Below are 72,089 nucleotides of genomic sequence, written 5' to 3'. Positions count from 1 at the left end.
CCCATGCTGAGCCCACCCAACAATCGGAAAATCCTGGCCTCTAACTCAGAGGTAAGAGTTGCTACTACCGACATTTAGGTAGTGCAGAGATCAACCTGAATATCAAGAATGTACACAAGCAAACTGTCTGACCCCATAGCCCTTAACTCTCTTGCCGATCAAAAATCTAACTCAGCCTTGAATATAGAACAAAGAACAAAGAAAAGTACAGCACAGGAACAGGCCCTTCAATCCTCCAAACCTGCGCCGATCATATTTTCTGTCAAACTAAAACATTTAGCACTTCCGGGGTCCGTATCCCTCTATTCCCATCCTATTCATGTACTTGTCAAGCTGCCTCTTAAACACCACTATCGTACCTGCTTCTACCACCTCCTCTGGCAGTGAATTCCAGACACTCACCACCCTCTGCGTAAAAAACTTGCCCCGCACATCTCCTCTAAAGTTTTCTCCTCTCACCTTAGATCTATGTCCCCTAGTAATTGACTCTTCCACCCTGGGAAAAAGCTTCTGACTATCTACTCTGTCCATGCCACTCATAATTTTGTAAACTTCTATCAAGTCGCTCCTCAATCTCCGCCGCTCTAGTGAGAACAATCCGAGTTTCTCCAACCTCTCCTCATAGCTAATAACCTCCAGACCAGGCAGCATCCTGGTAAACCTCCTCTGCACCCCCTCCAATGCCTCCATATCCTTCTGGTAATGTGGCAACCAGAATTGCATGCAATATTCCAAGTGTGGCCTAATCAAGGTTCTGTACAGCTGCAGCATGACTTCCCAGCTTTTATACTCAATACCCCTGCCGATGAAGGCAAGCATGCCATATGCGTTCCTGTCTACCTTATCCACCTGCGTTGCCACTTTCAGTGACCTGTGGACCTGTACACCCAGATTCCTCTGCCCGTCGATGCACTTAAGGGTTCTGCCATTTACTGTATAACTCCTACCTGTATCAGACCTTCTAAAATGCATTACCTCACATTTGTCCGGATTAAACGCCATCTGCCATTTCTCCGCCCAAGTCTCCAACCGATCTATATCCCATTGTATCCTTTGACAATCCTCTTCACTATTTACAACTCCTCCAACCTTAGTGTCGTCTGCAAACTTACTAATTAGCCCAGTTACATTTTCCTCCAAATCATTCACGTATACTACAAACAGCAAAGGTCCCAGCACTGATCCCTGCGGAACACCACTAGTCACAGCTCTCCATTCAGAAAAGCACCCTTCCACTGCTACCCTCTGTCTTCTATGACCAAGCCAATTCTGTATCCATCTTACCAGCTCACCTCTGATCCCGTGCGACTTTACCTTCTGTACCAGTCTGCCATGAGGGACCTTGTCAAAGGCCTTACTGAAATCCATGTAGATAACATCCACTGCCCTTCCATCATCGATCATCTTTGTCACTTCCTCGAAAAACTCGATCAAGTTAGTGGGACACGACCTCCCTTTCACAAAACCATGCTGCCTCTCACTAATACGCCCATTTGCTTCCAAGTGGTAGTAAATCCTGTCACGAAGAATCTTCTCCAATAATTTCCCTACCACTGACATAAGGCTCACCGGCCTGTAATTTCCTGGATTATTCGTGCTACCCTTCTTAAACAATGGAACAACATTCAATGATCCAGCCTTCACTGCCCTGTGGGGAAGAAAATTCCTCAGACTGGATGATATTATTGAGAAGCAACTTCTAAATAAGGGTGGAGGTTGAGTCTAGCTCCTTGAAGAATTCCTTAGGTGACAGTGAAACACTCAAATAAGTCCAACAGAGCAGAACAATGAAGGTGGGATGATGAAAGAGGGCAGCATTCTCTGTCAGACCAAAGAAGAGGAGAAATATTTCACCATAATCAGAGAGGATGTATTTCATGGTTTTCGTTAGAGTCATCTCAATATTGTGAGCTGGGCAGAAGCCAGTTTGGAGAGATATGAACAGAAAATATTGAGAGACCTGGATACGGAATTGGGAGGTGGCATTGCATTTAAGAATCTTGGAAACGAAAGAGAAATTAGAGAGAATGAAAGGTCTGCGGGAAACTTGTTTTGCGCATATGTTTGGAATTCCCTCCCTAAACCTCTCCACCTCTCTCTCCTTTTTTATACATTCCTTAAAATCTATGCCTTTGTCCAAGCTTCTTGTCATCTGCCCTAATATCTCCTTATGGGGCTGGGCATTAAATTTGTTTGATAATACTCCTGTGAAGTGGCTTGGGATGTTTTCCTATGATAAAGGTGCCAAAAAATAAAAGTTGTTGTTGCACTAACTGTATTTAAAAACACCAGAAAATGTACCAAATCCCTTTGTGCTAGGTATGACTCCAACCAGCTGAGAATTTTCCCCCGATTCCCATTGACTCCAGTTATGCTAGGGGTCCTTGATGCCACACTTGGTCAAATGTGGCCTTGGTGTCAAGAGCAGTCACTCTCTCCTCACCTCAGGAGTTCAGCTCTTTTGTCCGTGTTTGAACCAAGGCTATAATGTGGTCAGGAGCTGAGTGGCCCTGGCGGAACCCTAACTGGGTGTCAGTGAGCAGGTTATTGCTAAGCACTTAGCACTGTTGATGACCCCTTCCATTACTTTACTGATGATCGAGAGTGCACTGATGGGGTGGTAATTGGCCGGGTTGGATTTGTCCTGCTTTTTGTGTACAGGACATACCTGGGCAATTTTCCACATAGCTGGGTAGATGCCAGTCTTGTAGCTGTACTGGAACAGCTTGGTTAGGGCACGGTAAGGTCTGGAGCACAAGTCTTCAGTACTATTGCCAGAATATTGTCAGGGCCCACAGCCTTTGCAGTATCCAGTACCTTCAGCCATTTCTTGATATCACGTGGAGCAAAATCAAATTGGCTGAAGACTGGCATCTGTGACACTGGGGGCCTCCCGAGGAGGCTGAGATGGATCATCCACTTGGCACTTCTGGCTGCAGATTGTAGGAAATGCTTCAGGCTTTTATCTTTTGTACTGATGTGCTGGGCTCCCGCATCATTGAGGGTGGGGATATTTGTGGATCCTCCTCCTCCAGTGAGTTAATTGTCCACTACCATCCACTATTGGATGTGAAAGGACTGCAGAGCTTAGATCTGATCCATTGGTTGTGGGATCGCTTAGCCCTGTCTATCACTTGCTGCTTATGTTTGGCATGCAAGTAGTCCTGTGTTATAGCTTCACCAGGTTGACACCTCATTTTTAGGTATGCCTGGTGCTGCTCCTGGCATGCCCTCCTGCACTCTTCATTGAACCAGGGTTGATCCCCTAGCTTGATGGTAATGGTAGAGTGGGGAATATACCAGGCCATGAGGTTACTGGTTGTGTTTGAGTTACAATTCTGCTGTTGCTAATGGCCCACAGCACCTCATGGATGGCCAGTCTTGAGTTGCTAGATATGTTTGAAATCTATCCCATTTAGCATGGTGGTAGTGCCACAGAACACGATGGAGTGATCCTCAATGTGAGGGTGGGACTTCATCTCCACAACGATTGTGCAGTGCTCACTCCTACTGATACTGTCATGGACAGATACATCTGTGGTAGGCAGGTTGGTGAGGATGAGGTCAAGTGTGTTTTTGCCTCTTTTTGGATCCCTCACCACCTGCCGCAGATCTAATCTAGTAGCTATGTCATTTAGTACTCAGCCAGAATTGGTGCTACCGAGCCACTCTTGATGATGGACATTGAAGTCCCCCACCCAGAGAACATTCTGCATCCTTGCCACCCTCAGTGCTTCCTCCAACTGGTGTTCAACATGGAGGAGCACTAATTCATCAGCTGAAGGGGGGCGGTATGTAGTAATCAGCAGGAGGTTTCCATGCCCATGTTTGACCTGATGCCATAAGACCTCATGGGGTCCGGAATCGATGTTGAGGACCAGGGCAACTCCCTCCCAAATATATACCACTGTGCCGCCACCTCTGCTGTGCTGGGCCTGTCCTGCCGGTGGGACAGGACATATCCAGGGATGGTGATGGTGGTATCTGGGACATTATCTGTAAGGTATGATTCCATGAGGATGACTATGTCAGGCTGTTGCTTGACTAGTCTGCGAGACAGCTCTCCCAATTTTGGCACTAGCCCCCAGTAAGGAGGACTTTTGCATGGTCGATAGGGCTGAGATTGCCATTGTCATTTCTGGTGCCTAGGTTGTTGCCAGGTGGTCTGTTCGGTTTCATTCCTTTCTTGTGACTTTGTAGTGGTTTGATACAACTGAGTGGCTTGCTAGGCCATAAGAGTCAACCTCATTGCTGTGGATCTGGAGTCACATTGTAGCCAGACCTGGTAAGGATGACAGATTCCTCCCCTAAAGGAAGGCCATTAGTGAACCAGATGCGTTTTTACGAGAATCGACAATGGTTTCATGGTCATCATTAGACTTTCAATTCCAGATTTTTAGTGAATTCAAATTCCGCCATCTGCCCTGGCAGGATTTGAACACGGATCCCGGGAGCATTACCCTGAGTCTCTGGATTACAATACCACTAAGCCAGCACCTCCCCAGGTGATCTCTGGAATTCCCACACAATGCAGAGGCAAAAAGAAACACATTTCAAGGCACCATCTACAATATCGCACGCTCAACATATGAGAAGCAAGAGCAGAAAATACTGACTGGTTTCAGGTTAACATCACTGCGATGGAAGTCAAGTGATCCGTTCTCATTAGTTACAAAAGAGATCCAAATGAGAAGATTCCGAATGCACTAGGGGCTGCTCGAAGTAAATTCCAACAGGCAACTGGTAACAACTCTGCCAGAATATCTAGATCTCCTTCGACACAGGGAATGCTAGGGTTATGTATGAAGGGATCAAAAAGGCAACAGGTCCATCAGCAAAGAAAATGGCTCCATTGAAAACAAAGGCAGGGGAGGTCATCATCAACTGCAATAAACAATTACAGGGATAGGTGGAATACTACCTTGAGCTGCACTCTATGGAGAACACTGTCACCGAGGAAGCTCTAGACATAATAGAAAGCCTGCCCTTGTGGTATCAAACACACCATGGGGGAGCTTAGCAAAGTTATTGACTCGCCTGTCATTGGCAAAGCTCCAGGTGTTATACAGCCTGAACTCATCAAGCACCAGCACTCCTGCAGCATCTGCATGAATTTTTCAGTCTCTGCTTTGCCCCAGGATGCAAAGATTGTGATCCTCTACAAGATCAAGGATAACCACAGCAATTGCAACAACTATTGAGGCATCTCACTGCTGATCTTGGGAAATGTATTTACTTGTGTTGCCCTTGTGAAACTACAGAGCCTGGCTGGATGCTTCACCATCCCCCCCAAACCCCAGTGTACTTTCAGAACTGGAAGATTCACAATTGACTTGATCATCTCAGTCCAGCAGCTGCAAGAGAAATACTGTGATCAAAGGAGTCCACTATATACTGCCTTCATCGATCTCACCAAGGCATTCGACCATGTGGGGAGAGACAGTCTATTCAGAACTGCCAAAGAAAATTGGCTACCTGCCAAAGCTGGTCACTGTGATCTCCACTTCCCATGGCAGCAATGATGAGTAAGGTCAGATATGATGGGGACAACATTGGAACCCTTTGAGATCCACAGTGGGGTCAAACAGGGATGTGTCTGGCACCGACACTCTTTGGCATATTCTTCTCTTTGCTGCCATATGCCTTCAGGTCATCTACAGAAGGTGTCTACTTACATACCAGAACTGACAGAGAGCTGTTCAGCCTTGCTCACCTGAGATTCAAGGCAAAAGTGCACCAAGTCCTCATTAGAGTTGCTCTATGCTGACGATGTCGCACTAACATTCCATACCAAGGAACACCTTCAGCAGCAAATGGACAGACTTTCTCACAACTGGGAAGTGTTTGGTTTGACGATCAGTATCAGGAAGATGAATGTCATGATCCAGGATGTTGCCATACCCTCCAGTTACCTGCACTGACAATGTGACACTGTTGATAGCTTGATGCTGTCACTTGATGCTGAAATCAACACACACATCACAAACGTTAAACGCTGTTGTGCCCAAATTGAGTGGGAGAGTGGAACAACAACCTGACTGAGAACACCAGACTGTCAGTCTACCAAGCCTATGTCCTTAGTGCACTCCTCTACAGTGATTGAGGCTGGGCAACATATGCTAGGGATGAGAAAAGGCTGAAGAGTTTCCACCTTCGCTGTCTCAGGTGTATCCTCGGCATCTCTTGGCAGCACAAGGTCACCAACTCAGGGGTCTTGGGGAGGGCTAATTCCATCACCATACACTCATTGCTAAGCCATGTTCATTGGATGGATGATGGACGTATACCCAAAGACCTTCTGTACGGTGAACTGGGTCACGACCTCCAGGGTCTGCTACAAGGATACCTGCAAACAAGATATGAGGATGGCAGACATTGACACTGACAACTGGTCATTGACAACAGTTGCTGATGGCCTTGACCTCTGGAGGCTGACTGTTTGGAAGGGCATTGGAAGAAGTAAGCAGAAATGAAAAACTAAGCTGGCCAAGAAGAGGGCCCAGAAAAAACAGGCCAAGTGAATCGTGCACCTTCTCAGCCCACAGTCTTCCTCTGCAGCAAATACATCAGAGACTGCCATGCAAGAGTGAGGCTCCTGAGTTACACCAGGCGATGCTTAACACAGTGTTGACCACCACGGCACATATCATCGTCTTATGAGACTAAAGGCTGCAACCACAGTGAATCATATAAAAAAATCAGTGGCACCACCAACATCCCATTTGAAATATACTTTTTCTGTATGCTTCACTAAACTGCACTATTTATGGTTCTGCTTTAATACATACATGATGCCATGTCCTAGATTCCCCATTTAGTGGGACAGATTTGGAGTAAGGTTGGTGAGTGTGTAGCTAGAAAAGTAAAATTTTATGAGCTTTATGTGTCAGCCGTGGCTCAGTTGGTAACAGTCTTGCCTCTGGGTCAGAGATTTATGGGTGCAAGTTCCACTTCAGGACTTGAGCATAAAAATCAAGGCAGACAGTTACGAACTGGCGACTGGTGGTAAAGAAGCAGTCCATGTCTTCATGCAGCAAGGCTTGGACAACATTCAGATTTGGGCCGATAAGTGACAAGTAAGATTTGCAGCACACAAATGTCAAGCAATGACCATCCTCAACAAGGGGATGTAACCACCTCCCCTTGGCATGCAATGGCACCGCCAACTTTTGAATCCCCCACCAACAACCTCCTGGGGGCCACAATTGACCAGAAACCTAACTGAGCCAGCACATAAATGCAGGATGGTGGTGTTTCCCAGAAGGAAAAACCAGTTCAAAATTGTCAAATCCTAGTTAAAATCAGTCATGCTGGCACACTCACCAGGAACACTGGAGTTCCGTTTCAAGAACTGTTGGAGGTACTGTCTTTGGGCCAAGATGTTAAACTGAAGTCCTCTCTGTCTTCTCAGATGTATGTATAAGATACCAATAACACTATTTTGAAGAAGAGCAGGGAATTATCGTGTTCAATATTTATTCCTCAATCAGCATCACTAAATAAAACGATTACCTGGTCATTGTCACATTGATGTTTATAGGAAGTGTGTGCAAATTGCATGTTGTGACTCCTTTATTACAACAGTGATATCTAAGTATCTCATTGGCTGTAAAACACCTTTGGATGTCTTGTAGTTGTGAAAGGCGCTAAATATAAGAAAATATTTCTTTCTATCTCTTTTAGATATTCTGTAAACTGCTTCAGTTGAATTAGAAATGTGCTTCTTAGTGATGTCTGTTTATTAAGGATACTGTGTCGCTACCTCATTCCATCTGCTGCTGAAACCCTCATCCATTTTTTTGTTACTTCCAGACTCAGCCAAGCTAATACTTTCATTGTCAGCCCCTTATCTTCCATAACTTCAGTTATCCAATATTCTGCCACCCTTATCCTATGTCCTGGCCAGAAGCCAGGAAGGAAAATATATATGTCAACCAGGCTACTTTATAAAATTATTATTTTTATTTTAAGAAATGGACAAGGCTGACTAACCCTGACTAGCTATGACTCACATCAAAGGCATTTCTAACCTTCAGAAACCAGCAGGGACTTCGTAATCTTTAAAAAGGTGTTAATGTCTTCTGTGACTGCCGACAATCAAATTCCAAAGAAATGCACCATTCCTTTTGCATTTCTATGACAGGGCTCGAGCCAATGGAGACACCATGTCTGCAGAGGACAAGAGGGACCCTGGCTCCTCTATTAAACACCTCAAGATTCCAGACCTGGGAAAATTCATCCTTTGTCCAGCACCCAGGGGAAGGAGTGGGAGATATGTCACATGACCTGCTCCAAGCTGTTAGAACTTGTAATATTGCCATGTGGAACTGAACCTAGACAGTCTACCATTTTATCATCTAACAGGTGGCAGCAGAAAGAGCTCTGTTCAGGTGAAGTGCCTGGCCCTCATCTACACTGTGAACTACTGGAGCATTGGAACTCCTGTATCTGTGCCTTCAAGACTAATTCATCTCTAAGTGTCTTCTCCCATCGTGGAAGTCTTTACTTCTGGAAAGTCGGTCACCCTGAAACAGTTTCAGCCTGCTAACTTCTGAAGGAATACACCACCGGACTTTTGATTCTGGATTTCCGTGAAACTGTAACTCTTATTTTTATTGTGGTCTTGCCCTGTACCCCTTCCTTTCCCTTATCCCTCTTTTATTGTATGAATGCAAAAAGGGGTGGATGTTGCGAAACCCTTTTCCCATGTTTTGTGTGTGTGTAAAATAAACCAACCCTCTTATTTTACCTTATCTCGGGTTTGCTTTGGGATTATTAATAGAGGTTTGGATAACTCCAAACCTGATGGGTTGGAGAAAAGATGCTACCACTTATAAAGGGGGAAATCAAAAATCAAAAATACCTTTCTGTTTATGGACGGGTAGTGAGAGGAGAAACCAGAGCTGTTCAAATTAATCCCCTTCTGGTCTTACACCAAGTTCCACTCACTTCCCTTTTTTGAAGACTGGTAGTGCCAAATTGCCACCTCTAATCCTGACCCTGGCCCATTTAAAAATCCCTGTCCTTGTTTGGAAATGCTTACACTAGTTCAAGACCAAGATTTTCTTCACTAAAACTGCTTTCAGTACTGCAATTCCGTATGAATTAAAAGGTGGTTGAACATTTGGGACTGTTTACATGATTCGTAGTATAAAATCTCAGCTGTTTTTGTCTCTTGTAATTTATTAGTTCATGTTTCCTGAACATTGAAAATAAGATACATAATTGCTAAAGTATGCTGATGGATGGATCAATAATTTTACAACACACCTTTTAAAGGTTGTACATTGCTACTGTTTTATAGACTTGCATTTGTATAGCATGTCTGATGCAATAAATCTGGAGAGGCTATGGAAACTGGAATAAGAAAAGTGCTGAAAAAACTCAGCCGGCCTGACAGCATCTATGGAGAGAGAAACAGAGTTTATGTTTCAAGTCCAATATGACTCTTCTTCGAAACTAGTCACTAGGATTGTTCTCCTTATAGAGAGGGTTAAGGAAACATTGAAAAGGGTTTTGATACGAGTAAATAAGGAGAATCTGTTTCCACTGGCATGTGGGTAGATGGCCAGAGAACATGAATTTAAGATAATTGACAAAAGTAGAGGAGAACCGAGAAATTCTTTAACTCAGCAGGTTGTTATAATCTGGAATGAGGGTTGCCAATCCTCCAGGATTGGCCTGAAGTCTCGTGGAATTGAAGATCAATCTCCAATACACTGTTGTGTGCATCCCAGGAGAAAAATCATCGGGACATTAAAAATATTTTTTTTGTCATTCTCTTTGAACATTTCTCTTTCCCAGATATGAGAATATTGAAAATGAGGAAAGAAGGCTGTTTGGCTCACAGCCTAGCATCATCCAATTGGGTAATGTCTTTTCGCTTTCCTATTGATGTAGGAAGGCAGTACATCACAAGGATGGATGTGCAGGTCAGTTAATGGTTGGAATGTGGGGGTGAATCATGTGATGAAACTGCCAAGAATACATTTAATCACAGTTGGCAACCCTAGACAAACTTCAAAGCCACAGTGGTAGCTTTTGAGGATTTTGAAGGTTGAAAGGGAAGTACAAAGTGAAGGATTGTGAACAAGTGAATGACGTACATGCTAAAGCAAGGAGTTGGACAAATTACAGACAGGATACGGTAAACTGAAGATCTGAGCCCCGCGCTGCTCACAGCCCCACGCTACTCACGTTCCCGGGCGCGAGGTCGCAGCAACATGACGTATAAAGACAAGTCCAAGGGATTTTGGGGGGGGGATTTGTGAGCAGAGGGAAGAGCTTTTACAGAGCCGCAACTCTGTACTGACGTTTTCATGCTCATATTGTATTTTAATTATAACTGAAGTACGGAAACACATCTACGGTTGTACCGTGGTGTTCATATTTATTAACAGAAAAGGTGACTCCCCCCACCTGACTCCAGATAGAAGAACCCCTGAGCCTGCGCACTGAGATCAGATGGACAGAAGGGAGGAGGAGAGAGCGGCCGGAGGGAGGAAGGAGGAGAGAGGGGCCGGAGGGAGGAAGGAGGAGAGAGGGGCCGGAGGGGGGGAGAGAGGGGCCGGAGGGGGGGAGAGAGGGGCCGGAGGGGGGGAGAGAGGGGCCGGAGGGGGGGAGAGAGGGGCCGGAGGGGGGGAGAGAGGGGCCGGAGGGGGGGAGAGAGCGGCCGGAGGGGGGGAGAGAGCGGCCGGAGGGGGGGAGAGAGCGGCCGGAGGGGGGGAGAGAGCGGCCGGAGGGGGGGAGAGAGCGGCCGGAGTGGGGGAGAGAGCGGCCGGAGGTGGGCAGGAGGAGGAGGACAGAGCGGCCGGAGTGGGGGAGAGAGTGGCCGGAGTGGGGGACAGAGCGGCCGGAGTGGGGGATAGAGCGGCCGGAGGGGGGCAGGAGGAGGAGGACAGAGCGGCCGGAGTGGGAGAGAGAGTGGCCGGAGTGGGGGACAGAGTGGCCGGATTGGGGGATAGAGCGGCCGGAGGGGGGCAGGAGGAGGAGGACAGAGCGGCCGGAGTGGGAGAGAGAGTGGCCGGAGTGGGGGAGAGAGCGGTGACAGAGGATCGGTCCTCGGATCCGGGCACGGCGCCGCTCAGACTCTCGGGGAATCTCTTCATTTGCTCCTTCGGCTGCGGAGCCACTTTCTCCAAAAACTGGCGGCTGCTGGCTCATCTGTGCAGGCACACGGGGGAGGTGAGAGGGGCCGGGCTGGCTGGCTGGCTGGCACCGTCCTTTGTAATGAATGATTTCCACAAAGATAACTGAAATATAACTTAAAAGAATAATCTTGATGATGTGCTTTTATTCCCCTAGAAACCATTTTCTTGTGAATATGAGGGATGTGGCAAAGGTTTCTCCAGAAAAGGTCATCTTGCAAGACACATCCTAACTCATAGAGGTGAAAAGCCATTCAGGTCAGTGCACATCATAAATTCTTAAACAAAAACAAAAAATGCTGGAAAAACTCAGCAGGTCTGACAGCATCTGTGGCGAGAAGGACAGAGTTAACGTTTCGACTCCGTATGACTTCAGAACTCTGAAGAGTCATACAGACTCGAAACGTTAACTCTGTTTCTCTCTCCACAGATGCTGTCAGACCTGCTGAGTTTTTCCAGCATTTTTTGTTTCAGGTTTCCACCATCCACAGTATTTTACTTTTATCATAAAGTCTTAAGTGTTTATATTTTTATATTCGCTTGGCTCCGTAGGTAAGGGTCAAGTAAAGTTTATTACTTTTCTAACCATTGGTTTTATTCATGTTAAAATACAAGTTTTATGGAGAAGATTAATATAACTTTTAAAATTAGTAGTACAACACGAATCTCAGATTAGCCAGTCTGCTCCAGGAGACTAAGTGATTAGTAATCCATCGACATCCTGCATGGTGTGCTTTTGGACTGTCTCTTGTTGGTCTTGTGGACTGTCACTCTGAACTTGCTTCAAAGGCTGGTTTATACTCCTCTTGCTGGTACAAAACAAGTATCTGATACTTTTCTATACTTTGATAATAGTTAGTACGACAACATCTGATGTTTACAACAGCTTCTCACAGATATTCAAGGTCACACAACTGTCTTTAGCCTCCAAGACAGTCTGCTGAATGGGTTTTCAAATGTGGCCAATCTTCCAACATACAGCCTTGAACAGTCCATTTCAGATAATTAATCCATGTTTTTAGCCAATCTTTAGTTCCTTCTTCAATGTCATTAATTATTCCCATTGGCAATATACCAGAAACTAATGTAAATACTGTATTCTGAAATTTCATTTGAATGAAGAATGGAAGATAAAATTTAAATATAAAATGTAATTTATTTGCTGAAATTAAATTGTTGCAGTAAAAGCAATACATTTTTGAATTAATAGAAGGCTTGAGTTTATACATAAAACTTTCCTCCAAGAAGAATTGATTAAAGCATTAGGTGGATGAAGTGGTCTTCGACTCCAACTTTATTAGCTAAAGAGAAGTGGCGATCACTTTAAGCAGCTTTGCCTTATTCAGTTCCTAATTCCCCACAGAAGAAGATTTCATTATTGTTGTTATTGAATGTACAGACAAAGCATAGATTACTCTCTTTTCAAGCACCCTGAGCTAAATGGCATATGCGAAGAATGTCCTAATTTGAACTGGATCTTTGAAAAACAAAATTATACCTCATCATTTCTGAAGGACACTTGAGGGGATGAAGAGAGGTGGGTGCAATTACGCCAGATGGTCATTCAGCCCCTCTAGCCTGTCTTTGTTTTGTATCCCTTGATACCCTCACCAGACAAAGGTCTATTGATCTAAGTCTTGAAAATTTCAAATGGCCCAGTATCTACAGCCCCTTGGTGGAGGGGATTTCATACCACTCTTGTGCGTGTGGGGGAGTGGGGTGGTAACTTCCTTATTTTACATGACCTAGCTTTAATTTTAAGTGTGTGCCTCCCACGTTCTAGATTACCCCATGAAGGAAATAATTTCCCTGTATCAAAACTATTGGATCCTTTTATCGTTTTAAACATGTGTACAGATCAGCTTTCTAAACTCAACAGGATGCAAGCTAAGCTAGAACCTGTTTTTCACAATTTAACCCTTTTTAAGTCTGGTTATCATTCTGGTGAATCTGCATTGTACGTCCTCGAGGGTCAGTGTATCTTACCTGAGGCGTGGTGCTCAAAACCGATGTCAGTACTCCAAGTGGGATCTGATGGAGGCTTTATACAATTGAAGCATCACTTTCTAACTTTTATATTCCAATCCTCTTGAGATGAAGCTAGCATCCTTTTAGCTTTTTTGGTGTACCAGTTTTTAGTGATTTTAAATACAGACATTTAAATCCCTTTACTTCTCTACAGTTCCTGGTCAGTCACCATAAAGAAAATGTTCAGATTTGTCTTGGATTAAAAGTGCTTCTCAACATTTGAGTGCAAAACTGTGGCAGATGGAGTGCATTTAGTCTATGTAGCTTTGTAACTTGTCATCTACACAATTTACCATACCAACTTTGTCATCTGCAAACTTAGATATACAATTCTCTATTTTGTCCTCCAAGGCATTGATTATACATGATGACAAACTTTCTCCTACATCCCAACCAATTCCTAAGCCATGTCACAAGGTTGTCTGAAATTCTTTGTGCTTCTGTTTTTTGATAATTGCTTCTGCGATACCTAATTAGATGCCTTTGAACGTCCATATTCGCAACATATATAGACACTCCTCCTCCACCTTGTCCATAATCACCTCAAAAAAATTAACTCCTCGTCATTCAAGCAGTGATAAGTCTTACTGAAGAACTGGTTCTTTTTTCAAATAATGAAGCGTGTCACTCCACTATCATGATCTTTGTTCATTTCCCAGTTTTTCCAAATGATATGAGTAACTATAAACTGAGATTTCCTCCTTACTGCAAAATTAAGATTGGACCTAGTTTGTGATGTTTTACTCTTGGATGTATTTATAAAGTGTTTCAATGAATCACATTGTTACGGAAAGAGAAAGAGGAAATCAAATGTCTAAGGTTATAGTGCTAGAAAATCATGCCCAAGAACATGAACCTTGGCACAACAATCACTCATGGTTGTGGAGAGGATTGTTTCATCACTTGAAGTTGCGATTTAAGCATATTATTGGGGCACTGCAAGAGTCTTAGGAGAAAATGTACATATGCAGGAATTAAGAGGTGACTGAATAGAGAGTTTTGAGTCTTTTGAATGTGGGGAACTGGGATAAGGGTTTAGGAAGAGAATCCCAGAGTGCAGGACAATGATGGCTGATGGTTTTGGAATGGAAAGAATGGTGTGCACAATGAACCAGAGTTGGAAAGTCAGAATGTGCAAAATAGAAGATGAGGCTGGGAGAGATCGCAAAAATAGGGTGGACAAGTCCACGGAGGAGTTTCATTCCAAGATCTCAAAATCAATGCATTAGGAGATTTGGAGACAGAAAGGATGGTGCACTGAGCAAACGAGGTTTAGTATGAGATGAATGAATGAGGTGTGGTTAATGAAGGCTGAGGCTGTTTTAAGAGTCAGGCCAGGAGCTGATAAGGCACAACTGGTGCTGAACAAAGGTTGCTTCAGATACTACTGGAAAATGTTCCTTTCTCAACCATGAAAGCACCACAAAATGAAGTAACTCCTAGGTTTCTTTTAGTTTTATTTGCACTTTGAAGCATTGCAATAGATTGTTCTTTTACTTTTTATGCTTTTCAGATGTACAGATGAAAGATGCAATAAAACTTTCACTACAAAGGACAATTTGAAGAAGCATATCTCAAGAAAGCACGACAATGCAGAAAAGTTTTATTTGGTAATTAATCTTATAGCTTTTTAAATTTATTCATGGGATATTGTCATTGGCAAGGCCAGCATTTATTGTCCATCCTTAATTGATCATGAATAGTTTGCGGTGAGCCCAGTTCTTCAACTGCTGCAATCCTTGTGGTGAAGGTACTCCCACAGTGCTGTTGGGGAGGAGTAATTTTTGACCCAGCGACTATGAAGGAACAGTGATGTATTTCCAAGTCAGGATGGTGTGTGACTGGAAGAGAACTTGCGTGTGGTCTTCCTATCTCCTTCCGCTCTTGACCTTCTAGTGCTGTCAAAGAAGCCCTGGCTAGTTACTTCCGTGCAGCTCTTGGATGGTACACATTGCAGCCATGGTGCACTGGTGGTGCGGGAGCAAATGTTTAAAGTGATTGATGGGGTGCTTTGTCCTGGATGGTGTCAAACTTCTTGAGCATTGTTGGAGCTGCACCCATCTGGGCAAATGAAGAGTATGTCCCATCATACTCCTAACTTGTGTCTTATGAATGGTGCAAAGGGTTTGGAGAGTCAAGAGATGACTCAACTGCTGCAGAATTACCAGTCTGTGACCTGCTATTGTAGCCACAGTATTTATCTGAATCGTCCAGTTAATTTTCAGGTAAATGGTGACCACAGGATGTTGATGGTGGGTGATCCAGTAATGTTGTTGAATCCCTGTCCCACACGCTGTTCCCTAGCCACCGACTCCAACCCTCTTCCTGGTCACTGTCTGAAGCTGAACTAGACTGTTTACAAGATTGCATCTTTTTGATTGAAATGAGATTCCAACCACATTCTCTCTATCCCCAAGACTGCCTACTTACACCTAACATTACTCATCTCTGCCCCTGCCTCAGCTCATCTGCTGCTGAAACCCTCATCCATCCCTATATCTCTCCACATTCTCGTGGCTAGTCCCCATCTTCCACCCAACCTTCCATAAACTTGAGTCATCCAAAACTCTGCTACCTGTATCCTAACTTGCACCAAATCTCGTTCATCCATTATCCCTGTGCTTGCCAATCTACATTGGATCCCATTCAGGCAACATTTTGATTTTGGAACTCTCCAATGCTTCCTTTATCTTTGTAGTCTGCCCTCCACCCCCAAACATCAGATCTCTGCATTCCTCCAATTCTGGCCTCTTGTACATTCCGGATTTTATTTGTTCCACATTGGCAGCCATGCCTTTCACTGCCTGGGCCCTGGACTTTGGAATTACCTCTCTGCCTCTCTCCTCTGAAAAAGAGTCATATAGACTCGAAACATTAACTCTGTTTTTCTCTCCACAGATACTGTTAGACCTGCTGAGTTTTTCCAACATTTTCTGTTTTTGTTTCTCTTTTACATTGACCTAAGAAACCAGTTAGCAGGTAAGACCTCCAACAACGCAGCATTCCCTCAGCGTGCTGCAGTGTCAGCCTAGATTGTGTTTGCACCTCTGGAGTGGAGCTTTAACCCATGATCTTTTGGTTCATGAAAATGCTACTAATATGTTAAAGCTGACAAAAGTCACTGAAACATTAACCATATTCAGCAACTGCTTGTGTTAATTATTAAAGTTACAGCTTGAATATAAGCCCTGCTTGGGCTGTAACCTGTACAAGATCAAATGTATTAAATATGACTAAGGACATATTGGTTTGTTGTGTTAAATTTGATACCTGATTATTGACAAATTCTGTATTTAACCATGTAGTGTGATTTTGAAGGATGTGGTAAATCATTTAAGAAGCATCAGCAACTCAAAGTGCATCAGTATGAACACACAAAAGTGCCGCCATTCAAGTAGGTATCAAACTCTGCTTTAATTCCACTTTTTATCATAGGGAAATATTAAAATCATTTCATTGCATTGCAATTTTTTGCTAGGTGCAATTATGAGGGCTGTGAGAAAGGTTTCTGTCTACCAAGCAAGTTGAAACGTCATGAAAAGATACATGCAGGTATGTCCTACATACCAACCTTTCTTCAAATTGATATTGAATGAGGAGAATGGAATGGTTAACTATTCATAAGAACATAGACCACTTGGCCCCTTGAGCCTGCTCCGCCATTCAATAAGATCATGGCTGATCTGATTGTAACCTCAACTCTGCGTTCCCACCTACCCCAATAACCTTTCACCCCTTACTTATCAAGAATCTATCTAGCTCTGCCTTAAAAGTATTCAAAGACTCTGCTTCCACTGCCTTTTGAGGAAGAGTTCCAAAGATTCACTATCCTCAGAGGAAAAAATTCTCATCTCTGTCTTAATGGGCGACCCCTTATTTTAAAACAGTAACCCCTAGTTCTAGATCCTCCAACAAGAGGAAACATCTTTTCCACATCCACTCTGTCAAGACCCCTCAATATCTTATATGTTTCAATCAAGTCATCTCTTACTCTTCCAAATATCTTGTCACATTTGCTGATGTAAAACCTGCTTCTAAGTAATGCAAATTGGGCTGACCAGTCTGCTGAAGCGTTTCTAACCTGTTAAATTACTATGTATGACAAAAACTGTTCTGTAGAGCTTTATTTGATTGGTTGTAACGAGTCAGGGATTGCTTTTGCCAGAGCCTTATGGTACAGGTGTACATAATCTGACTGAAGAAATTGTTACTTTCAGTACCTCTCACCAATAATTCTTTCTCTATTTCGCTCTACCTACCTCTTCAAAAGAATGTGTAGGACTGTTGCTCTTTAAAATGCAAGGTTCCCATATCTGCAAGTGGATTTAAATATAGGTGGATGTGACACAGTTATTTGTACAATTTTGATTTAATATCCTGGATTTTCTGCGAAGCAGCAATCATTGCAGATGGGTAGTTAGGTTGGGGCTAGTCAGGTCAGGTGGGGGGGGGGCGGTAATATAGTAGTGGGTTTGGAGGGAGTAGTCGGGAGGGAGAGGTGTAGCATGGTCAGGAGGGGTAATTGGGACGGGTTGAGGGGAGAGGTATCAGTGTGAGTAATTGTGGGGGAGGGGTCAGTTCTGTAGTTACCCAGGAGTTAGACTAGGATTTTTCTGTCTAACGTTCCCTGGGTAACTATTCGGGTAAGTAAATCGGAACTGTCCAAAGTTTCCAACTCTAACTCAGAGTTGGATGCTTTTGCGGAGAGTCTCGGGGAATAGAAGAATTACCCTCCGGAAGTTCTAACTTCCTGGGCAATTCCAACCGAGGTCAGACGCACATCAGAACTTCTGTGTGGTCCCAACGCGCACCTTGAGTTGTACGTCTGTCTGATCTCTGATGATCCAGAGATTGGAAGATCTGTGTCATTAATTCCTTTAAATTCAGTCACATTACATAAGTAGTTTACTGTAGTTCAAATCCTGATGCAAACTCATTCTAATAAAATGTTTCAAATTTGTTGGTTACAAGCTGGAGGAATGCTGTGTGTCTTGTTTGTATATGACAGTAAATCTGAATAATCCAAAATATAGGAAATTTCAGTAACAATTGTCTAGGATATAAAAAAGTACTATTTGTTTAACATGAGTATCTCACACATCAGAATAGACGGTTATAAAGTTTAAAATATCTAAAAGTGAAAAGGGTAATAATCCCTGGGCCAATCTTAGCAAGCTGCGTAAATAAATTTGATCCATGGCATTTTAAATCTGTTCAAAACTTCTGGAAGGAAGGAAAGTCACCTGGAATGATTTACTACTTAACCACATTACACTGTTATTTAGACTTTCTTTTCCTCAATTTAAAAAAAATGATTTACGAGCATTAGTTCTTAAGAGTTGGGAATTTTTTTATTATTTTCATTTTATGAATTGGGTAGAAGAATGGCTCTTGACTTGCCAACATGCCTTTTATAAAGTAAATTTGCTTGATCATTTAAATTTTAAAACGAGGTCTCATGTAATGCTTTCAAAAACTGGATTGAAATCCTGGAAAGGCAGAGAGTAAATCCAGTATGTAAAAGCAAATGGGGTTTGCTGCTCATTTCCCAGTTATGTTACCAAAAACTTACTTAAATTTTAGTGCAATGATAGATGCATTCAAAAGTATTGAGAGTTGGGACTTATCCATTAGTGCTTCAAAATGCAAGAACTGAAATAATCTGGGCTAAGATTATAAAATAATCCAAAAATCTAGTGGGTGCTTTGAAAATTTGAAAGTGCATCAAAAAAAGTCTCCCATTTTCAGAACTTTGCATACCATGATGCTATACTGGCTAGTTAAATACCATCAGTAATTGATCACCTAAATGTGATTGGCTTGTTAAAATATCACATTACCCAACTGGTAGTAGACCTATTGGCTTCTTGACAGATCTGGTGTTAAATTAGTATGTTGAAATGCTGGTAAATGAAAGTATTTAAATTACTAGTGCTTCATCAAGAATCGTTTCCTTTGTGCATATAATTGCACAACCATATTTTATTGATTTCTGGCTTGTGGCTATATTGTATCTTTATACAGGGAAATGTTCTTTCTCCATGATTAGTTAACATATTAATTGTAAATCAAGATTTGTTATACCACATAGACAGCACATATTAATGGAAATGTTGGCTTGGATTTTGAAAAATAAATCAACTTTTTACATCAGGCATTTAACCTACTTGCCCTTCAGACTTGTATCTTTCTTTTCTTCTGTTGTATTCCCCAGTGGCAGTTCTGTACAGAAAATAAACAGTGATGAAGTTTTAACACGCCATAATTGACATGCCATGTTGTTCTGCAGGTTATGTATGCAAAGCAGAATGCTGCTCATTTATTGGAAAAACCTGGACAGAATTTCTTTGCCACACACACGAGCAACACAGAGGTAACCACAGAAATGAGAATCAGCTGTAAAGTAATTGACTAGTGTCAACACGTGAACAGTGGAAAATTTTAATATTTCCTTTGGGGTATTTTAAGGAAACTGCACCAGATAGGAGTGTCTATTCTATAACATTAAGTTACTTGTATTTACCCCTCTGCTTAAGCAGATTAGTATCCTTAATTTATTTTGATCATTTATTGAATAAAATGCACCCATAACCCAAATATTTCTTTGCTTTACTTTAAAAGGCTGGATCATGTTTGACCCTACAAACCCCTTAACTTTCCAACAAGAATGTATGTTGCAACTTTTGCTTTTCTTTATAGTTCTGGGTTTAAGCAACTGAGCCAAGTTTCCCTTTTATTAATACTTTATGCATGTTCGTTTAATAATTATTCCATGCATTTTACATATGCCAGCATCTAACCAAAAATAATGTGTGAGATTTTAAACCAATTTTAAAAGTTGATGAGATGATTATCAAATTACTTTAAGATTCAAGAAAAAGAATATCTGCAGTTTCAGAAGTCAAATGTAGAACTGTCCTGATTCAAATCCCCTCCTGCAGAAGACTGGTTGTGGCATAGTTAAAAATTTTGTTAAGCTGTTAACTTAGTTGTACTTGGTAGATTTCATTTAGCTCACTGGAGTGGCAATTCAGTGGTTATTTACAGAAAATGAGAGAAGTGCTTAAAAAGTTTAAAAAGAGTTTTGATAGTTTAAAAATTGTATTATGATTGGAATGTAATTTTAATATATTTTTGAATTTTTATTTAGAAGCCTTTGTTTGTAACCAATGCAATAAGAAATTCAAACGCAAAGCCTTTTTACAAGCGCACCTTAAAACTCATGCTCAAGAAAGGGAAGTCTACCGATGTCCCAGAAAGGACTGTGAGAGAACTTACACAACCTCATTTAATCTGCATAGCCACATTCTATCATTTCACGAAGGACAACGAAATTTTGTTTGTGGACACCCTGGCTGTGGGAAAGAGTTTTCCATGAAAGTAAGTTTTATTTTGCTCCAAATTAGAAAGTTATAGTAAGATGCCTTTTATTGAAAACCTAACAATTATACATTGCCTAGCTACTTTTAGTATGAACATTTTAAAATTGAATTAAAACAAGATAAACAGCGTTATAACTTTGAGGTCTAGCTCCCTATATCTGCAGAATGTAATAAATAGTGACATAGAATGATTGTTTGGGATAAATTCCTTGTGAATGTACTGATTAATGGACAAAATCATTATTCTGAAGATGTAGACAAGTGTGCTCTAAATAGACTAATGTTATAAGATTCTTAAAATATTACCATTTGTTTGTGTTGTAGCAAAGCTTGGAACGCCACTCCGTTGTTCATGATCCTAAAAAACAGAAATTAAAGGTACCTCATAAAATAAGTTTTTTTTTGTGTTTAATGTGAATATATTGTATGCCAAAAAGTAACTAAGTAACAGTGCAGGAACTTTCCTGCTGAGGGCACACATTCTTGAGTTAAGAACGAATGATTTTATTGAGTGTACTTGATCTCTTTTATTTTACTTCTACAATTAGTGTGTTTAGAAAGTAGTTTTCCAAAATTCTCTAATCTTGGCACAGGCAGATACTTGGAAATGCTATTTTTCATGGATAGCTATTCAAAACTAAAGCTGCGAAGTCTGGAAATATATAGCAGATAAGACAGTAATGGAACAGAAAGACAGGTTAATATTTCAAGTGTAAAAACAGAAAATGCTGGAAACATTATACAGATCATGCCATGTCTGAAGAGAGAAACAGAATTAACATTTCACATGAAGAGTCATTAACCAGTGGTGCAAACTTTGTTTCTCTCTTCACAGACATGGCATGATCTGTATAATGCTTCCGACATTTTCTGTTACTCTTTCAGATTTCCAGTATCTCCACTATTTGCTTTTAACGTTTCAAATGATGTTCTTCATCAAAATAGCTAAGAGAACATGAGAAATAGGAGAAGGAGTAGGTCATTCTTCCCTTTGCACCTGCTCTGTCATTCAGCTAGATCATGGCTGATCTACCTCAATGCCATTTTCCCTTGATGTCTTTACTATGTAGAAATCTATCGATCTGTCTTGACATACTCAAAGACTGAGCATTAACAGCCCTCTGAAGGGAGAACTCTGAAGATTTACCAACCTCAGTGAAGAAATTCCTCCTCATCTCAGTCCTAAATGGCTTACCTCTTATTCTGAGACTGTGTCTCTTGGATCTAGCTGCCCCCCCAATATCCTACCTATATCTACTGTGTTGAGCTCTTTAAGAATTTTGTCTGTTTCAATGAGATCACCTCTCATTCTTCTAAACTCTAGAGAATATAGGCCCACTTTCCCAAATGTCATCTCATAGCACAATCCTGCCATCCCAGGAATCAGTCTGGTGAATCTTCATTGCACTCCCTCCGTGGCAAGTATATCCTTCATTAGGTAAGGAGATCAAAAACGTACACAATACTCCAGGTGCAGCCTCACCAAGGCTCTATACAATCACATCAAGACATCTTTATTCCTGTACTCGAATCCTCATGCAATAAAGAGCAACATACAATTCGCCTTCCTAATTTCTTGCTGAACCTACATGTTAGCTTTCAGTGACTCATGAACAAGGATACCCAGTTCCCTTCGGACATCAACACTTCCCAATCTCTTGCTCTTTTAAAAAAATACTCTGCGTTCCTGTTTTACCTACCAAAGTAGATAACTTCACATTTTTCACATTATATCCCGTGTGTCATGTTCTTGGCCACTCACTCAGCCTGTCTAAAAATCCTTGAAGCCACTTTGCTGCATCCTCTCAACTCTCATTCCCACCTAATTTTGTGTCATGAGCAAACTTGGAAATATTACATTTGGTTTCCGTATCCAAATCATTGATATAGATTGTGAATAGTTAGGGCCCAACTACTGATCCTTGTGTTACCCCACTAGTCACAGCCTGCCTACCTCTGAGAATGACCCAATTATTCCTACTCTTCGTTTTCTGTCTGTTAGACAATTTTCAATCCATGCCAGTATATTACCCCCAGTCCCATGTGTCTAATTTTGTTTACTAAACTCGTGTGGGACCTTATCTAAAGCCTCCCAAATATACTCCATCCACTCGTTCTCCCTTATCTGTTCTGCTAGTTACATCCTCAGAAAACTCAAGCTGGTTTGTCGAACATGATTTCCCTTTCATAAATCCATGTTAAATCTGCCCAATCCTACTGTTATTTTGTAAGTGTGCAGTTATCACATTGTTTATAACAGATTCTAGCATTTTCCCTACTACTGATGTCAGACTAACAGTTCTGCAGTTCCCCATTTTCTCTCTCCTTCCTTTCTTAAACAGAGGGGATAAATTTGCTACCTTCCAATCTTCAGGAATAATTCCAGAATCTATAGAATTTTGGAAGATGACCACTAATGCATCCACTATCTCTCCAGTCACTTCTTTCAACATTCTGGGATGTAGATCATCAGGTCCAAGGGATTTATCAACTTTCAGTCCCATTAATTTCTCCAGTACTACTTTTTTTTACTAATAATAGTGTTCTCTCCAGTACCACTACTAGTTACTAATCTTTAAGTTCCTTATTTCCGCTAGTCCCTTGGTTCTCTAGTATTTCTATGAGGTTTTTTTGTATCTTCCTCGATGAAGACAGACACAAAGTATTTGTTTAATTGCCCTGCCGTTTACTTATTCCCCATTATGAATTCTCCTGTCTCCACCTGTAGTGGGCCCACGTTTGTCTTTGGTAGTCTTTTTTTTTAAACGTACCTTTAGAGGTTTTTACGTTTCTCACTAATTTACTCTCCTATTTCCTCTCCCATTATCAGTTTCTTGGTCCTCCTTTGCTAAATTCCAAAAAGCTCCCAATCCTCAGGCTTAATACTTTGTTGGGCAATTTTGTAAACCTTGTTCTTTGATCTAATACAATCTTGAACTCTTTTTCGCCATGGTTGGATCACTTTTCCTGTTGGGTTTTTGTGCCTCAAAGGAGTGTAAATGTGTTGTAAACCATTTATTAATTCTTTAAATGTGCCTTTTAATGTACTTTCTCCATCTACCATAGTCAATTTGCCCCTCCTACTTTTATCATTTCCTTTGTTTAAATGTAAGACCCTAGTTCTGGATTGAGCTACATCACTTTCAAATTTAATATACAATTCTATCATATTATGGTCACTATTTCCTAAAGGCTCCTTTACAACAAAATTATTAATTAGCCCTTTCTCATTGCACAATACTAGATCTAAAATAGCCGGTTCCTTAGTTGGTTCCTCAACAAACTGTTCTAGAAAACCGTCTCTTATACATGGAATTCATCCATTACAGCATTAGTGCTAATTTGGTTTACCCAGTCTATATGTAAATTGAAGACTGCCGTGATTACTGTATTGCCTCTAATTTCCTGATTTATACCGTGCCTGACATTATCACTACTTTTTGGTGGCCTATAAATAAACTCTTACCAGTGTTTGCTGCCCTTTGCTGTTTCTTAGCTCTACCCAAACTGATTCTATGTCTTGATCTTCAGATCTAAGATTGTCTTTCGCTAATGTACTTATCTCACCCTTTATTAACAGTGCTACCCCTTTTCCTTTTTGCCTATCCTTCCTAAATGGTGAATACCCTTCAACATTCAGTTCCAAGCCTTGGTCACCCTGCAGCCATGTCTCTGTAATGGCAGATAGATCATACCAGTTTACCTTTTATTTGTGCCATCAATTCATCTACCTTGTCGCAAATGCTGCATGCATTCAGATCGTGCCTTTAATTTTGCCTTTTTAACATTTTCCTGTATTTTGACCCAATTTGATGCTGGCTTTTGTTTCTTCTGCCTTCCAATTTCTTTTCTTACCACTTCCACCTTTATTTCTCTCCATCTGAATTCCCTCTCTGGTTCCCATCCTCTTGCCAAGTGAGTTTAAACCCTTCCCAACTGCACTAGCAAATCTCCTGGTGAGGATATTAGTCCTAGTACAGCTAAGATGTAACCAGTCTGCCCCAGAACTGATCCCAGCGTCTCAGAAATCTAAAGCCTTCCCTCCTGCACCATCTCTCCAGCCACGCATTCATTTGTCTAACTTCCTATTTTCCTGTTTTTAAATCTCTTTCCTAGCTCTCTCAAATCTGCTTTCAGGACCTCATTCCTCTTTCTACCTATGTCATTTGTATTGATGTGGACCACAAGGGTTCTATTTGCAAAGTTAACCCATCTTTCTTGCCTAGCTGTCGACTAATCCATGGTTAGTAAGGTTGGCATTATAAATGTGCAAGCTCATTTTCTGGTCCATGAAAGGCTTATCCCAGATGCAATCCATTGGCACTAAAACAATTTCTCCACTTTTTTTGTTTTTTGAAACCACTACTTGCTGGTAGAAAAGGAATGCTAAACCCAAAAGTTCAAAAAGATAAATGAAACAGCAAAGGTACAAAAAGTGTATAACTGGTAAAATGATCTTGGAGCTGCAAAATTGCATTTAGTGCTTGCTGTTCTGGGGATTTCATTTGTCACTGATGAAATCAGATTTATTTTTAACGTGAATTATTCTGTCTTTGTATGTGGCCCACCGGGCTCTGTAGTAAGTAAGTAATAGCGTGTCTGATTTTAAAAAAATGCTTTTAGTTCTGATGTATGAACATACAAACTTGAAGTAGGAGTAGACCATTCAGCCCCTATTTTTGAACTGTTTCTGCCCCCCGCCCCCCAAGGTCCTAGTCTGTCCAATAAAGGGGAAGCATTTGCTCTGTCGAGTCATGTTATTAATTAACATTAGCATGTTATATGTTACATCTTGTTTCCTACAGGGAAAACAACCTCGTCCTAAGCGTGGTCTTGCGTCTCATCTTGCTGGATACATCCCTTCCAAGAAACAGCCAGCTGCTGTCTCGAGTACTTTAACTGAAATGCTTGAAAAGACCACAATGTCTGTATTGGAGGAAAAAGCTGAGCTGACTGAACCAGTAGTAGCCAATTAATGTCAATTATAGTATTAACAAGACTCAAATCTTGAATTCTGAAGGAGTGTTACATTGCTATGGGGTATTTGTAAATTATTTAACTTGCCTCAAAAGTGTAATGAGATTTTATACAGGCTTCAATCAAGACTTTCCATGGATACAGCAGAGCTTTTTCAATGCTATAGCCTACTATTGTTTGAGCTTGTGAGGAGCTCAAATCTATCTCGCCATATTTTTACTTCCTGCTACTGTCTTAGGAAGTAAAATAGAGCTGCTCTTTGTGTAATGGTTTTTTTTATACTTCAAGTTCTTTCTTGTCTGTTTATACAAAATAGTCTATTCCTATCACTGTTCTATGGTGAAACTTGCTATCAGTATAGTTTTGTTATCTGGCAAAAGATTCATCAATTTATTTTAAACTTTTTTCTTGACCATATTGCTGCCATTTATCCAAGTGACCTTAATTTATGAGAGGCAGTCTGATCCTTATTCTGTCAACTATACTTTTCCAAGAGGACCTAGGCAATTGATTACTACTCCAAGTCAACTTTCTTTGTTGATCATGGGTCAGACATGTAACTTCCGTTAAATAAAATATTCAAAAAATGTTTTGTGAACAAAATAGAGTGCATTTAACAAAGTTCAATTAACATTGCTTTGGAATCGGTGCATGCACCTTTCGACAGTTTGCTTTAGCTTTTCACCTTTTGTTTGTGTTCTTTGAGTTCTTTTTCAGACAGATGCCGTAGAATGCACATAGCTGCTTTCCCTTCTTTAATGACCTTTGGCCTAAACACGTAGGTAGCTTTGTCAGGCATGGACTGAACGATTTGTTCCAGCAGTATTTCCTTAGATAAAAGATTAATTGATTAGAAGAAAGCTTAAAACTGTTCTACCTAATAGTACAAGTTGATTCAAATAATAAAGTGTAAATTACTATTCTAGCTGAATCTAAAGGTAACATTTTTTTTAATTCATTTATGGGATGTGGGCATCACTGGCGAGGCCAGTATTTATTCATCAATCCTAACTGCCCTTGAGAAGGTGGTGAGCTGCTGCCTTGAACTGCTGAAGTGCCTGTGGTATTAGGGAAGGAGTTCCAGGATTTTAACCCTGAAGGAACGGTGATATATTTCCAAGTCACGATGGTGAGTGGCTTGGATGCGAACTTCCAGATGGTGGTGTTCCCATCTATCTGCTGCCCTGTCCTTCTCGATGATAGTGGGTTTGGAAGGTGCTGCTTCTGAAGTGCATCTTGTAGATGGTACACACTGCTGCCACTGTTCGCCGGTGCTGGAGGGAGTGAATGTTTGTGGTTGGGGGTGCCAATCAAGTGGGCTGCTTTATCCTGAATAGTGTCAAGCTTCTTGTGTTTTTGGAGCTGCACCCATCCAGCAAGTGGAGCGTATTCAATCACATTCCTGACTTGTGCCTTGTAGATGGTGGACAGGCTTTGGGGAATCAGGAGGTGAGTTACTCGCCACAGGATTCTTAGCCTCTGACCTGCTCTTGTAGCCACAGTATTGATGTGGCTGGTCCAGTTCAGTTTCTAGTCAATGGTAAAACCCCCCTGCACCCCCCCCCCCCCCCCCCCCCGCCACTCTCCAGGATGTTGATAGTGGGGGTTCATCAATAGTAATGCCATTGAACATCAAGGGGCGATGGTTAGGTTCTTTCTCGTTGGAGATGGACATTGCCTGGCACTTGTGTGGTGTGAATGTTACTTGCCACTTGTCAGTCTGGATATTGTCCAGGTCTTGCTGTATTTGGACTTGGACTGCTTCAACATCTGAGGAGTTGAAAATGGTGCTGAACGTTGTGCAAATATCAGCGAACACCCCCAGTTCTGGCCTTATGATGGAAGGAAGGTCATCAATGAAGCAGTTGAAGATGGCTGGGCTGAGGACACTACCCTGAGAAACTCCTGCAGTGAAGTCCTGGAGCAAAGATGACTGACCTCCAACAACCACAACCATCTTCCTTTGTGCTAGGTATGACACCGACCAGTGGACAGTTTTCCCTAATCCCATTGACTCCAGTTTTGCTAGGGCTCCTTGATGTCAAGGGCAGTCACTCTCACAAATAGGAAACAATGATAAGTACTGCATACAATATCTGATAAAGATCCATGTAAATGTAATTAAATAAACCCCTCTACTATTTGTTTGGAAGAATGTGGCCCATCAGCTATATTTGTAATTATGCTGCAAAACAGCCATAACCAATGATCGATTTGCCAACTCTTCAATTAGCATACTGCCTTTCAGAAAGTAATTATCCAAATCATGATAGAATAACATAGCCCAAGGAGGAAAGCTGCAAAGAGATCACATATTACACATAATCACCATTCAATGTTTTTTGCCAGGATGGAGTGGTTTAGGGACTGCAATGCAGCTGGGTGTAGTGAAGATTGCAGCTTCACCACATCTTAAAGTTGGGCTTTTTGATTTGGGCCATGTCAAAGCAATTAACAACAACAACTAAGTCAATCCTGAAAAATTCTGCTCGTGCAACTGATTATTGACCCCTCTGATAGCTCTATGGAAACTCATTGAGGTCAATCAAGCCTATTTTAACAAGTTACCATATCCTCAGCAGGAATAACTTTGGAGTTTTACATTTTGCCACATTTAGGAGAGGTATAATTTACTAAAAAATGCAATAATTCCTGCAGAAAAACAGGAAGGGTTACTTATTTGCATTCTCCACGTAATAAGAAAAATCTCACTTCCATGCCTTTACACTGCATAATGTTACGTGGAGAATTGACTTAAAAGCTCAAGTTGCATTTGTGATCAAATCAAACACTTGATTTCTTCAAGAAAAAGTGGTGGGTACTTCCTCCTGGTCAGCCAAATTAGCTGTGCAGACCTCAGAAATAAGCAGTTTTCTGTGGCTGATTGGGAGAACCCCTGAAGAGCCAGTTAAAAATCACTGCTGCAATTTCAAGTTCCAGCTTCAAAATTGAATTCAACTACACTTAGTTTTACAAGGGAAAGCAGAAATAACTCCTTCACTAGATAGGCACTAACATGATAAATTCTGTAGTCTGCTATATTGGCAATCAACCAAAGCCCTTGTAATTTCACCTATAGCTCAGCAATGAGGGTTGGTATAATATGCTCTATTATTATTATTTGAATTTAAAGAAAAACAAGGGTGATAACGTACATTTGTAGAATACCTTTATGGTAAGACATCCCAGGTGCTTCACAGGAGCATTATAAAACAAAATATGACACAGCCTCATAAGGAGACATTGGGCATAATTTAGTCAAGCAGGTTACAGCAGAGCTCACTTAATCGCAGGAGAGCCTCTCAGAGCAGCTAAACCTACCCTGATTAAGTGGGAGGGCGGAAGTGACTAACACAGGATCCCCATTACCCTTGAGCAATTAAGTAGTGGCTGAGGGATTAAATGGGAGCTGCACGGCCTCCCAGAGGTGGTTTCTCATTATCAGGCGCTGTGTCTCCGATAGAGGGACCTGGCATCAGGATGGAGGTCTGCTGAAAGCCACACCACTGCCCTCGGCTCTGACTCCACCCGCCAGCACCCAACCCACGATCCCCATCATGCCCTCATTCATCTTTGGCCTGCAGACCAACAGCAGAAGAGCTCAGGCAGAAGTGGAGTCAGGCGATGCTTCAAGTGTAAAATTTTGAAAATATATGTAAAATTACCCTACAGCATACTGCAGAAGTCACCAAATATGGGCCTCTCCATAAAGGATTATTTGCACTCTGGACTAGTGTGTTAGCTACTTGGTTCATTAAGAGTGCCACTTTGCTGTCTTCCCAGTTGTGTATGGAAGATGGGAATAAAGTTGCCCACCTTGATAAACCATTTCTGAAAGCAAATATCCTCAAATCACACACCCCTTTGATCCCTTCATATCATGAGAGACTTCTTTAATATCAATGAAATAAGATGCACTAAGACTCAAGACAGATATTCATGTCATGCACACCATTGCTGCAGAACATAAGACCATAAGACATAGGAGCAGAAATTAGGCCATTCAGCCCATCGAGTCTGCTCCGCCATTCAATCATGGCTGATAAGTTTTTCAACCCCATTCTCCCACCTTCTCCCCGTAACCTTTGATCCCCTTACCAATCAAGAACCTATCTATCTCGGTCTTAAATACACTCAATGACCTGGCCTCCACAGCCTTCTGTGTCAATGAATTCCATAGATTCACCACTCTCTGGGTAAAGAAGTTTCTCCTCATCTCTGTTCTAAAAGGTCTTCCCTTTACTTTGAGGCTGTGCCCTCGGGTCCTAGTCTCTCCTACTAATGGAAACATCTTCCCCACGTCCACTCTATCCAGGCCTTTCAGTATTCTGTAAGTTTCAATCAGATCCCCCCTCATCCTTCTAAACTCCATCGAGTATAGACCCAGAGTCCTCAAACGTTCCTCATATGTTAAGCCTTTCATTCCTGGGACCGTTCTCGTGAACCTCCTCTGGACCCTCTCCAGGGCCAGAACATCCTTCCTGAGATATGGGGCCCAAAATTGCTCACAATATTCTAAATGTGGTCTGACCAGAGCCTTATAAAGCCTCAGCAGCACATCCCTGCTTTTATATTCTAGTCTTCGGTAGTGTCTTATCTACATTTGAATTACAAAAATGTCAAGAAAATAGGCAAGTAATATAACTGATCAAAACGGACATTCCAAAATTTTTTTCCCAATAACTAAAGAATCATACGAAAGGGAACACAAGGAAAGAAGGGTCAAATGCATGGTACTGCTGTTATCAAAATATTTTAAATTATTGCATTTATGCAAGTCTTTGCCACTGGGTTTATTGTAATAAAAGGATGCTTCCATCTAAATGACTTTAGGACTATATTTCATCATCTAATGATGTTTTGTCAAGAGCATAGAAGTAGACATCGATTTACCCAATGCATGTTTAGTCTTTGTTAAGCCTTACCATTTTATCTGCTTTGTTCACAACAGCTCCTTTTCTAACAGTAATCCGAACATGGTGCTTCTTCTCAATCCACTGCTGGATCTGCTTAATTTTTGTTTGCAGGTCATGCTTTGCAATGTCTGCGGAGAAAGTCTGCTCCTTGATTTGACAAGGTCCTGCATTCAGGAGAGATAAAACAGTATAATTTTATTATAAATTTTATTGGTTACTTCCCATTAAAATTTGTGCCTTCAGCCATAGACTAGACCTCATCCTCATGCTCAAAATGTCTCTAAACCCTTTGCCTCTCTACCTCCTAGTCTTTCCTTAAAACCTACCTCTTTAAACCAAGCTTTTGTATATACCTAGTATCTCCTACCTTGCCTTAGTGTTCATTTTTTGGTTAAACCTCTTACACTTTAGGACTTCTACTATGTTAAAGGCACTATATAAATGCAAACTTATTTGTACAGATTTGTCTTAACTTCTCAACTATCCGAATATTTGCTTAGTTAGAACATACAAATCAGACAAGAACGTTTTTAACCCAACAAAACTCACCTCCAGTGTATTAATTCTTCTACTGTGGCACATAGCTGTTTTTTGGACATCAATTTTTCTGCTTATGTTGTTCCAGTTAGAAAATGGCTTTAAATATTTCTCACTGGATAAAGGTGTTCTTTCGTGAACATATTTAAGTTTGTTTTTCACTAATATCTATTGCTGTCCTCGAGTTCTTTCCTTGTTTACTTTGAGGTGATACTTTAGATTTGTTTACTCATCTAAATAATATTATGATCGTATATTGTTATCTTTCTGTTCAAATGATCTGCCAACCGCGGGGCATGAGCTAATTAATCTTATCCATATTTGACAGTACCTGCCTTGTCATGTTTTTGATAGGATTTTCTCATTAGTGTGACAGCCTTGATGTTACAGTTCTCCACCCTGGCCACTGGGTGGCTTTACAAAGGCTCCAGGGACTCAATTGCCATGTGGAAATGGATTGCTCAGCTTTGGCTTCCGTTTTTGAATTCATTTAGATTTTCTTTAACTAAAGTCAAGTTAAATATTAATAACTTTTAAAGCTTCTTAAAAAAAAATTAAAGGACTTTTTGTTGCTATCCGGTTATCAAGCCCTTCTTGGCCTAGTGCCAGGACTTAATTAATTTTCAGGTGAGATTCCCAATATTTATTTCTTAAACTGAAGCCTTGTTCTTAGCCAAGCTTCCTTCCTGCTCCCTACTCTCTTTCACACACTCTCCTCCCCATTCCCCTGGCATCCTATCATCCCTCCTTCCCCGGCCTCTAATCTTACTCTGCCAAGCCTATCTTTGTACCCCATGGTCCCACCCCTCCCATTGAGCTTTAGTCCTCCTCTGCCTTGTACAATTTGGCCTCTAGCTCTGCTTCATATTCCCCTTTATCTCCAATCCTGCGGCTGTGCTCTATCTTCCAACCTGCCTCTGCCATCTTACTTTGGTCTCCAACCTTCCACTAGTACCCCTGCAACCCCTCCCAACCACAACTCACTCTTCCTTAAGCCTTTCTCCTCCTAACTCAAAGTTCAATTATCCCGACTCTCTAATTCAAATTCATCTCAATGGTGCAAAAAGGGCAGGTCATTTACTCATTTCTCCACACCTCGCAGTCTTCTGCTTTCCTCTTCATTTGCTTACAGGAGCCTCCCATTTTCAGTTTCAAGTTGTCTAACATTAGGCTCTTTACAGCCTTCCGGACTTAACATTGAGTTCAACAAAACTTCATATCATGAACTCTCTCCTCCATCCTCATCCCCTTTTTTCTAATAATTATATATATATATATTTTTTTTTCCTTTCCCACCTATTTCTATTATTATTTTAAAAAATTATTTCCATCCATTGTTTTATCTCTACCTTTTAGCCCATTTCAATCCCTTCCCCCACCCCACCCCCACTAGGGCTATCTGTACCTTGCTCATCCTGCTTTCTACCCTTAATGTCACCATTAGCACATCCTTTAGCTAATATCACCACTGTCAACACCCCTTTGACCTTATGTTTATGACATCTTTGGCAATCTCTCCTTTGCCTCCACCTATTACTGGCCCTCTAACCAGCTCCACCTGTCCCACCCCCCTTAAATAGCTTATATTTCATCACATTTCTATTTCTCTTTAGTTTTGATGAAGAATCATATGGACTCGAAACGTTAACTCTGTCTTCCTCTCCACAGATGCTGTCAGACCTGCTGAGTTTTTCCAGCAATTTTTGTTTTTGTCTAACATTATTATTCTCTTTTTCCCTCAAACCTTTCTTCAATCACCTCCTTCAACAAGTTCTCATGCCTCTGAATATAGCCAATCCAACCTTGTTGGCTTTTCTTGATGCTATTCACTAACAATCTTTCCTCCTAAACCATCCTCAGAATTTCTTCATTACTCTTGTGTTCTCTCTAACTAATCTACTTTATCCTTTTCCAGAACCACATTTCACAATCTTCTAGCCTTAGATGTCTGCTTTTACTCAAGGTCCATGTTTCAGCCCCATACAAGAAAACACAGCTTTGATAATTCTTAAGATCTCCACTCATTTCTATGCTGAGCAATTCTTTATGTTTAGAGAATATATCTTTGCCATTGCTATTCTAGCTCTGATTTCTTTAACCTTCTCACAAAATGCTTCCCAGGTACCGGTACAGTGTTTCAAAACTGGCAACCTTGGGACTGAGGCTGTGCTGGATTTCAGATATTGCCAGGTTTTGGGTTCAGGCCATGGGCGGTTTGGATCAAGCCGGGTCGGGTGGGGTCAAGGGTCACTCAGAGTGGGAACAGAGCAGCGTGCAAGCGGCAAACTAGTCAGGCACCTCACCACACCAATGCAGCAGCTAACTGAATTATCCAGCTAAGTTTTTTTTATTTTATTCAATTAAATTTGATGCATGGCACATTCTAAAAATGTCCAGATTTCAGACAATTCCAGTTTCTGGACTGCCACGTTTGAGATGCTACTGTACTTGACTTGTGATACCTATTCTAGCTGTTGAACATTTATCTTGACTTCTGCTTTCTCACCGTAATTTCTTCCAATTTTCATCACTTGCCTTTTTTACATTAATTTTCACTTGATAAACTATCATCACTACATTCATTTCTATCCGTTAGGCCAATGTTTAACATTAAGGGCGGTATTTTCCCAGAATTGCACTAAGTGTGGTAACGGTGGTTAAAATGGAGTCTTACTCGCCGACCAAAATGGCAGATTTTCACGCCGTATCGTCCCGAGCCTGTCTTATTATTTATTAATTCCCGCAAAACACGCCGTTTCCATGGTGAGCAGGCTCTCATTTGCCCACCCGCCATCACCCAGCTGTTGCATCACGCCAGCCGCCATCTTTAAAAGGCAGCCACCGGCAAAGCGCTCATCACCACCAGCTCATCACCACCAGCTCACCACCACTGCCCAGGAGACATGGCCAGCAAAGGAAAAAAGACTGCAGCCCCCCACTTCAACAACAGGATCCTCGAGCGACTGCTGGATGCCGTGGAGGTCCACCAGGATGTGCTCTACCCCCACTCGGACCGCAGGATGGGCAGCAAAGTTACCAACCCTGCTTGGGAAGTGGTGGCAGCGGCGGTCAGCGCAAACGCCCTGCAGAGGAGGACAGCCACCCTGTGCCGCAAAAGGATGAATGATCTCCTCTGTTCTGCCAGGGTAAGTCACTCTTTTCTTCACTCCCAACTCACACTCACAAACTCATCACACATCCACAGGGCCCTCACTCACTGCCAGTGCAAGGGACATCACCATTCACTCTTTCACACACACTGTCATTGTCCTCATCCTGTCCATGGGACCACTCACCATCCACACAGGCCAGGCATCCTTATCATCTGGTTTGGCAGGCATCCTGATACACTCTTCCCATCTCTATCCATGCAGGACAAACTGGCTCACAACAGGAGGGAAAGGTTGCAGACAGGTGGAGGGATGCCGGAGATCAAAGTTCTGACAGAATTCGAAAACAGGGCCGTCCAACTGGGCGGCGATGATCTGGACCAGTCCTGTGCTGATGGTGAGGTCGGTGGTGCTCTATCAAGTGAGGATCCAGCAGTACAACATCCACCAGATAACCATGCCGTGAGTGATGTGTCCTCTTTCACAGGCCACTGCCGTGCACTATTTATCTCCCCTTGCTTTCGCAGGCACATCTGCCAAACAGCTGACAGAATTCATGACCCAGGATCTCCAATCAAGCCCCAAAGAAACCTCTTGAGGAGGAATCTGAAGGCACCCTCCCTGAAGTCCTGTCACAGCGCTCACCCACACCCTCTACCAGCGCAGAGACACACACCTCGGTGGGACCTAGCTTTAGAGTAGCCTCGGGATCACAATCTGGTGAGCACATTGCACTTTCTGATCCAGAGCAGGCTGAGGCAGGGACTTCCCAGGTCCCCCGCACTCGGAGGGCTGCTGGAGGCCAGAACGTTGCTGAGTCCGAGTCAGATGACGAGCCTCTGGACTCGACCATGGCACAGTTGCTGGAGCTGCACAGGCAAGCTCAGGAACATCAGGAAGGGACGCACTCCTCAGATTGCAAGGCACGATGGAGGAGTCAGTTTGTCTTCAGGCTGTGGTGATAGCGCCGCCATTGCAATGCACCGAGGTCAACACTCGACAGGATGGCGGCTCACATGGAGACCTTGGTCCAGGACTTCACTCCTGCAATGCTGTGTGGGCTTAACTCCATCTCTGATTCCATATTTAGCCTTCAACAGTGTGTATACGAGAGGGGTGCTGGGCAGCTCGATCTCACTCCAACTACCCCTTCCACTTACGGAGTCGGCCAGGGGCCCTCGAGCACTCATAGGGAGGAGGATCAGCAGGTGCACACTCTGGGCCCATCCACCCAGGTGACTCTGGGAGTGAACGGCCCATCCAAATCCCCTCTTCCTGTGACCTCCGCAGATCCAGCTTCATAGGCTGAGGAGGGTGCCACTGCCACACAGCAGGACCCCGAAAGCAGGCCGGTGCCCTCCAAGTCTCGGCCCTCCAGAGGGCACCCACCAAAGTCATCATAGACAGGGTGTGGCAGTCAGCAGGCTGCCTCCACCTACGCTGTGGATGTCTGGGGAGGACCAAGGCGTAGCAGCAGGGTTAGGAAAATTAAGTAAAAGTAGTTGCACAGCCTTGGCACGGATGTTGATCACTTTTACATACTGTTCATTATTGTCAATAAACTCCTAAGAATGTCTCCCTGCCTGTGGCTCCTTGTTCTGATGAGCAACGTTCTTGTCAGTGTTCAGATGTGAAACCTTTCGGCACAAGATAAAAGGCAGGTGTTCCAGTCCAGGGCCTCTTCCCTGTGCAGCATTCAGACCAAAGTAATGGTCCGGCCTCACACTCCCTGGAAACATTACTGATGCCTGCACCTCGCCGGTGCTGGTCATTGCTGCCAGAATGTAGAGGGCAGGCACCACAAGTTCCCTCATTCTCTCTGTGCGCTCTCAGCACCTTTAAGGTGAGGCTGGCCCCCATCACACAAGCATCTGTGACCAGTGATGCTGTGATGCATCCTGAAGGGCTGAGGTGCTGAAGGCGGACACAGCATCAGATGCGTCTAAAAGTTTCATGGCTGCATCTCTGAGGTGGCCCTGATCATGGAGCACAAGCGAGCTGCCCTCGGCCAGACAGGAGTCAGACATTCACAGAGGCTATGTGAAGATCTATGGAGTGTCCTCACTGCATGTTGTCATCATCCTTCTGCGACTGAGCAACTATTAGGGCCTCCGCTGCATCTCCATGACAGGAGCATTCTCACAGAGGGTATTGGCGCTGCCATAAGTCAGGCTGGAGTCAAACATTCACAACTGCGATGTGAGGATCTATGGGGACACCTCACTGCATGTCGTCATCATCATCCACAAATCCAGAAGCTATGAGGGCGTCCCGAGTGCACCTGCCTTGTCTAGCCAGTGCGAGAGCCTCATCCCCATCATCATCACCACCGAGGACCCCCTCACTCTCACCCTCGTCAGCGCCCTCCTCATCAAAGGAGACCTCCAGCTCCCCCATCTCCACTTCAGCCAGCTTGTCTCCCCATTGCAGCGCCAGGTTGTAAAAGGCCCAGCAGACGAAGACAATGCGTGATACCCTCCGTGGACTGTATTGCAGGGCTCCACCTGACTGGTCCAGGAACCAGAAACGCACTTTCAGCATCCCGATGGTCTGCTCCACCAAGTTGCAAGCTGCTACATGAGCCTCATTATAGTGTCGCTCTGCTGCAGTCTGAGGACACCACATGGGTGTCATCAGCCACGGCCTCTGCGGGTAGCCCTTGTCCCCAAGGAGCCAACCCTGAAGCCTCTGTGGACCCTGGAAGACTGCAGGGATCTGCGAGCGACTCAGGATCATTTTGAGCTGGTAGGGAGAGCTATGTTTTAGCACAATTAGTAACGAAAAAGACAACTTCAAACCATTAAAAGAAAGAATATCCACCAAATATTTATTCTCCTTCAGCTTTCAAGGCTCTTAATACAAATGTTTTAAAAAAGATTCACAAACTAATGCAACAGTTTCCCCCCGCTGCCCATGTGCTTACATTGCAAAACCTATTGTTCTAATTGATGCATGAAACCCACAGAATAGTAGCTTTACGAAATTTCCAATGAACTGCTACATAACTTCAGTTAAAGAGGCAGTGGTGGAAATCTTGGTTGACAACTAGCATCAACCAAACAGTTATCAAAATGGACAACTGCAACAGGCATGAAGAACTCTCATGAAGATCAAGTTGCTAGTAAAAGTAATCCAGCATTTTGTTGTTAAAAAAAAATGCCCACTATCCCTCACCAGGCTCATTTTGCAAAATCAATTTTGTTATAAGTACCATTGTAAGAATCCAGAGGTAAGTCAGATTAGCCATTTGAGGTGTTTTATCCAAGCAATATAAATTAGCTTTATGGATATTCTGACCTCGAGTTTCTGCTCGATCGCACTGTGTTTTTGGTGCAATTCCCCCAGGATCAGTGAAATTTTCTTACAAATTGCATTTTGAAATGCTGCCCAATTGTACTGGTTCACAGCAGATTGTTCAGCAAAATGCAAATGAAAAGTCGGCAAAAAAAGGGTGCAACTTTGGACCGAATCTGTACCAGGATTGCTGAATATGCCAATAGCAGAAATTGTCTCCCCTTTAAAGTGTTCATGCTCGTACTAGAGTACAAACAAAAAGCACATAAATTGCCAGCGCTATTTCTTTGGAATTTATGATCTTTTTGACAAAAATCACATGGGGCAGGATTTTCTACTAGGTGTGCGGGCACGAGCCTGACATGCCCGAGTGTGAAATAGCGTGTGATGATGTCGGGCAAGCGTCTGGGCATCATCTTGCACTCGCGATATTTCGGTGGGCGCATGCAAGAGTCGGCAGCAGCACACCCGTCAACAATTAAGAGGCCTATTAAGGCCATTAGTCAATTAATTAACCGCTATTTTTCACTGCACATCCAACGTTACGGTTGGCAGGCAGGCGAATCAGCATGAAATCGCGGTCGGTGGCCAATCATGGGCAGCAGGTCGTTTCCTGGCCACTCCCGAGCCTGCCCGCTGCACCCGCCTGCCTGACGGTGTCAAAATCCTGCCCGTGAAGTATCTGCTGAAAACATTCCCCCAAAACTTGCATTTATGTGGTTTTTTATTACACGGGGATGTCTCAAAGCACTTGAGGTGTAATGATCATTGTGTAGATAAACGTAAGAGATATTCTGTTTTAGCAATGTTCCATACACAGTAATTAGACAAACACCCAGTCAGTCTGTTTTCGATGGTACTGATTGAGAGGTGTTTGAGAGAGGCTACACTCTACACTTCTTTGAATAGTTCCATTGGACCTTTAATTTTTTTTAAGCCTAATCTTTCATGAGATGTGGACGTCACTGGTGAGGCCAGCATTTGTTACCCATCCCCAATTGCCCTTGAACTGAGTGGCTTCCTAGGCAAATTCAGAGGGCAGTTAAGAGTCAACCACATTGCTGTGGGTCTGCAGTCACATGTAGGCCAGATCAGGTAGGAATGGCAGATTTCCTTCCCTAAAGGACATTAGTGAACCAGATGGGTTTTTACAGCAATCAATGGTAGTTTCATGGTTACCATCACCAGGACTAACAGATTTTATTTTTTATTAATTGAATTTAAATTCTACCAGTTGCCACAATGGAATTTGAACTTGTGTCCCCAAAGTATTAGCCTGGGCCTCTGGATTACTAGTCCAGTGACATTACCACTATGCCACCATCTCCCCCAAATCCCCAACATAATTACCAGAAAACCCAAAGTTCTTAATGTCTCATCAGATGGGTAGCTATACACCACATGGCCCTAGTTTTAATAAAATCAATCACCATATTTTGAATGTTCTCTCTGTCTGGTGGGTGAGGGAGAGCAGGGAAAGGTTTCATTAAAAAAGGATAAATATCTCACCTATCCATCCACTCACCTGTGTTAGGATTGTTTTTTTGTTTTTCTCTGAGTTTCATTTGTTGTTCATGGATCTGTTTTCCTGTCATTAGTTTGTACACTGGAGGGTCTGTATTTTCTCTGAGAGGTACAGCCTTGACTCCACGCTCATCCATGATCCGAATAACTTCAGCTCTATGCAAATTTCCCAGGTTCTCTCCATTTTCATCTATTACGTGAATGATGCGGTGGTGAATCTTTCTGCCAATGCTCCCTACTGTTCTTCGTGCTCTTGGATCCTTTTTCTCTCGGTGCTGCACTATCGCAGGCTCCCCCTCACCCTCATCAGCTGTTACGAAAGTTTTTACAGGCTTTATCCAAAGGCCCAGTTTCCAATAGGGCAGGATGTATCTAGTTTGGGGTATCATTACTTCCATCATGGTTTGTACCATCAAAGTATTAAAATGCCTTGTACTCTCAATACAAGAATACCAATTAGAATAACCTATTTTAGTTTGCAGTGTTTGGAGGGCAAGTTTCCTTATGCAATGTGCAGCCATCCTGAAAGAAAATACAAACAGGCAAGGAATTATTACTGTGTTTGTGGATTAATGGATGATTTGAATGGCTGAGTTTTTTTTGCTACTTTGGTTGTGTTATGACTTATTGTTACGACATAACTTGACCTAAAAGTGATATTTTGCAGTTAATCAGGTCCAATGAGCTAGGAAACTGCAGCTTGCTGTCTGGTTGAGACTGGGTCAGAAGTGAAAAATGAAATTGCATTGGCGGGAATAAGAAATCAAAGCACTAATTTTTCCAATTATTATTTATATCATAAGGACATACATAGTACATAAATTTGTAGTACAAATGCAGGCCATTCAGCCCATAGCTCTTTGTTACAACAATCCAAAACTAAACCCACTGACCTCTTTCCCCATAGCACCTTATATTCCCCTGCTTTAAATAGTTATCCACCTGTCCCTCAAAAGATGCAATCCTGTCTGCCTCACCACTTCCTAAGGTAAAGCATGCATACTCCCAACACTCTGTGTAAAGAAATGTCTCCTAACCTCTCTTCATCTTCAGTAATAATTTTAAATTAACAATTCTTCTACAAAAACTAATTTTTCCCCACTCATCCTATGATAATCTTTCATATTTGGAATGAACTTACATAATGGATGTGTGTTGCTGGGTTACCTTATCTTCATTTTATTTTTCTTTTGAAATATCTAATATGTCACATTATTTGCAAAGTTAAATTAACGCCAGAAATTTGAGGAGCTTCATTTTAAAACCACTCAAAACTTCCCACCACAAATGTTTTGATTTTCTAAACTTATATACATTTCACCAGAATTCTAAAAAGTAAAAACTTCAGGAGGAAAAATTACGTGATCACAAGAAAAATGCAGCGGAATATTTGGGACCAAGGCGCCCTATGCTTGCTTAAGCTGATGATCTTTTGGCACTGTCCAAAGAAAAGCAGGATTGTTCTGATTGTGTCCTAGCAATGCTCTTGCTGTGCAGAGATTGGCTGCTGCATTTGCCTATCTATATAACAGTGACCGCATGTCAAAATATTTCATTGGCTTTTCAGCTGTTTGATATAACTTGAGAATGCAAAAGATATTGTATAAATGTTTGGTCTTTTTATCTAATATTTTATCTAATGTGGTAGTGTTTAATTGCTAATTGAGAGAAGAAGTGGCAGTAGATTGAAAACAGGTCAGTATGGTGCCATTATTAATAAAGCAGAGAGAGTAGGGGTGGGGAGGGGAGGTGTGCAATTCAAAACTCAGGCAACTACAGATCAATTAGTTTTAGTGCCATCCCCGACATAAAATTAAAAAAAATCAATGGTTAGGTGTAAACTTGTAAATTATCTGGATTATATAACTAAGGGTTAGTATGGATTCCGAGATGTATCCTGGCTGACCCATCTTCTTGACTTCTCTGACAAAGTATTTGGAACATAGGAACAGGAGTCGGGAGCCCAAGCTAATGGGGACGTGGGTTCAAATCCCATCATGACAGCTGGTGGAATTTAAATTCAATCTGGAATTGAAAGCTAGTCTCAGTAATGGTGGCCATGAAACTATCATCGATTGTTGTGAAAACCCATCTGATTCACTAATATCTTTTAAGGAAGGGAATCTGCCATCCTTATTCAGTCTGGCCTACACGTGACTCCAAATCCAGAGTAATGCGGTTAACTCTTAAACGGCCCAGAAGGCTGGTCAGTTCAAGGGCAATTAGGGATGGGCAACAAATGCTTCCCTTGCCAGTGACACCCACATCCCATGGAAGAATAAATTATAGTAAAGTCCCACCTTTCGCAACTTACTTGTTTACATCTTCACTTACCTGTACTTTGTACACTGCATCGCCCATCGCGTGGGCAATGTTCGCTTATCTACATTTTCTTCTCCCTCTCTTTCCCTAGGGTGATGGCAGCCATGACGGAGCAGCGACCAGAATGATTGCAGCTGAAGTGCAGCCCAAATGAAGGGATTAACCTGGAAATGTCCGAATCTCTTGGTCCAGAGCTGCAATAATGGCTCTGTTCAATTTTTAAATCTTCACCAATGTATTGCTCAGGCTCCTCCATCTGTCGTATACAGATACTATACCACAATTTGCTGTAGAGTAACTGCCCAAACTAATGCTATCCTTGCATTGCTGGAACGTATCTAATTGAGTCCCATTGAAAAGCACGTTCCTCGTTCACGATTTAGCTGCTGGTGAGGTTTTGCAGGTACATAACCTCCGCAAACGGCCCCTTGAGCCACCTCCGCCATTCAGCTAGATCATGGCTGATCGTCTACCTCAATGCCATTTTCCCGCGCCATCCCTATACACCTTAATGTCATTAGTTTTAATGTCATTAGTATCTAGAAATCTATCAATCTCTGCCTTACTCAATGATTCAGCTTCCACAGCCCTATGAGGTCGGGAATTGCAAAGATTCGCTACCCTTTAAGAGAAGAAATTCCTCCGCATTTCAGTCCAAAATGGCTTGCCCCTTATTCTGAGACTGTGTTCCCTGGTTCTAGACACCCCCCGCCCCAACACCAAAAACCAGGGAAACATCCTTCTTTAGTCCCTTTAGTTTTAATGAGATCACAAAATCACAGGATTGTTACGGCGCAGAAGGAGGCCATTCAGCCCATCATGTCTGCACCGGCTCTCTAAATAAGCAACATGACTTAGTGCCAATCTCCTGCCTTTTCCCCTGTGCCCCTGCCTATTGTTTCTATTCAAATAATCATCTAATGCCCTTTTGAATGCCTTGATTGAACCTGCCTCCACCACACTTCCAGGCAGTGCATTCCAGACCCGAACCACTTGTTGTGTGAAAAAGTTTTTTCCTCACATCACATTTGCTTCTTTTGCAAATCACTTTAACTCTGTGCCCTCTCGTTCTTGATCCTTTTACAAGCGGGAACAGTTTCTCCCCATCTACTCTATCCAGTCCCTTCATGATTTTGAACACCTCTATCAAGTCTCCTCTTAGCCTCCTCCTCTCCAAGGAGACCAGTCCCAACTTTCCAATTTATCCTCATAGCTGAAGTTTCTCATTCCTGGAACCACTCTTGTAAACCTCTTCTGCAATGTGTTCAATTTCTTCCTATTGTGTGGTGCCCAGAACTGTACACAATACTCCAGCTGAGGTCTAACTAGTGTCTTATATAAGTTCAGCATAACCTCCTTGCTCTTGTCCTCAATGTCCTATTAATAAAGCCCAGGATACTGTATGCTTTATTAACTGCTCTCTCCAACTGTCCTGCAACTTTCAAAGATCTATGCACATATACACCCAGGTCCCTCTGCTCCTGCACCCCCTTAAGAATTATACCTCTTCTCGCCACGTTCTTCTTAACACAATGCATCACCTCACATTTCTCCATACTGAACTTCATCTGCCACTTATCTGCCCATTCCACCAACTTGTCTATGTCCTTTAGAAGTTCTAATCTGTCCTCTTCACAGTTTACAATGCTCCCAAGGTTCATATCATCCGCAAACTTTGAAATTGTCTCCTGCATACCAAGATCTAGATCATTAATATATATCAGGAAAAGCGAGGGTCCCAATTCTGACCCCTGGGGAACTCCACTACAAACCTTCCTCCAGCCCGAAAAATATCTATTGACCATTATTCTCTGTTTCCTATTATTCAACCAATTTTGTACCAATGTTGCTACTGTCCCTTTTATTGCATGAGCTATAACTTTTCTCACAAGTCTGTTGTGTGGCACTGTATCGAATGCCTTTTGAAAATCCACATACACCACATCAACAATATTACCCTCATCAACCCTCTCTGTTACCTCTTCAAAAAACTCCAACAAGTTAGTTAAACACAATTTTCCCTTCAGAAATCCATGCTGGTCTATTCCTAATCAACCCACATTTTTTCATGTGACTATTAATTCTATCCCGAATAATTGTTTCTAGAAGCTTCCCACCACTGAAGTTAAACTGACTGGTCTGTAATTGCTGGGCTTATCCTGACAACCTTTTTTTTAACAAGAGCAAAGAGCGTAATGTTTGCAATTCTCCAGTCCTCTGCTACCTCCCCTTTTTTTTTATGGCCAGTGCCTCTGCAATTTCCACTCTCACCCTCCAATATCCTTGGATGCATCTCATCCGATCCCAGTGTCTTGTCAACTTTAAGTACCGATAGTTTATCCAACACTTCCTCCTTATCAATTTTGAACCCTTCTAGTGACAGTTTCCTCCTCTGTCACCATGGCCTTCTGTTTCCCACTTGGTTCCCAATTGTATTTTCTACCTGACACCAGTCATAGGCACACTTTTACTTCTTTATCTTAGTTTCCACCTCCATTTTCATCCAGACAGCTCTGGATGTGTTTGCCCTACCTTTCCCTTTTGAGGGAATGTACCTTGGCTGTGCCCAAGCCATTTCTTTTTTGAAGGTAGCCCATTAGTCAGCTACAGCTTTTCCTGCCAACCTTTGGTTCCAGCCTGTCTGGCCCAGCTCCATTCTTGCCCCATTGAAGTTGGCTCTACCTCAGTTAATTATACTTACTCTGGATTGCCTATCGTCCTTTTCTACCGTCATTCTAAGCCTTACGATACAATGATCACTATCTCCTAAATGTTCCCTCATTGGACTGGGCACATACTGCTGTAGAAAATTCTCCTGAACACAATCCAGGAACGCCTGCCCCTCTCTGCTCTTTACACTACCACTGTCCCGGTCTACATTTGGGTAATTAAAGTTCCCCATTATAACTACTCTATAATGTTTGCATCTCTCTGTAATTTCCCTGCAGATTTGTTCCTCTACATCCTTCCCATGAGTTGGTGGTCTATAGACTACACTGAGCAATGTAATTACACCCTTTTTGTTCCTTAGCTCCAGGCCAAATTGATTCTGTCCTTGAACCCTCTGGGATATCCTCTTTCTCCAGCACTGCCATGCTCTCCTTAACAATACTGCCATCCCTCCTCCTTTCCTATCTTTTCTTAACACCTTTCACCCAGGAATATTTTAACACCCAGTTCTTCTGTTCCTTGAGCCAGATCTCGGTTATTGCCACAACATCATATTTCCACATGACAATCTGTACCTGTAATTCCCCAATCTTATTTACTATACTCCATGCATTCACATACGCACACAGTAGCTCTGATTTAGACTTCATTACTTTCTCCCTTACTCCGACTCCACCTATTAACTTACTATTCTCTATACTAGTGTTATCTGTCTCTCCCAGTATTTTGTGCACCCTGGTATTCCTCTCTAATATTCTCTCCTGGTTCCCACACCCCTGCCAAGTTAGTTTAAAGCCCTCCCATTCTTCTAAACTCCAGAGAATACAGGCCCAGTCTCCTCAATCTCTCCTCCTAGTACAATCCCGCCATCCTAGGAATTAGTCTGGTGAACATCTGCTGCACTCCCTCTATGGCAAGTATATCTCTTCCTTAGGTAAAAAGACCAAAACTGTATACAATATTCTAGGTGTGGTCAAACCAAAGCTCTATACAATTGCAGCAAGACATCTTTACTCCTGCACTCAAATCCTCTTGCAATAAAGGCCAACATACCATTTGCCTTCCTAATTGCTTGCTACACCTGCATGTTACCTTTAAATGACTTATGAACAAGGACACCAAGTCCCTTTGGATGACTTCCCAATTATCACCATTTAAGAAATACCCTGCACCTCTGTTTCCAAAGCAGCTAACCTCACACACATCCAAATTATATTCCATCTGCCACGTTCTTGCCCATTCACTAAGCCTGTACAAATCCCCTCGAAATCTCTTTGCATCATCCTCGCAACACATATTCCCAGGTAGTTCTGCCTCATCCACAAACTTGGAAATATTACATTTGGTCCCCATATCCAAATCATTGATAAAGATCGTGAGCAGCTGGTACCTATGTGAACTGTAGTAAGCCTTACAACATGCACCTTGGCTTCAAAAGACATTTAACAAGATTTTAAAGCTGCATTGACTCCTTTCCAGTAATATATTAGCATTATACTAATCATATAGTGATGCTGCAAAACAGCATCATTGTCACAAGAATGCAAAACATACAGTATATCCTAACAGCACTGTGGGTGTACCTACACCATATGGGCTGCAGCAGTTCAAGGCGGTGGCTCACCACCATCTTCTCAAGGGCAGTTAGGGATGGGCAATAAAAATGCTTGCCTAGCCAGCAATGTTCACGCCTATGAAAAGAATTTTTAAAATCCACAGGCATCTTTGCTTTCTGTTCAGAATTTGGTGTCAGATGCAAGAGTTCTTAGAGAAGGTACCTATAATCTCATATCGCTCTGGTATCTGCAAAGCCAACTTAATACATTTAAAATTAATGTTTAGTCAAATCCCACAGACTGCTTTTGAATTTTTATCAGCTACTGAACAGAGCTCTGAGCCTGTACTAAGCAGGTCTATTTTGTCTAAGCTGTGAGCACTTCAAGTGACTGCATAATTCAAGGTTGCTTAGTAATAATGCTCTGAAAATAATTTTGGTTAAAATCAGTTGCTGTCCTTTAACTGCTTCTTAAATGAACTGTAGCTGGTAAAGGCTTCCAGCCAATCTATCCATGAATGTCCCAGCTAATAAATAAAAAAGTTCTCATACCTGTTAGACTTCTGAAGAACAGATCTAAAATATTAGTCTTCAGTGCTCAAGTTAGCTCAGTACCATGCCTACAAGACACATAGTAAGTCAATTAGTTTCAATTGATTACAATTTTTGGTTTTCACATTAACTCATATAATCTACAAATTTTCCCTCACTAGATGTCATAAAGTCTTTGTTAGCATACACCTCAATTTTAACATTTTCATCACTATTTTCATATACCAAGTCCTTGTCCCTCACTATCTCTGTAACCTCCTCTACCCCTACAAGCCTCGTCCAAATCAGGCCTCTTGTGGACCTCGATATTAACTGCTTCATCATTGGTAGTCGTCCCTTCTGCTACCTAAGCCCCAAGCTCAGGAATCACCTCTTTTGCTCTCTCCTTCTCTTTCTTCCTTTAAGACAGTCCTGCAAACCTTTTGCCAAGCTTTTGGTCATCTTTCCCTAATAGCTCCTTATGTGGCTCAGCACCAAATTTGTTTGACACTTTTGTGAAACGCCTTGGGGCGTTTTGTTACATTAAACTCACTATAGGTGTTATAGGTTATTTTACTAAAAAAATAATTTGCAGCATTTCATTAAAACAGCTTGTGAAGAGGGAAAAACCTTGCATACTGGCAGTGGGCAGCAGTTAATAGTAATAATGTCTAAGAGCAGATTCTCAAATCACTCTTATTAAAACCTAAATGGCCAACATTTATCCCTCAGCCAACACCACCAAAAATAGATTAATTGGTCATTTGCTGTCTGTAGGACCTTGCTGTGCACAAATTAGCTGTTATAAATGTCTGGATAACAGCAGTTACTGCACTTTAAAGAGTAACAGATTTTGGTCATCTTTCCTAATAGCTCCTTACGTGGCTCAGCAGATTGGGCCATCACCAAGACAGCCTACTTTCATCTCCATAACATTTCCCTTCTCCACTCCTGCTTTGGCTCATCTGCTACTGAAACCCTCATCCATGCCTCTTACCTCTAGAATTGATTATTCCAATAGTTCTTGGTCAGCCTCCCATCTTCTACCCTCCTTAAACCTGATCTCATCCAAACTTTATTGCTTGTATTCTAAATGCAGTGGCAACTCACATCAAGTCACATTTATCCATCACTTCAGTGCTCTCTGTCCCAAATTGGCAACAGGCAACACCTCAATTTTAAAATTGTTATTCTTGTTTCCAAATCCCTCTATGCCCTTGTCCCTCCCTATCTCTAACTTCTTCCAGCACTACAACCCTCCAAGATCTGTGTACTCCTTTAATTTTGGCCACTTGCACATCCCCAATTTTATTTGCTCCACTGGTGTGTCATCAGCTGCCCATGTCATAAGGTCTGCAATTTCCACCCTAAACTTCTCTGTCCCTATGTTTCTCTCCTCCTTCAAGATGGTCCTTAAAATCTACCTCTTTGACCAAGCTTTTGGTCATCCGTCCTAATATCTCCTTACGTGGCTCAGTGTCAAATCTTTGTTTGATAACATTCTTCTGAAGCACCTTGGGATATTTTACTACAATACTACATAAATACCAGTTGCTATTGTTGGAAAGAACATTGGGATATCCTGAATGTGTAAAAGACATTATATAAATATAAGCTCATTCTTTCTTTAACAAAACAACAGCTCTCATTATGATTGGTCTAGATCCTCAATTTACAGAATGAATCATTTAAGGATTACCACAGCATTTAGATTCAAATTAAGTTCCTATTGTAACATTCTATCTTAGCATAAACCAACTAAAAGAAAGAACTTTGTACAAATACATCAAGGCAACACAACAATAATTTGAAGTTACTGTAGATGTCAGTGCATAAGTCAACCGTTGAAGCCTCCAACAATCATTCCAAAAATGGGGGTCGACTTATATGTGAAGTATAAAATGTGAACCGCCAACGTAGGTGAGTGAAAACAACAAAACACCTGTAATTCACATTAATGTGTCATATTGACTAAATGAATTGAACAAAGATACCTTTAACCACACTGAAAGCATTTTAAAATGTCAAGTTCATTGTCTTCGGCATCTGATGCAAAGAATTCATCAAATTCATTCCGAGTCACTTTGGCTATGGCATCATCGTAAGGATCCCACCCTGGATCAGATGTAGTGTTTTCGGTTTCAGAATCATCCCTCCACAAACAAATCATTTTCATCTCCATCCATTGAATTGGATATTCTGCATTTTTTGAGCGATCTGATGACAGTTTTTGCACTAATAGCATCCCAAGATCTGATGATGAAATAACACAAAACATCAAGCAGGGCAACCTGCGTATTTCTACTCTTTCTGTAGGTTTTGTCTCTAACAATCATCCATCTATTCCAATCAGTGCAAGTGTGATCGTTGTTGAGGCACACACCAAAAGGTTGAGCTACGGATGTTGGACCCCATGGTATAATTCAATCTGGGTGTTATTTCTTTGCAGGCACCTTTTGATCTCATCAGTTATATGATATCTGAACATGTCTCACAACAATTAGCTGCATTCTTTACATAGGCCCATTCCACAACATTATTGATCCATAACTTTACTCCATCCTCAATCATCCAACCGTTGTTATGGACACGCACAAGTATTCCTGCAGGGAACTTACTGTTTTACTGAGCTTGATTTTCAGCATGTTTTACATTTGAAAATTACCATAGGCTTTAATTTTGTTCTGTCAGCAATGCAGGCTCATATCATTGTGAATCATGTCTTCTCTTCTCATGTCCTGTGATTTACATTAGAACTGTTTTGAACCCTTCCTCTCCACAGTTCAGTTACTAGGTATATTGAAACTCATGGGCGTTCCATCCATGTTGCCGATGTGGCATAATGGGGACTCGTGCTTTTGCCGCTGTCTGATGGTGAATCACTGCAAACTGGTCATTTTGGCATCGAGATCTTTTGGTAGTCTCTGAGTAATCTTGGTCTTCTGCTGCAACACTAGACATTTTCATTCCATAAAGCAGCTGCACCAGTTAATTGTTGCTCTAAAATCCTTGCTGGACTCAGGGTTTGATTTGGCCCACTTAAGTGTGTATATATGCATTTAATTTCTGTTGACGATGTAACCATTGTGATGATTATCAAGGACCCATTCCGGTACAGCGGGCAAGATAATGGCATGGTGGTAATGTCTCTTGACTAGTAATCCAGAGACCCAGACTAATGACCCGAGGACATGGGTTCAAATCCCACCATGGCAGCCGTTGGAATTTGAATTCAGTTAACAAATCTGGATTATAAAACTAGGCTCAGTAATGGTGACCATGAAACTATTTTCGATTGTTGTAAAACCCCATCTGGTTCACTAATGTCCTTTAGGAAAGGAAAGCTGCCATCCTTACCCGATCTGGCCTACATGTGACTCCAGGCCCACAGCAACGTGGTTGGCTCTTAACTGCCCTCTGAAATGGCCTAAGAAGCTGGTAGGTTCAAGGGAATTTAGGGATGGGCAACAAATGCTGGCCTTGCCAGTGACGCACAGATCCCGTGAAAGAATTTTTTAAAAAGTTTCTCAAGGTTGTTTTTTAAAATTCATTTATGGGGTGTGGGCTTCGCTGGATGGGCCAGCATTTATTGCCCATCCCTAGCTGCCCTTGAGAAGACAGTGGTGAGCTGCCTCCTTGAACTGCTGCAGTACATGTTGTGTAGGTATACCCACAGTGCTGTTAGAATGTTCCAGGATTTTGACTCAGTGACAGTGAAGGAACGGCAATATATTCCAAGTCAGAATAGTGAGTGACTTGGAGGGGAACTTCCAGGTGGTGATGTTCCCATCTATCTGCTGGTCCTTCTCCTTCTAGATGGTAGTGGTTATAGGTTTGGAAGGTGCTGTTTAAGGAGCCTTGGTGAATTCCTGCAGCGCATCTTTAGATGGTACACACTACTGCTACTGTGCGTCTGTGGTGGAGGGAGTGAACGTTTGTGAATTTGGTGCCAATCAAGTGGACTGCTTTGTCCTGGATGGTGTCAAGCCTCTTGAGTGTTGTGGGAACTGCACTCATCCAGGCAAGTGGGAAATATTCCATCACACTCCTGACTTGTGCCTTGTAGATCGTGGGCAGGCTTTGGGCAATCAGGAGGTGGGTTACTCATCGTACAATTCCTATCTTCTGACCTGCTCTTGTAGCCACTGTATTTATATGGCTAGTCCGGTTCAGTTTCTGGTCAATGGTAACCCCCAGGATGTTGATAGTGGAGGATTCAGTGATGGTAATGCCATTGAACATCAAGGGACGATGGTTGGATTCTCTCTTGTTGGAGATAGCCATTGCCTGACATTTGTGTGGTGCACATGTTACTTGCCACTTGTCAGCCCAAGCCTGGATATTGTCCAGGTCTTGATGCATTTGGGCATGGGCTGCTTCAGTACCTGAGGAGTCGCAAATGGTGCTGAACATTGCACAATGTTCAGCAAACATCCCCACCTATGATGGAAGGAAGGTCATTGATGAAGCAGCTGAAGGTGGTTAGGCAGAAGACACTACCCTGAGGAACTCCTACAGTGATGTCCTGGAGCTGAGATGACTGACCTCCAACAACTACAAACATCTTCCTTTGTGCTAGGTATGACTCCAACCAGTGTAGAGTTTCCCCCACGATTCCCATTGACTCCAGTTTTTCTAGGGCTCCTTGATGCCACACTCAGTCAAATGCTGCCTTGATGTCAAGGGCATCACTCTCACCTCACCTCGGGAGTTCAACTCTTTTCTCCATGTTTGAACCAAGGCTGTAATGAGGTCAGGTGCTGAGTGGCCCTGGAGGAACCCAAACTGGGCATCAGTGAACAGGTCATTGCTAAGCAAGTGCCATTTGATAGCACTGTTGATGACCCCTTCCATTACTTTACTGATGATTGAGAGTGGACGGATGGGGCAGTAATTGGCCGGGTTGGATTTGTCCTGCTTTGTGTGTACAGGGCATACCTGGGCAATTTTCCACATAGCTGGGTAGATGCCAGTGTTGTAGCTGTACTGGAACAGCTTAATTAGGGGTGCGGCAAGTTCTGGAGCAGATGTCTTTGGTACTAATGTCGGAATATTGTCAGGCCCATTGCCTTTGCAGTATCCAGTGCCTTCAGCCGTTTCTTGATATCGCGTGGAGTGAATCGAATTGGCTGAAAACTGGGATCTGTGATGCTGGGGACCTCTGGAGGAGGCCAAAATGGATCATTCACTCGGCACCTCTGGCAAATGCAAATGCCAGACCATTAGGTTATAGATTGTGTTTGAGTACAATTCTTTACCCTCGGGGCCAGGGGCTGTTACGGTGCCCAGCACTGCTCTCTAGGTGTGAGTAAGTTAAGGGACCTGGTCGGGTCCTTCGACTTGGTGGACGTGTGGCGACATCTTCATCTTGATTCCAGCATTTTTGGTTTTGTGTCACCTGGAGTCGGAGTGTCAAGACTCGACCGCCTTTACGTTTCCAAGGTGTTCATATACTGTGTTCCGTCGGCTTCTGTGCGGCAGGTGCCGTGTACAGACCACCATCTGGTGTGGGCAGAACTCGTTGCATTCTGCGCTCAGACGGGGTCCGCGTACTAGCACTTTAACAACCTGCTGCTGGAGGATGAGCGGTTCCTGGACTCTTTCCGTCATTTCTGGGTCAGCTGGAGAAGGAAGCGGGGAGGCTTCCCCTCCTTGGGGCTATGGTGGGACCTGGGCAAGACTCACGTTCGTGTTTTCTGTCAGGAGTACGCAAGGGGGTCGACAAAGAGACAGAAATCCAGGGTCGAAGAGTTGGAGAAGAAGGTGCTTGACCTGGAGGCACATCTCTGTCAGCCCGATGCGGACCCAGCCCTGCGGTCGGTGTACGATGAGAAGAAAGGCGCGCTGCGGGACCTGCAACTCGTCGGGTCCCGGGGCGCGTTCGTGAGGTCGCGGATCCGGTTCCACAAGGACCTGGACCGCGGCTCCCCCTTCTTCTACTCGCTGGAAAAAAAGGCACAGGGTCCGTCAGCAGCTCCTTACACTGCTGGCTGGAGGGCATCAGGGCCATCGCCCAAGACTATTACACTGCCCTGTTCTCTCCGGATCCGTCCAGCGAGGATGCTCACAGAGTTTTGTGGGAGGACCTGCTGCAGGTCGGCCTGGAGGGCGCCGGAAAGCTTGACTCCCCTATAAGTCTGGGGGAGCTGACCAGCGCCCTCAACAGCCTCTCCAGGGGCAAATTCCCGGGGCTGGACGGGCTGACCGTGGAGTTCTTCAGGGCGTTCTGGGATGTCCAGGGGAGCGACATCGCGGGGGTCCTGGGGGAGAGTATTGCTACCAGGGAGATGCCCCACTCGTGGCGCAGGGCGGTGATTGCCCTGCTGCCTAAGAAGGGGGATCTCCGCCTTCTTAAAAACTGGCGCCCGGTCTCCCGCCTCAGCACGGATTATAAAATCTTTGCCAGAGCCATGTCTTCTCGGCCTGGCACCGTGCTGGACCACATGATCCACCCTGACAAGTCCTATACCGTCCCGGACCGCACCATATTTGATAACATCCATCTAGTCCGGGACATTATTCATTATTCCCAGAGGACTGGTCTGTCGAGCGCCTTCCTGTCCCTTGATCAGGAGAAGGCATTCGACAGGGTGGATCACAAATATTTATTCGGAACTCTGCAAGCATTCGGGTTCGGGACGCATTTTGTTGCCTGGATCCGACTTCTGTTAAGGTTAACGGGTCCCTGACGGCGCCCCTTCGCTTTGGGAGAGGGGTACGTCAGGGCTGCCCCCTGCCTGGCCAATTATATTCTATTTGCGCGGAGCCTTTCCTGCGCCTCTTGTGGAGGAGGTTGTCGGGATTGGTTCTGTGCGGGCCAGGCGTCGGGGTGGTCCTTTCGGCTTACGCCGATGACGTGCTCCTCATGTTCACCGACCCAGCTGACCTGCGGAGGATGCGCGAGTGCCAGGAGGTCTTCTCTGCCGCATCTTCTGCCAGGATCAACTGGGATAAATGTTCTGGACTCCTGGTCGGCCAGTGGCAGATGGATCCCCTACCAGAGGAGCTCAGGCCTTTCACCTGGAGCAGGACCAGCCTCCTCTACCTGGGGATCCACGTCTGCCCTGCTGAGGAATCCTGGCCGGCGAATTGGCAGGAACTGAAGACGAAAGCCACCGCTTGCCTGCGGCGCTGGACAGGACTACTCTGAGTGCTGTCTTACCGGGGTCAAGTTCTGGTCATAAATCAGCTGATTGTCGCCATGTTGTGGTACCAGCTGGTCACTTTGACCCCTCCCCCGGACTTTGTCACGAAAATCCAGAGAATGCTCATCGACTTTTTCTGGGACAAAAGATTGCACTGGGTCACTGCTGAGGTTCTGAGTCTCCCGCTTAGGGAGGGCGGCCAGGCGCTAGTGTGGCGACCTTCCGCCTTCAGGCCCTGCAGCGATACCTTTATGTTGAGCCCCCTCCAAGATGGTGTGCCCTGGCGACGTATTTCTTCCGCCAGGTGCACGGCCTGAATTATGACGTGCAGCCCCTGTTTATAGAGCAGAGGGGCCTTAGTGGCTCCTTGCAGGCGTTGCCCATCTTTTAACAGGACCTGATCAAAGTCTGGAACATGGTCACCTCGCGACGCAGCTCTCCCCCGTCAGGAGTAGCGGCTATCGTCAGAGAGCCGCTGCTCAGGAATCCGCCCCTCCGTCCTTTTCAGTGGCTGGCGGAGAGGAGGGCTGTGGCAGCTGGGGTGACCAGGGTTGGGGCTGGGTGGCGGAGGAGTAGGCTGGACGCTCCCGCAGGAGTTGGCGCGACATGCGTCTGTGAGCATCTGGCTCGTGGCCGAAGCCATTCAAGACCTAAGGACGGTTGTGCTTGGCCCCGATGTAATTTTGGGTCTCGAGGTGGCGCAGGTGCGCGGTGGTCTTCCGTCTGAACGTTCCCCTGTTCGGACAGAATTCCACATTGGCCCCAAGCCCCTAACCCTCCCTCGGGTGCTGGTGCCCTGCAATATGAGCCGCCTCGGGGACATGCCCCCCCGTGTCATTTAGCACGGCGCGGAGGAGCTTCCTGTATGGACTGCTGCTGCACACCTTTCACTTCCTTGCCCTCGCCCGCCGCCCGGACACGCCCTGGCGCGCCTTGTTGTCGTCCGGCGGCAGAGGTCCCCGTTGGGAGGCCCTCTACGGAGGTGTCCTCCCGCTTTCCATCGGGGACCTGGGGTGGAGGGTGTTGCATGCAGCAGTTCCCTATAACCGCAGAATGTGTAGGTTCCTGGACGCCCAGGATACCTGCCCTTTTTGTGATCTTGTGGAGTCCGTGCACCATGTTTACATAGGCTGTTGTAGGCTGCAATCCCTTTTCAGTTACTTAAAAAACCTTTTATTAATGTTTTGTTTGCACTTCAGTCCCACGCTCCTGATCTATGGACATCCGGTGCGGAGGGGGGCCGGGAGGGAGGAGGACCTCCTCGTGAACCTACTCCTGGGCCTGGCCAAGTTGGCCATTAACAGGTCCAGGCAGCGGGCGATAGAGGGGGTTGTCCCGCCTGACTGTTTGGCCCTCTTCCGCGGCTACGTTCGTGACCAGGTGTCCCTGGAAAGGGAGCACGTGGTGTCTGTTGGCACTGTCGAGGCCTTCCATGCCCGGTGGGCACCGCGGGGACTGGGGTGTTTTATCGACCCTGATAATCACATTTTGGTTTGATGTTTGTAAGTTTTCTTTAAACTTTGATTTCGGTTTTACAACTGACCTGACTTAGGGGCTGTGTTTATTTTATCTCTCATTTTGTTAATTTAGTTTAATTGTTTGACTCAGAAAGAGTTACTGGCACTTTAAAAACCTGCTGCTGGAGGACAAGCAGTTCTTGGACTTGTTCCGTCATTTCTGGGCCAGCTGGAGAAGGAAGCGGGGAGGCTTCCCCTCCTCGAGACTATGGTGCGATGTGGACAAGGCTTGCGTCTGTGTCTTCTGTCAGGAGTACGCGTGGGGGTGGACAAGGAGGCGGAAATCCAGGGTCGAGGAGTTGGAGAAGGAGGTACTTGACCTGGAGGCACGTTTCCGTCAGCCCAATGCGGACCCGGCCGTGTGGTACAAAAGAAAAGGGCGCACTGCGGGACCTGCAACTCGTTGCATCCCGCGGCGCGTACGTGAGGTCGTGGATCCGGTTCCTCCAGGGCCTGGACCATGGCTCCCCTTTCTACTCACTGGAAAAAAGGCACGGGGTCCGTCAGCAGCTCCTTACGCTGCTGGTCGAAAGATCCCTGGTCTCGGATCCAGAGGGCATCAGGGCCATCGCCCGAGAATATTACACTGCCCTGTTCTCTTCGGATCCATCCAGCGGGGATGCTCGCAGAGTTTTGTGAGGGAACCTGCTGCAGGCAGGCCTGGAGGGCGCCGGAAAGCTTGACTCCCCTATAAGTCTGGAAGAGCTGAGCGACCAGTGCCCTCGACAACCTCTTCAGGGTCAAAGCCCCGGGGCTGGACCAGCTGACCGTGGAGTTCTTCAGGGCATTCTGGGACATCCTGGGGAACGATTACGCGGGGGTCCTAGGGGAGAGGATCGCTACCCATGAGATGCCCCTCGTGGCATAGGGCTGTGATTGCCCTGCTGCCAAAGGGGGATGTCCGCCACCTCAGGAACTGGCGCTTGGTCTCCCTCCTCAGCACGGATTACAAGATCTTTGCCAGGACAATGCTTTCTCGCCTTTGCATTGTGTTGGATCACATGATCCACCCGGACCAGTCCTACACGGTCCCAGGCCGCAGCATCTTTGACAACATCTATCTGGTCCGGGGCATTATCCACTTTTCCCTGTCAAGCGCCTTCCTGTCTCTTGACCAGGAGAAGGTATTCGACTGGGTGGATCACAGATATTTATTTGGGACTCTGCGAGCATTCGGGTTCGGGACGCATTTCGTCGCCCAGATCCGACTTGTGTATGCTGCCGCAGACTGTCTAATTAAGGTTAATGGGTCCCTGACGGCGCCCCTTCGCTTTGGGAGAGGAGTGTGTCAGGGCTGCCCCCTGCCTGGCCAATTGTATTCTATCTCTGTGGAGCCTTTCATGTGCCTCTTGTGGAGGAGGTTGTTGGGATTGGTTCTGTGCGGGCCAGGCATCAGGGTAGTCCTCTCAGCTTACACCGATGACGTGCTCCTCATGTTCACCAATCTGGCTGACCTGCGGGGAATGCGTGAGTCCCAGGAGGACTACTCTGCCGCGTCGTCTACCAGGATCAACTGGGACAAGTGTTTTGGACTCCTGGTCAGTCAGTGGCAGGTGGATCCCCTACCCGAGAAGCTCAGACCTTTCACCTGGAGCAGGACCAGCCTCCTCTACCTGGGGATCCACGTCTGCCCTGCTGAGGAATCCTGGCCAGCGAACTAGCAGGAGCTGGAGGTCAAAGTCACCACTGCAGGCGAGTGCCTGCAGCACTGGACAGGACTGCTCCGAGTGCTGTCTTACCGGTCATAAACCAGCTGATTGCTGCCATGTTGTGGTACCGGCTGGTCACTTTGACCCTCCCCTGGACTTTGTCACAAAAATCCAGAGAATGCTCGTCGACTTCTTCTGGGACAAAAGATTGCACTGGGTCGCTGCTGAGGTTCGGAGTTTCCCGCTTAGGGAGGGCGGTCAGGCGCTGGTGTGCCTACGCATTCAGGTGGCGACCTTCCATTTTCAGGCCCTGCACGATACCTTTACATCGAGCCCCCTCCGAGATGGTGTGCCCTGGCAACGTATTTCTTCCGCCAGGTGCACGGCCTGAATTATGACATGCAGCTCCTATTTGTAGACTGGAGGGGTCTTCGTGGCTCCTTGCAGGCATTGCCTGTCTTTTACCAGGTTCAGATCAAAGTCTGAAACATGGTCACCTCGCGACGCAGCTCTCCACTGTCAGGAATAGCAGCTATCGTCAAAGAGCCGCTGCTCAGGAATCTACCCCTCCGCCCTTTTCAGCGGCTGGCGGAGAGGAGGGCTGTGGCTGCCAGGGTGACCAGGATCGAGGACGTGCTGGGTGGCGGAGGAGTGAACCGCATGCTACCACAGGAGTTGGTGCATCGTGCATCCGTGGACATGCGGCTTGCGGCCAATGCCATTCAAGACCTTAGGACAGTCGTGCTCGGCCCTGACGTCATACTGGGTCTCAAGGTGGTGCAGGTGCGCGGTGGTCTTCCGTCTGAGTGTACCCCTGTTCAGATGGAATTCCACATTGGCCCCAAGCCCTGAACCCTCCATGGGAGCTGGTGCCCCGCAACCTGAGTCGCCTCAAGAGCTACAATTCTGCTGCTGATGATGGCCCACAGCACCTCATGGATGCCCAGTCTTGAGTTGCTACATCTGTCCAAAATCTATCCCATTTAGCACACAACACAATGGAGGGTATCCTCAATGTGAAGGCGGGACTTTGTCTCCACAATGACGGTGTGCGGTAGTCACTCCTACCGAAACTGTTATTGACAGATGCATCTGCGGCAGGCAGGTTGGTGAGGATGAGGTCAAGAATGCTTTTCCCCCCTTGTTGGTTCCATCACCACCTGCCGCAGATCCAGTCTAGCAGCTATGTCATTTAGAACTCAGCCAGCTTGGTCAGCAGTGGTACTACCGAGACACTCTTGGTAACGGCGTAGTGGACATTGAAGTCCCCCCCACCTGGAGTACATTGAGCCCTTGCTACCCTCAGTGCTTCCTCCAAGTGATGTACGTAGTAATCAGCAGGCAGTTTCATTGCCCATGTTTGACCTGATGCCATAAGACTTCATGGGGTCTGGAGTCAATGTTGAGGAGTCCCAGGGCAACTTCCTCCCGACTGTATACCATTGTGCTGCCACTTCTCTGCTGGGCCTGTCCTGCTGGTGGGTGATGGTGGTGTCTGAGGCATTATCCCTCGAGCTGTTGCTTGACTCTCCCAATTTTGGCACTAGCCCAGATGTTAGTAAGGAGGGCTTTGCAGGGTCAACATGGCTGAGATTGCCGTTCCGGTGCCTAGTTCGATGCCAAGCGGTTCATTCCTTTTTTGTGATTGAGTGGCTTGCTATTTAAGACCACATTGCTGTGGGTCTGGAGTCACGTGTAGGCCGGACCAGGTAAGGACGACAGATTTCCTTCTCTAAAAGGCATTAGTGTTTTATTATCATTAGATATGTAAGTCCAGATTTTTATTGAATTCAAATTCCACCATCTGCCGTGGCTGGCTTCGAACCCGAGTCTCCAGAGCACTACCCTGGTGTCTGGGTTACTAGTCCAGCGACAATAACACTATGCCATCGCTTCCCTGCCCCATCCCTGTTCTCATAGCGCATTTGATCTTGGGCATCTCCTTCATGGCAGATTCCATTCTCACCCCAGTGTTTCAGTAGCACCGAATTCTCTTGCTGCAGCAGTTATTTGATGAGTTAGCAAACGTTATGATTTTTAGCTGGAAACCAGCTTTATACTTGTTGTTTTGTTGGAAGACTCATTTCTCTTCTTTGTTTGCCAAGTAAGGTCTGCTCTGTGCATCTTTGCAACATAGCCCATGTCACCCACTCGATCCTTTGTGCCCAGTGATAAGGTATTTGTGGGGCAAAAAATTGAGGCTGACTATTAATGCGAGTATGGCTGATGGGGGGCACCGGGTGGGTGGGGTGCGGGGGGGTGGGGGATCAGCTCATATGGCAAGTATGAGCATAAACACGATATTTGGGGCTGGAAAAATGGGGTAGTCTTATACATTGGGCCAACCTATACCCCACGGTCTATGGTATATAATGCCTTTAACATAGAAAAACATCTTACAGCACTTGACGGAGATGTAATAAGGAAAAACTACAATAATAATTTTTTAAAATAAAAAAGCTCAGTTGAACAGTAAAACTATGTTACCATGAATGGTTTCATACTTTTATTCATACCATAGGGTCAACAAATTGCTTCACTGTACAAAAGGACTGAAATCAAACCCATTGATAATAGAGAAATGGCAATTTACTGCTTGAAGTATGACTTTCCTGTAAATTACTTTAATTGCACTAGGCACTTAGATTTGCTTTTCCGAAGAATCCATGGTGAACCATTGCAAGACCAATGAAGTACTGTGAATTACTTTTGTATTGACATTTAGTAGGTTAGGGATCCCTCTTGTCGGTGTTTGCTCTCTTGGCTTTTCTTAATGAATTTGTTGGACACCATCACAAATGTAGCTACTTATATTTGCACAAAAGTTTACATTTTGCAAACTAAAGTATATTTATATCATTCTGACACATTGGGGGCTCAATTCAGTTGGCTCCACCCACTGTATAATAGCAGTAACAAACCTATTGCTTCTATAGACCGTATACAATACCCTCTATCACACACTTTACCCACTTCCTTTATCTGCAGTGAGAAGCTTTTAAATATCTCAGCACATGAATGAAGCAACATTACAGAATATCTGTTGAACCTTGAGGTGTCTAAACTATGGGCTGTGTGAAATCCAACACAAAAATTCAGCAACCCAATTTCTGATGTGCTTTAATTTCTTACTCACTGATTTGTACTGTTTGAATTTCATGAGCCTACAAGTTGGAATAATCCCTTATCAATACCACTGGCTCCTTAATGGATAAGTCCTAAATCAGAACACCAAGGTCTTAGTTTGGCAAGTTAAGATATATACAAATCGGATATGTTTTATGGCTGCTTGATCATAAATAGATGAATCCTAGACTGAAAGATAGTATACTGATTGCACACAATTTTCCTGGGTTATCTCATTTCCATAATTATTCACAGTTTCCAATGCAACTTTGGCTTTGTGCAAGGAGCTAACCCAATGAACAAATTAACAAATCGTGCTGGAGGGGAAAATTAAAGTGGCTGCTTGGAGGGGTCAAAAAATCATACAACCTTTGGAAAGACTTAAATGGCATTTCAATCAACTGCCAAACTTTGCCAAGAGTAAAAGGAAACAGGCAGAAAACATGTGCTTGGCAAAAATGAAATTAAAGGAAACTCAGTACATTATGGATTCTGCAGTAGGATTACCAACGTTCCAGGATTGGCCTGGAGTCTCCAGGAATTTAAGATCAATTTCCAGGACACTGCTGTGTGCAACCCTGGAGAAAAATCATTAGGACATTAAAAATGATTGTTTTTTTGTTAATTTCTTTGAACATTTCTCTTTATCGGACATAAAAATATTGAAAATGGGAAAAAGGAGGCTGTTTGGCTGACAGTAAAGCATCATCCAATTGGGCAATGAGTCTTTTTGCTTTCCAATTGATGTAGGAAGGCAGTACATCACAAGAATGGATGTGTTGGCCAACTAATGGCTGCAGCATGGGGGAAAATCATGTGCTGAAACTTCCAGGAATACATCCAATCACAGCTGGCAACCCTATTTAGAAGGCAAATGGCTCAGTATCTGTCCCTTGTGCTGTAAAAGATGGGTACAAGAAGAGGTACCTTTTTTGGCACTAAGGCACCTCTGTCAATAGAACAGAAGTGTCGCCTCTCGTCAACAAGCCCAAGATGCAAGCGCGTCACAGCTACTGTTGGTACCATTCCTGTAGGTGCCCTTTGCAGCAAATGACAGCACTCAGAAACTGACTGCTGCTGTAAGGGAGTGTGTGAAGGCCGTTAATTATTGGCAGGTAGGTAGGTGTGCCAAGATATTTGGTGGCACAATGGCAAATGCAACTTAAGTGTTTACTGATCTTTCTGGCATGTCTTCTTTCATTTTGTACACTTCAACCATGAAATACTGTGTCCAAACCAATCCCACCATTAAAGATACTTCCAATGCTGCCCATGACACAACTTCCCAGCTTCAAGCTGGATGTGTTGTAGCTTGGGGGAGAAATGCTTTTCAAATGCCTTCTACTCTTCACCAATTCCTGTTCTGTTGAAGTTCTGAGTGATTCACTAATGGTTTAACAGGCACTAACAGACTTTGGGGGAGTTAAAACCAAACATATCTTAATGTGTTAATAAAGAATGTCCTCCAAACCAAATCTATAAATTCGTGCTAATAAACTAGCCCAGACGCTCTGACAATGGCTCAATATGAGAAATGTTTACAAAGTCTCTATAACTGGGGGGGAAACAGGAAGATTTGGGAATAGAGTCAACAACACCTTTTAACATCTCTCCAGCCCGTCCGACCGCCGGACCGTTTCTGACCGACTCTAACCCGGACTGGGTCCTCACCCCAGCTCCAGGCGCCAGGCCCCGCCCCAGTTCTAACCCCAGCTCCCGGCCTCGGCCCCAACTCCAGGCCCCCGCTCTCACCCCGGCTCCAGGCGCCAGGCCCCCGCTTTCGCCCCGGCCCCAGCTCCCGGCCCCGCCTCTCACCCCAGCTCCAGGTGCCAGGCCCCGGCCCCCGCTCTCACCCCGGCGCCAGGCGCCAGGCCCCCGCTTTCGCCCCGGCCCCAGCTCCCGGCCCCGCCTCTCACCCCAGCTCCAGCTCCCGGCTCCGGCCTCGCGCCAGGATATCGGTCTTTCTGTGCAGCTCAGACTCACCCGCCAAACTTTCATTCGCAGCTGGAAAGACGGGACAGCCGCGAATTCTGAGATCGCCAATAAACTCGGAGCGGCCACAGGTTAATTTATGGCAACTCAGGGGGAGGCGGAGACTGTGAATCACTGAGAGATACTGAGAGAGATTGGGAATCACTGAGAGAGATTGGGAATCACTGAGAGAGATTGGGAATCACTGAGAGATACGCAATCACTGAGAGAGATTGGGAATCACTGAGAGCTACACAATCACTGAGAGAGATTGGGAATCACTGAGAGAGATTGGGAATCACTGAGAGCTACACAATCACTGAGAGAGATTGGGAATCACTGAGAGAGATTGGGAATCACTGAGAGCTACACAATCACTGAGAGAGATTGGGAATCACTGAGAGATACACAATCACTGAGAGAGATTGGGAATCACTGAGAGAGATTGGGAATCACTGAGAGCTACACAATCACTGAGAGAGATTGGGAATCACTGAGAGAGATTGGGAATCACTGAGAGATACGCAATCACTGAGAGAGATTGGGAATCACTGAGAGATACTGAGAGAGATTGGGAATCACAGAGATATACAGTCACTGAGAGAGATTGGGAATCACTGAGAGAGATTGGGAATCACTGAGAGATACACAGTCACTGAGAGAGATTGGGAATCACTGAGAGAGATTGGGAATCACTGAGAGATACACAATCACTGAGAGAGATTGGGAATCACTGAGAGAGATTGGGAATCACTGAGAGATACACAATCACAGAGATACTGAGAGAGATTGGGAATCACAGAGATAAACAATCACTGAGAGAGATTGGAAATCACTGAGAGATATACAATCACTGAGGGATACTGAGAGAGATTGGGAATCACTGAGAGATATACAATCACTGAGAGAGATTGGGAATCACTGAGAGATATACAATCACTGAGAGATACTGGGAGAGATTGGGAATCACTGAGAGATATACAATCACTGAGAGATACTGGGAGAGATTGGGAATCACTGAGAGATATACAATCACTGAGAGATACTGGGAGAGATTGGGAATCACTGAGAGATACACAATCACTGAGAGTTACTGAGAGAGATTGGGAATCACTGAGAGATATACAATCACTGAGAGATACTGAGAGAGATTGGGAATCACTGAGAGATACAGTCATTGAGAGATACTGAGAGAGATTGGGAATCACTGAGAGATACTGAGAGAGATTGGGAATCACTGAGAGATACTGAGAGAGATTGGGAATCACTGAGAGATATACAGTCACTGAGAGAGATTGGGAATCACTGAGAGAGATTGGGAATCACTGAGAGATACACAGTCACTGAGAGAGATTGGGAATCACTGAGAGAGATTGGGAATCACTGAGAGATACACAATCACTGAGAGAGATTGGGAATCACTGAGAGAGATTGGGAATCACTGAGAGAAACACAATTACAGAGATACTGAGAGAGATTGGGAATCACAGAGATATACAATCACTGAGAGAGATTGGAAATCACAGAGAGATATACAATCACTGAGAGATACTGAGAGAGATTGGGAATCACTGAGAGATATACAATCACTGAGAGAGATTGGGAATCACTGAGAGATATACAATCACTGAGAGATACTGGGAGAGATTGGGAATCACTGAGAGATATACAATCACTGAGAGATACTGGGAGAGATTGGGAATCACTGAGAGATATACAATCACTGAGAGATACTGGGAGAGATTGGGAATCACTGAGAGATATATAATCACTGAGAGATACTGGGAGAGATTGGGAATCACTGAGAGATATACAATCACTGAGAGATACTGAGAGAGATTGGGAATCACTGACAGATACACAATCACAGAGATACTGAGAGAGATTGGGAATCACTGAGAGATATACAATCACTGAGAGAGATTGGGAATCACTGAGAGATACTAAGAGAGATTGGGAATCACTGAGAGATATATAATCACTGTGACAGATACTGAGAGAGATTGGGAATCACTTAGATATACAATCACTGAGAGGTACTGAGAGAGATTGGGAATCACTGAGAGATACAGTCACTGAGAGATACTGAGAGAGATTGGGAATCACTGAGAAATACAGAGAGAGATTGAGAATCACAGAGATACAGTCACTGAGAGATACTGAGAGAGATTGGGAATCACAGAGATACAGTCACTGAGAGATACTGAGAGAGATTGGGAATAACTGAGAGATACAATCACTGAGAGATACTGAGAGAGATTGGGAATCACTGAGAGATATATAATAACTGTGACAGGTACTGATAGAGATTGGGAATCACAGAGATATACAATCACTGAGCGATACTGAGAGAGATTGGGAATCACTGAGAGATACAGAATCACTGAGAGATACTGAGAGATATTGGGAATCACTGAGAGATACACAATCACTGAGAGATACTGAGAGAGATTGGGAATCACTGAGAGATACACAATCACTGCGAGATACTGAGAGAGCTTGGGAATCACTGAGATTCAGTCACTGAGAGATACTGAGAGAGATTGGGAAGCACTGAGAGATATACAATCACTGAGAAATACTGACAGAGATTGGGAATCACTGAGAGATATACAATCACTGAGAGATACTGAGAGAGATTGGGAATCACTGAGAGATACAGAGAGAGATTGGGAATAACTGAGAGATACAGTCTCTGAGAGATACTGAGAGAGATTGGGAATCACTGAGAGATACAGTCACAGAGAGATACTGAGAGAGATTGGGAATCACTGAGAGATACAGTCACTGAGAGATACTGAGAAAGATTGGGAATCACTGAGATATACAATCACTGAGAGATACTGAGAGAGATTGGGAATCACTGAGAGATACACAATCACTGAGAGATACTGAGAGAGATTGGGAATCACAGAGCTATACAATCACTGAGAGATACTGAGAGAGATTGGGAATCACTGAGAGATACAGTCACTGAGAGATAGCGAGAGAGATTGGGAATCACTGAGAGATAAACAATCACTGAGAGAGGTTGGGAATCACTGAGAGATACTGAGAGAGATTGGGAATCACTGAGAGCTACACAATGACTGAGAGATGCTGAGAGAGATTGGGAATCACTGAGAGATATATAATCACTGAGAGACATTGGGAATCACTGAGAGATACAGTCACTGAGAGATACTGAGAGAGATTGGGAATCACTGAGAGAGATTGGGAATCACTGAGAGATACACAATCACTGAGAGATGCTGAGAGAGATTGGGAATCATTGAGAGATATACAATCACTGAGAGATACTGAGAGACATTGGGAATCACTGAGAGATACAGTCTCAGAGATATTGAGAGAGATTGGGAATCACTGAGAGATATACAACCACTGAGAGACATTGGGAATCACTGAGAGATACTGAGAGAGATTGCGAATCACTGAGATATACAATCACTGTGACAGATACTGAGAAAGATTGGGAATCACTGAGAGATATACAGTCACTGAGAGATACTGAGAGAGATTGGGAATAACTGTGATATACAAGCACTGAGAGATACTGAGAGAGATTGGGAATCACAGAGAGATACAATCACTGTGACAGATAGTGAGAGAGATTGGGAATGACTCAGAGATATACAATCACTGAGGGATACTGAGACAGATTGGGAATCACTGAGAGATATACAATCACTGAGAGATACTGAGAGAGATTAGGAATCACTGAGAGATATACAATCACTGTGGCAGGTACTGGGAGAGATTGGGAATCACTGAGAGATATGCAATCACTTTGACAGATACTGAGAGAGATTGGGATTCACTGAGAGACATACAATCACTGACAGATACTGAGACAGATTGGGGATCACTGAGAGATACAGTCACTGAGAGATACTGAGAGAGATTGGGAATCACTGAGAGATATACAATCACTGTGACAGATACTGAGAGAGATTGGGAATCACTGAGAGATACAATCACTGTGACAGATACTGAGAGAGATTGGGAATCACTAAGAGATAGAGTCACTGAGAGATACTGAGAGAGATTGGGAATCACTGAGAGATACTGTCACTGAGAGATACTGAGAGAGATTGGGAATCACTGAGAGATACAGTCATTGAGAGATACTGAGAGAGATTGGGAATCACTGAGAGATAAAATCACTGTGACAGATATTGAGAGAGATTGGGAATCACTGAGAGGTATACAATCACTGAGAGATACTGAGAGAGATTGGGAATCACTTAGATATACAATCACTGAGAGATACTGAGAGAGATTGGGAATCACTGAGAGATACAGTCACTGAGAGATACTGAGAGAGATTGGGAATCACTGAGAGATATACAATCACTGAGAGATACAGAGAGAGATTGGGAATCACTGAGAGATACAGTCACTGAGAGATACTGAGAGAGATTGGGAATCACTGAGAGATATATAATCACTGTGACAGGTACTGAGAGAGATTGGGAATCACAGAGATATACAATCAATGAGCGATACTGAGAGAGATTGGGAAACACGGAGAGATACACAATCACTGAGAGATATTGGGAATCACTGAGAGATACACAATCACTGAGAGATACTGAAAGAGATTGGGAATCACTGAGAGATACACAATCACTGCGAGATACTGAGAGAGCTTGGGAATCACTGAGAATCAGTCACTGAGAGATACTGAGAGAGATTGGGAATCACTGAGAGATATACAATCACTGAGAAATACTGAGAGAGATTGGGAATCACTGAGAGATACTGAGAGAGATTGGGAATCACTGAGAGATACAGTCACTAAGAGATACTGAGAGAGATTGGGAATCACTGAGAGATAAACAATCACTGAGAGAGGTTGGGAATCACTGAGAGATACTGAGAGAGATTGGGAATCATTGAGAGCTACACAATGACTGAGAGATGCTGAGAGAGATTGGGAATCACTGAGAGATATACAATCACTGAGAGACATTGGGAATCACTGAGAGATACAGTGACTGAGAGATACTGAGAGAGATTGGGAATCACTGAGAGAGATTGGGAATCACTGAGAGATACACAATCACTGAGAGATGCTGAGAGAGATTGGGAATCACTGAGAGATATACAATCACTGAGAGATACTGAGAGACATTGGGAATCACTGAGAGATACAGTCTCAGAGATATTGAGAGAGATTGGGAATCACTGAGAGATATACAATCACTGAGAGACATTGGGAATCACTGAGAGATACTGAGAGAGATTGCGAATCACTGAGATATACAGTCACTGACAGATACTGAGGGAGATTGGGAATCACTGAGAGATATACAATCACTGAGAGATACTGAGAGAGATTGGGAATCACTGAGATATACAATCACTGTGACAGATACTGAGAAAGATTGGGAATCACTGAGAGATATACAGTCACTGAGAGATACTGAGAGAGATTGGGAATAACTGTGATATACAAGCACTGAGAGATACTGAGAGAGGTTGGGAATCACAGAGAGATACAATCACTGTGACAGATAGTGAGAGAGATTGGGAATGACTCAGAGATATACAATCACTGAGGGATACTGAGACAGATTGGGAATCACTGAGAGATATACAATCACTGAGAGATACTGAGAGAGATTAGGAATCACTGAGAGATATACAATCACTGTGGCAGGTACTGGGAGAGATTGGGAATCACTGAGAGATATACAATCACTGAGAGACATTGGGAATCACTGAGAGATACAGACACTGAGAGATACTGAGAGAAATTGGGAATCACTGAGAGATATACAATCACTGAGAGAGATTGGGAATCACTGAGAGACACACAATCACAGAGATACTGAGAGAAATTGGGAATCACTGAGAGATACACAATCACTGAGAGATACTGAGAGATTGGGAATCACTGAGAGATATACAATCACTGAGAGAGATTGGGAATCACTGCAGATATACAATGACTAAGAGAGATTGGGAATGACTGAGAGATACACAATGACAGAGATACTGAGAGAGATTGGGAATCACTGAGAGATATACAATTACTGAGAGAAACTGAGAGAGATTGGGAATCACTGAGAGATATACAATCACTGAGAGATACTGAGAGAGATTGGGAATGACTGAGAGATATGCAATCACTGAGAGATACTGAGAGAGATTGGGAATCACTGAGAGATATACAATCACTGAGAGATACTGAGAGAGATTGGGAATCACTGAGAGATATACACTCACTGAGAGAGATTGGGAATGACTGAGAGATACACAATCACAGAGATACTGAGAGAGATTGGGAATCACAGAGAGATATACAATCACTGAGAGATACTGAGAGAGATTGGGAATCACTGAGAGATTGGGAATGACTGAGAGATATAGTCACTGAGATATACTGAGAGAGATTGGGAATGACTGAGAGATACACAATCACTGAGAGATACTGAGAGAGATTGGGAATCACTGAGAGATATACAATCACTGAGAGATACTGAGAGAGATTAGGAATCACTGAGAGATACTGAGAGAGATTGGGAATCACTGAGAGATAACAATCACTGAGAGATGCTTACAGAGATTGGGAATCTGTGAGAGCTATACAATCACTGAGAGATACTGAGAGAGATTGGGAATCACTGAGAGATACAGTCACTGAGCGATACTGAGAGAGATTGGGAATCACTGAGAGATACAGTCAGTAAGAGATACTGAAAGAGATTGGGAATCACTGAGAGATACACAATCACTGAGAGATACTGAGAAAGATTGGGAATCACTGACAGATACTGAGAGAGATTGGGAATCACTGAGAGATACACAATCACTGAGAGATGCGGAGAGAGATTGGGAATAAGTAAGAGATATACAATCACTGAGAGACAATGGGAATCACTGAGAGATACACTCACTGAGAGATACGGGGAGAGATTGGGAATCACTGAGAGATACTGAGAGAGATTGGGAATCACTGAGAGATACACAATCACTGAGAGATGCTGAGAGAGATTGGGAATCACTGAGAAATATACAATCACTGAGAGATACTGAGGGACATTTGGAATCACTGAGAGATACAGTCACTGAGAGACACTGACAGAGATTGGGAATCACTGAGAGATACAGTCACTGAGAGATACTGAGAAAGATTGGGAATCAATGAGATATAAAATCACTGAGAGACACTAAGAGAGATTGGGAATCACTGAGAGATACACAATCACTGAGAGATACTGAGAGAGATTGGGAATCATTGAGAGCTATACAATCACTGAGAGATACTGAGAGAGATTGGGAATCACTGAGAGATACAGTCACTGAGAGATACTGAGAGAGATTGGGAATCACTGAGAGATACAGTCACTAAGAGATACAGGGAGAGATTGGGAATCACTGAGAGAGACACAATCACTGAGAGATGCTGAGAGAGATTGGGAATCACTGAGAGATATACAATCACTGAGAGACATTGGGAATCACTGAGAGATACAGTCACTGAGAGATACTGAGAGAGATAAGGAATCACTGAGAGATACTGAGAGAGATTGCGAATCACTGAGATATACAGTCACCGACAGATACTGATCGAGATTGGGAATCACTGAGATATTCAATCACCGTGAGAGATACTGAGAGAGATTGGGAATCACTGAGAGAGATTGGGAATCACTGACAGATACTGAGAAAGATTGGGAATCACTGGCAGATACAATCACTGAGAGAGATTGGGAATCGCTGAGGGATACTGAGAGAGATTGGGGATCACTGATAGATACAATCACTGTGACAGATACTGAGAGAGATTGGAAATCACTGTGATATACAATCACTGACAGATACTGACAGAGATTGGGAATCACTGAGAGATGCTGAGAGATATTGCGAATCACTGAGATATACAATCCCTGAGAGAGATTTGGAATCACTGAGAGATACAATCACTGTGACAGATACTGAGAGAGATTGGGAATCACTGAGATATACAATCACTGAGAAATACTGGGAGAGATTGGGAATTACTGAGAGATACAATCACGGTGACAGATATTGAGAGAGATTGCGAATCACTGAGATATACAGTCACTGACAGATACTGAGAGAGATTGGGAATCACTGAGATATACAATCACTGTGACAGATACTGAGAAAGATTGGGAATCACTGAGAGATATAAAGTCTCTGAGAGATACTGAGGGAGATTGGGAATCACTGTGATATACAATCACTGAGAGGTACTGAGAGAGATTGGGAATCACTGAGAGATACAATCACTGTGACAGATAGTGAGAGAGATTGGGAATCACTGAGAGATATACAATCACTGAGAGATACTGAGAGAGATTGGGAATCACTGAGAGATATACAATCACTGAGAGATATTGGGAATCACTGAGAGATACACAATCACTGAGAGATACTGAAAGAGATTGGGAATCACTGAGAGATACACAATCACTGCGAGATACTGAGAGAGCTTGGGAATCACTGAGATTCAGTCACTGAGAGATACTGAGAGAGATTGGGAATCACTGAGAGATATACAATCACTGAGAAATACTGAGAGAGATTGGGAATCACTGAGAGATACTGAGAGAGATTGGGAATCACTGAGAGATACAGTCACTAAGAGAAACTGAGAGAGATTGGGAATCACTGAGAGATAAACAATCACTGAGAGAGTTTGGGAATCACTGAGAGATATTGAGAGAGATTGGGAATCACTGAGAGATATACAATCACTGAGAGACATTGGGAATCACTGAGAGATACTGAGAGAGATTGTGAATCACTGAGATATACAGTCCCTGACAGATACTGAGGGAGATTGGGAATCACTGAGAGATATACAATCACTGAGAGATACTGAGAGAGATTGGGAATCACTGAGATATACAATCACTGTGACAGATACTGAGAAAGATTGGGAATCACTGAGAGATATACAGTCACTGAGAGATACTGAGAGAGATTGGGAATAACTGTGATATACAAGCACTGAGAGATACTGAGAGAGATTGGGAATCACAGAGAGATACAATCACTGTGACAGATAGTGAGAGAGATTGGGAATGACTCAGAGATATACAATCACTGAGGGATACTAAGACAGATTGGGAATCACTGAGAGATATACAATCACTGAGAGATACTGAGAGAGATTAGGAATCACTGAGAGATATACAATCACTGTGGCAGGTACTGGGAGAGATTGGGATTCACTGAGAGATATACAATCACTTTGACAGATACTGAGAGAGATTGGGAATCACTGAGAGATATAAAATCACTGACAGATACTGAGACAGATTGGGGATCACTGAGAGATACAGTCACTGAGAGATACTGAGAGAGATTGGGAATCACTGAGAGATATACAATCACTGTGACAGATACTGAGAGAGATTGGGAATCACTGAGAGATACAATTACTGTGACAGATACTGAGAGAGATTGGGAATCACTAAGAGATAGAGTCACTGAGAGATACTGAGAGAGATTGGGAATCACTGAGAGATACTGTCACTGAGAGATACTGAGAGAGATTGGGAATCACTGAGAGATACAGTCATTGAGAGATACTGAGAGAGATTGGGAATCACTGAGAGATACAATCACTGTGACAGATACTGAGAGAGATTGGGAATCACTGAGAGATACAGTCACTGAGAGATACTGAGAGAGATTGGGAATCACTGAGAGATATACAATCACTGAGAGATACAGAGAGAGATTGGGAATCACTGAGAGATACAGTCACTGAGAGATACTGAGAGAGATTGGGAATCACTGAGAGATATATAATCACTGTGACAGGTACTGAGAGAGATTGGGAATCACAGAGATATACAATCAATGAGCGATACTGAGAGAGTTTGGGAAACACTGAGAGATACACGATCACTGAGAGATATTGGGAATCACTGAGAGATACACAATCACTGAGAGATACTGAAAGAGATTGGGAATCACTGAGAGATACACAATCACTGCGAGATACTGAGAGAGCTTGGGAATCACTGAGATTCAGTCACTGAGAGATACTGAGAGAGATTGGGAATCACTGAGAGATACAGTCACTGAGAGATACTGAGAGAGATTGGGAATCACTGAGATATACAGTCACTGAGAGATACTGAGAGAGATTGGGAATCACTGAGAGATATATAATCACTGTGACAGGTACTGAGAGAGATTGGGAATCACAGAGATATACAATCAATGAGCGATACTGAGAGAGATTGGGAAACACTGAGAGATACACAATCACTGAGAGATATTGGGAATCACTGAGAGATACACAATCACTGAGAGATACTGAAAGAGATTGGGAATCACTGAGAGATATACAATCACTGACAGATACTGAGACAGATTGGGGATCACTGAGAGATACAGTCACTGAGAGATACTGAGAGAGATTGGGAATCACTGAGAGATATACAATCACTGTGACTGATACTGAGAGAGATTGGGAATCACTGAGGGATACAATCACTGTGACAGATACTGAGAGAGATTGGGAATCACTAAGAGATAGAGTCACTGAGAGATACTGAGAGAGATTGGGAATCACTGAGAGATACTGTCACTGAGAGATACTGAGAGAGATTGGGAATCACTGAGAGATACAGTCATTGAGAGATACTGAGAGAGATTGGGAATCACTGAGAGATACAATCACTGTGACAGATATTGAG

General features: G+C 43.7%; 1 protein-coding gene across 3 annotated transcripts; it reads right to left on the bottom strand.

The window, feature by feature from the left end:
- Nucleotides 1–19,121: 19,121 nt before the first annotated feature.
- mtif3 (mitochondrial translational initiation factor 3) lies at nucleotides 19,122–61,523 on the bottom strand. 3 transcript variants are annotated; one of them, XM_078545384.1, is made up of 6 exons: nucleotides 61,414–61,523; nucleotides 38,917–39,437; nucleotides 30,460–30,614; nucleotides 26,220–26,363; nucleotides 20,864–20,915; nucleotides 19,122–19,397 (listed from the first exon to the last, which is right to left on the bottom strand). In XM_078545384.1, the coding sequence occupies exons 2-6, from the start codon at nucleotides 39,434–39,436 to the stop codon at nucleotides 19,339–19,341; spliced, it is 930 nt and encodes a 309-aa protein (XP_078401510.1). In that variant the 5' UTR covers nucleotide 39,437; nucleotides 61,414–61,523; the 3' UTR covers nucleotides 19,122–19,338. The 3 variants fall into 3 exon arrangements, with proteins under 3 accessions (XP_078401510.1, XP_078401511.1, XP_078401512.1); XM_078545385.1 differs by lacking the exon at nucleotides 61,414–61,523 and adding an exon at nucleotides 61,029–61,129; XM_078545386.1 differs by lacking the exon at nucleotides 61,414–61,523 and adding an exon at nucleotides 47,988–48,246.
- Nucleotides 61,524–72,089: the final 10,566 nt, after the last annotated feature.

This window comes from Cetorhinus maximus, chromosome 7 (assembly GCF_964194155.1).
Source record: "Cetorhinus maximus chromosome 7, sCetMax3.hap1.1, whole genome shotgun sequence".
NCBI lineage: Eukaryota > Metazoa > Chordata > Chondrichthyes > Lamniformes > Cetorhinidae > Cetorhinus > Cetorhinus maximus.
This window is presented reverse-complemented; position numbering and strand designations above follow the sequence as displayed.

What these genes read in the sequence shown, in the direction of transcription:
- mtif3 (XM_078545384.1), bottom strand. Translation starts at nt 39,436, where the DNA reads ATGGCTGCACATTGCATAAGGAAACTTGCCCTCCAAACACTGCAAACT. An exon ending in AAAAAACAATCCTAACACAG is followed by an intron (nt 30,615 to 38,916) that starts GTGAGTGGATGG and finishes TCCTGAATGCAG; the next exon opens with GACCTTGTCAAATCAAGGAG. An exon ending in TCAAAGAACACAAACAAAAG is followed by an intron (nt 20,916 to 26,219) that starts GTGAAAAGCTAA and finishes TCTGTTTTTTAG; the next exon opens with GATCATGAACAACGGAGTGG.